Below are 62187 nucleotides of genomic sequence, written 5' to 3'. Positions count from 1 at the left end.
CATTCATTCGTATTTATTGAGCGCTTACTGTGTGCAGAGCACTGTGCTAAGCGCTTCTCTATATGTTGCCAACTTGTACTTCCCAAGCGCTTAGTACAGTGCTCTGCACACAGTAAGCGCTCAATAAATACGATTGATTGATTGATTTTCTGCTGGGTGACCTTGGGCGAGTCACTTCCCTTCTCTGGGCCTCAGTTACCTCATCTGTCAAATGGGGATTAAAAACGTGCGTCCCATGTGGGACAACCTGATTACGAAGCGCTTAGAATAGTGTTTGGCCCATTGTAAGCGCATAACAAATACCATTATTATTATTATTTTTCACCTGTAAAATGGGGATGAAAACCGTGAGCCCCTCGTGGGACAGGGACTGTGTCCCACCTGATTAGTTTGTCTCTACCCCAGCGCTTAGTACAGTGCCTGACACTTAGTAAGCGCTTCTAGACCGTGAGCCCACTGTTGGGTAGGGACCGTCTCTATATGTTGCCAACTTGGACTTCCCAAGCGCTTAGTACACTGCTCTGCACACAGTAAGTGCTCAATAAATGCTCTCTTCCTCCCTTCAAGGCCCTACTGAGAGCTCACCTCCTCCAGGAGGCCTTCCCAGACTGAGCCCCTTCCTTCCTCTTCCCCTCGTCCCCCTCTCCATCCCCCCCCTTCTTACCTCCTTCCCTTCCCCACAGCACCTGTATATATGTATATATGTTTGTACATATTTATTACTCTATTTATTTATTTATTTTACTTGTACATATCCATTCTATTTATTTTATTTTGTTAGTATCATCATCATCAATCGTATTTATTGAGCGCTTACTATGTATGTTTGGTTTTGTTCTCTGTCTCCCCCTTTTAGACTGTGAGCCCACTGCTGGGTAGGGACTGGCTCTATATGTTGCCAACTTGGACTTCCCAAGCGCTTAGTACAGTGCTCTGCGCACAGTAAGCGCTCAATAAATAAGATTAATGATGATGAATAGATACGATTGATTGATTGATTAAAAAAGTGCCTCGGGGCCTGAACCCCTGGGATTTATAGCTAGCACCCTGTCTTCTTTATTTTGGGTTGACACCAAAGGAGAAGGAAGAGGCCAAGAGAGAGAAAACAACGTGTCAAAGAGGAAGACCACCACTACTGTGAGTACCCAACTGCGAAAACATACAACATTTTCAATAAATACGATTGAATGGATGGATGAATGGGATGGGACAGTCGAGACACTCACTGTTGGGTAGGGACTGTCTCTATATGTTGCCAACTTGTACTTCCCAAGCGCTTAGTACAGTGCTCTGCACACAGTAAGCGCTCAATAAATACGATTGATTGATTGATTGTCTGCCGTGTGACCTTGGGCAAGTCGCCTCACTTCTCTGGCCCTCAGTTACCTCATCTGGAAAATGGGGATTGAGACTTGTGAGCCCCACGTGGGAGAAGGGACTGTGTCCAACCCCATTACCTTGTGTCCATTCCAGTACAGTGTCTGGCACTTGGCACTTAAGTGACGTTATTATTATTATTATTTTCATGCAAGTGCGACCGGGAAGGGTGAAACCCTTTTAATGATATTTGTTAGAGGCTTACTATGTGTCAGGCACTGAACTAAGCGCTGGGGTAGATACAAGATAATCCTTTAGACTGTGAGCCCACTGTTGGGTAGGGACTGTCTCTATATGTTGCCAACTTGTACTTCCCAAGCGCTTAGTACAGTGCTCAGCGCACAGTAAGCGCTCAATAAATGCGATTGATTGATTGATGACACTGTGAGCTCGCCATGGGCCGGGAATAATAATAATGGTATTTATAATAATGGCATTTATTAAGCGCTTACTATGTGCAAAGCACTGTTCTAAGCGCAGAAGAGGATACAAGGTGATCAGGTTGTCCCACATGGGGCTCACAGTCTTAATCCCCATTTTACAGATGAGGGAACTGAGGCCCAGAGAAGTGCAGTGACTTGCCCAAAGTCACAATGTGTCTGTTTTTATATTGTACTCTCCCAAGCGCTTATTATTCATTCATTCATTCATGCAATTGTATTTATTGAGCGCTTACTGTGTGCAGACCACTGTACTCAGCGCTTGGAAGTGTGCTTTGCACACAGTAAGTAATAAATATGATTAGTAATGATAATAAAAATCAGGTCCTACATGAGGTTCACAATAATAATGATGGCATTTGTTAAGCGCTTACTATGTGCAAAGCACTGTTCTAAGCACTGGAGGGGGATACAAGGTGATCAGATTGTCCCACGTGGGGCTCACGCCCTTAATCCCCATTTTACAGATGAACAAGCTGGTTGGTTTGTAAGTGGAACCAAAGTCACAGGGGATAAAATATCCACGAGAGAAGCAGCGTGGCTCAATGGAAAGAGCACGGGCTTTGGAGTCAGAGGTCATGGGTTCGAATCCCGACTCTGCCACATGTCTGCTGTGTGACCTTGGGCAAGTCACTTCACTTCTCTGAGCCTCAGTGACCTCATCTGTAAAATGGGGATTAAGACTGTGATCCCCATGTGGGACAACCTGATCACCGTGTATCCCCCCAGCGCTTAGAACAGTGCTGTGCACATAGTAAGCGCTTAACAAATGCCATCATTATTATTAGAAAATAGCAGGACAACCTTCCCTCTTGTGGGTTTTCTTTATACGCTGCTATATTATATATATTTTCTCCATACGCTGCTTCTCTATAATGTAATTGGAAGGGAGAACAGGTATTGAGTCCCCATTTTCCATCATCATCATTATTATTATTATGACTATTTTGCAGATGAGAAAACTGAGGCCCAGAGAAGCAGTATGGCTTAATGGAAAGAGCCCGGACTTGGGAGTCAGAGGTCGTGGGTTCTAATCCTGGTTCTGCCACTTGTCAGCAGTGTGACTTTGGGTAAGTCACTTCACTTCCCTGGGCCTCGGTTCCCTCATTTGTAAAATGGGGATTAAAACTGTGAGCACCCCCCGGGACAACCTGATCGTCTTGTAAGTTCCCCAGCGCTTAGAACAGTGCTTTGCACATAGTAAGCGCTTAATAAAGGCCATCATTATTATTATTATCATTCTTTATGCGTCAACGACCTCATCTGTAAAATGGGGATGAAGACTGTGAGCCCCACGTGGGGCAACCTGATGACCTTGTGTCTACCCCGGTGCTTAAAATAGTGGTTGGCACATAGTAAGCGCTTAACAAATACCATCATTATTATTATATCATCTCTCATTTTATTTATTTGTATTGATGTCTGCCTCCCCTGCTCTAGACTGTGAGCTCATAGCGGGACAGGGACTGTGTCCATTGGCTTAGAAGAGTGCTTGGCACATAGTAAGCACTTAACAAATACTATTATTATTATTATTCTTATGAAGTGACTTGCTCAAAGTGACAGAGCAGACAAGCGGCGGAGTCCGGCTTAGAACCCAGGCCCCCTGACTCCGCAGGCCCGGGTTCTAGCCACCAGGCCAGGCCGTGGGAATGGGGGTTCCCACGATGAGGTTGACACACTTAACAAACCAACCTGCTCTCTCTCTCTCTGCTTCCCTTCTTATGTCTGTGGGCCTCTGTCTCCTCTTTCTGTCTCTCCTCTCTCTCCCTCTTTCTGTCTCCCATCTTTGTCTGGGTGTCTTTGTCTCTTTCTGCCCCTCTGCCTCTCTCTGTCTCCCTTCTTTGTCCGGATGTCTTTGTCTCTTTCTGCCCCTCTGCCTCTCTTTGTCTCCCTTCTTTATCTGTGTGTCTCTGTCTCTTCTTTCTCTCCTCCTCTCTCTCTGTCTCTCTTCTTTGTCAGGGTGTCTGTCTCCTCTTTCTGTCTCTCCCCTGTCTCTCTTCTTTGTCAGGGTGTCTGTCTCTCCCCTGTCTCACTGTCTCCCTTTGTGTGCCTCCGTCTCCTCTTTCTGTCTCTCTTTTCTCTCTGTCTCCCATTTTTGGGTGTTTCTGTCTCTGTCTCTCTCTCTGCCCCTCTCTGTCTCCCTTCTTTACTTGTGTGCCTCTGTCTCCTCTTTCTGTCCTCCTCTTGCTCTGTCTCTGTTCTTTGTCAGTGTGTCTGTCTCCTCTTTCTGTCTCCTCTGTCAGTGTGTGTCTCCTCTTTCTGTCCCTCCTCTGTCAGTGTGTCTGTCTCTCCTCTGTCAGTGTGTGTCTCCTCTTTCTGTCCCTCCTCTGTCAGTGTGTCTGTCTCCTCTTTCTGTCTCTCTTCTTTCTCTCTGTCTCTCTTCTTTGTCAATGTGCCTCTGTCTCCCTCCTTTGACTGTGTGCCTCAGTCTCCTCTTTCTATCTCTCCTCTCTCTCTGTCTCCCATTGTCTGTGTGTCTTTGTCTCTTTCTCTTCTCTGCCTCTGTCTCCCTTCTTTATCTGTGTGTTTCTTTCTGTCCTCCTTTCGCTCTGTCTCTTCTTAGTCAAGGTGTCTGTCTCCTCCTGTCTCACTCTGTCTCTCTTCTTTGTCAGTGTGTCTGTCTCCTCTTTCTGTCTCTCCTCTGTCTCTCTTCTTTGTTAGTATGTCTCTCCTGTCTCACAATCTCCCTTCTTTGTGTGCCACTGTCCCCTCTTTCTGTCTCTTCTCTCTCTCTCTCTGTCTCTCTTTCTCTCTGTCTCTCCCAGCTCTCTCTGTTTTTTCTCATCCTCTCTGTCTCCGTCTCTCTATGTCTGGCAGGCTGTCTCTCCCCTCTCTCTGTCTCCTATTGTATGTGTGTCTTTGTCTCTTTCTTTCTCTCCCTTCTCTGCCTCTGTCTCCCTTCTTTATCTGTGTGCTTCTTTCTGTCCGCCTTTCGCTCTGTCTCTTCTTAGTCAAGGTGTCTGTCTCCTCTTTCTGTCTCACTCTGTCTCTCTTCTTTGTCAGTGTGTCTGTCTCCTCTTTCTGTCTCTCCTCTGTCTCTCTTCTTTGTTAGTATGTCTCTCCTGTCTCACAATCTCCCTTCTTTGTGTGCCACTGTCGCCTCTGTCTCTTCTCTCTCTCTCTCTGTCTCTCTTTCACTCTGTCTCTCCCAGCTCTCTCTGTATTTTCTAACCCTCCCTGTCTGTCTCTGTCTTTCTATATCTGGCAGGCTGTCTCTCTCCTCTTTATCTCTTTGTCTTTCCTCTTTGTCTCTCTTCTTTCTCTGTCTCTCGCTCTCCCTCCTCTCTCTATCTCTGCCTATCTCCTCTCACTCTCTCTGTGTCTTTCCTCTCTCTATATCCCTATTTGTCTCTCTTCTTTCTCTGTCTCTGTGCCTTTCCTCTTTCTGTTCTTCTTTCCTGTGTGTCTCTCTGTCTCTCTGTCTTTCCTCTGTCTGTCGCTCTCTCTCATCGTGGGCAGGGAATGTGTCTGTTTATTGTTAATTTGCCCTCTGCCAAGCACTTAGTAGAGTGCTCTGCCCACAGTAAGTGCTCAATAAATACGATTGAATGAATGAATCCCTGTTCTCCCTTTCCCCTTGGACTGTGAGTGCATGTAGGACATGAATTCTTGTATCTACCCCAGAGTTTGGCATGTGGTAAGTTAAAACTTATTAACAAAATGCCACAATTAATAATTAGCATTATTTTTATTGAGTGATTGCAACACAGAATCTAAGGTATGGGACAATGGGAGAAGCAGCGTGGCTCAGTGGAAAGAGCCCGGGCTTTGGAGTCGGAGGACATGGGTTCAAATCCCGACTCCGCCACTTGTCAGCTGTGTGACTTTGGGCGAGTCACTTAACTTCTCCGTGCCTCAGTTACCTCATCTGTAAATTGGGGATGAAGACTGGGAGGCCCCCCCGGGACAACCTGATCACCCTGTAACCTCCCCAGCGCTTAGAACAGTGCTTGGCACATAGTAAGCGCTTAATAAATGCCATTATTATTATTATTATTATTATCACTTCTCTGGGCCTCAGTTACCTCATCTGGAAAATGAGGATGAAGACTGTGAGCCCATGTGTGACAGCCTGATTAGCTTGTGCTTACCCCAGTGCTTAATACACTGCCTGGCACATAGCAAGCGCTTAATAAATTCCACCATTACGACAGCCATTTCGGGGGCTGGCACAAACTTGCAGAGACGAAAGTGGTTCCTGCTGATCCTGGTCAAAGGGGAACCAAAACCAAACCAAAGGGGAAGGGAGACGGATGGATGGATTCCAGTGACATCACACGGGACATTTAAAATAATGGAATCATTTTCTGGGGGGGCCCCCGATCTGTGGCGAACCCTTTCGCTCACAGAGTTTTGGGGTCACAGGCATTGCTTGGAAGTCATAGGAACTGCCAGCAGGACCTGGGGAGAGGAGACTTAAAAATCAAAAACAAAACACGTTAAAAAGCCCGGAACTAAGCCCTCCTTGGCAGTGGTTGGAGGAGGTAGGGGGAATCGGAAACCCAAAAAAACAGGCCCCCCACTACTGAAGGGCTTGGACTGGGAGACCAAGTCTGGTGTCCACAAAGTTCTGGGTGAGGCAGGGAGGTGAGATTTCACCGCTCCCATTTGGGTCTGCCGCAGGATGGGGCAGTTTGGGCCTGCCCATCGGCCGCTTCCCGCACGTTCGTCTCTAAAATTCGGAGTGGGGGGACCTGGCCGAGGAGGAGGAGCCGGCGAACAGACCCCCTCGAGCGTCTTGCCAGTCGTAGAGAAGCCCCCTTCGGAAAGGCCGGCCTCCGTGAAGGGGGCGGAGACGGCAGCCTCATCGACGGCGGACGGAGTCCGAGTTAGGGGTCACGAGTCCACAGCCGGGCTCCCTGAACCGAGAAACGCCTCAGCGGACGAGTGGAAAGGGCCTAGACGGTTTGCGTCTCAACCAACATCTTCATTTCGCCTCCATCTAGAGTCTCCCCAGATCGGGACTCCATCTCGCCCCCGGTCGTGGCCCAGAGCTGGGTACGGAGGCCCTCAGACCCGAGGCCTGTGTCGGAAACAGAAGCCTCAGCTCCGTTTCCCCGTCCCCACCCAAGGTGGCCCCTCCGGTCCTCCTCAGGAGCCGGGAGAGGGCAACGGCTTGGCGTCCGCAATCCCACCGGACGTCCGGTCGTCGGAGCGGCCCTACTCACGGCTCAAACGCGCCGCCTTCACCCCCAGTTCCCTCCCCCGCCGCCCCCTCACGCTCCCCAAATGGCTTCCCCAGGCCTAAAACACACTCTCTCGTCCCATCAGAGAAGCGTGGCTCCTCGGCTCCGGCCCGTCTCCTTGGCCGCTGGACGTGGACCGAAGCGACATTGCCTGCCCGGAGAAGACGCTCTCGCGGCGGTTTTCCGAGCTGTCGCTGCGGCTCCTGTTGCTCCCGATGACGTTCCGGAACGTCTGGTAGAATTCCTTGGAGGCGAAGTAGTAGACGAAGGGGTCCAGGCAGTTGTTCAGGCAGCTGAGGCAGAGGGTCAGCTTGTAGATGTGGTAGTAACTCTTTTGGAAGAACAGGCGGTTGACCATGTGGGCCAGGAGGACGAAGTTGTTGGGCGCGAAGCAGGTGACGAACACCAGGAGGACGATCCCGGCCAGCTTCACGGACCTCCTCGTCTGCCCGTGCCCGTCCCGGCCCGAGACCCGGACCAGCTTGCGGATGGTAGCCACGTAGCAGACCACCGTCACCCCGAAGGGGATGAGGAAGAGCACGATGAAGAGCGAGAAGAGGAAGACCACCCAGGCGGCGAAGTTGGGCAGCATGGTCCACTTGAGCACGTCGAAGCAGGTGACCACCCCCAGGGCCTTGACTTCGTAGGTCAGGTCGGTGAGGATCAGCGGGGACAGGGTGGCCAGCAGGAGGGTCCACATGGCCACGAGGGCCCCCACGGCGTAACGGTTCTTCCTCCAGCGGGAGGAGGACATGGGGTGGACGACCCCGAGGTACCGCTCGACGCTGATGAGGGTCATGGTGAGGATGGAGGAGTACATGTTGGAGTAGAACATCAGCGTCACCAGGTTACAGAGGGTCTTCCCGAAGATCCAGTCGTTGTGGTGGATGTGGTAGAAGATCTGAAAGGGGAGAAACGCGGCCAGCAGGAGGTCCGTGATGCCCAGGTTGATCATGAAGATGACCGAGGGGCTCTTGGGCTTGGTGTGGCGGCAGAGGAGCCACAGGGAAAAGAGGTTCCCGGGGATGCTGATGACGGCCACGAGGGAGTAGACCACCGGCAGGGTGATGGCGATGGCGCGATTTTGGAGCATCAGGAGGGTCTCGTTGTCCAGCTGGGTTGCGTTTCCGCTCATTGTCCCGGGCCGGTCCGCGGAGGGGCTGGAAAACGGGAAAGTAAGGATGATTGTCGTGGCGTTTGTCGAGCGCTTACTGTGTGCCAGGCGCTGTACTGAGCGCTGGGGTGGATGGGGCAAATCGGATTGGACGCACTCCCTGTCCCACTGTGGGCTCACAGTCTGGGGCAGGGGAGACGGACGTCAATACAGATAAATAAAATGAGAGAAATAATAACGACGATGGTATTTGTTGAGCGCTTACAATGTGCCAACCACTGTTCTAAGCCCCGGAGTAGATACAAGGTGATCAGGTTGTCCCACGCGGGGCTCACAGTCTTCATCCCCCTTTTACAGATGAGGGAACCGAGGCCCAGAGAAGTGAAGTGACTTGCCCAGAGTCACCCAGCTGATAAGTGGCGGAGCTGGGATTGGAACCCACGACCTCCGACTCCCAAGCCCGGGCTCTTTCCACCAAGCCATGCTGCTTAGCGAACAAAAGTGCTTCAGGGCTGGGAGGAGGGGAGAGAAAAGGGATAAATAAAATGAGCGATATATACCTAAGTGCTTTGGGGATGGGACAGGGGGAGAGCAAAGGGAGTAAGAGCAACACAGAAGGGAGTGGGAGATGGGGAAAAGTGGGGCTTAGTCTGGGAAGCCCTCTTGGAGGAGATGGGCCTTCAGGTGGGCTTTGAAGTGGGGGAGAGTATCTGTCTGGCAGATTTGAGGAGGGAGGGCATTCCAGGCCAGAGGTAGGGTGTGGTGAGGCGGGCGAGATGGAGGCACGGTGAGAAGGTTACCAGTACAGGAGCGGAGTGTGCGGGCTGAGGTGTAGAAGGAGAGAAGCGAGGTAAGGTAAGAGGGACTGCTTTAAAGTCAATGGTGAGGAGTTTCTGTTTGGTACGGAGGTGGGTGGGCGGCTATTGGAGTCTATTGAGGAACAGGGTGACGTGTCCGGAACATTTTTTTAGAAAAAATGGTCCAGGCAGCAGAGTGAAGTAGGGACTGGAGTGGGGAAAGGCAAGCGTTTGGGAGGTCAGCAAGGAGGCTGACGCAGTGATCCAGGCGGGACAGGAGGAGAGATGGTATTAACATGGTAACAGTATGGGTAGAGAGGTAAGGATGGATTTTAGCGACGTAGCGAAGGTGAGACCGACAGGATTTGGCGACCGCTTGAATGTGTGGGTTGAAAGAGAGAGAGGGGTCAAGGGTAACGCCAAGTTTGTGGGCTGGTGAGACGGGAAGGACGGTGACAGTGATGGAAAAGGCAGGGGGAGGACAGGGTTGTTGGGGAGACGATGAGGAGCTCTGTTTTGGACGTGTGGAGTTTGAGGTGACGGGAGGACATCCAAGAAGAGATAACTTGAAGGCAGGAGGAGAGGCGAGGCTGGAGAGAGGGAGGGAGATCAGGGCTGGAGATGGAGATTTGGGGGTCATCGCCATAGAAATAATAGTTGAAATCCGTCTCCCCCTCTAGACCGTCAGCTCTTTGTGGGTAGGAAACGTGCCTACCAACCCCTCGTCCCCCTCTCCATCCCCCCCATCTTACCTCCTTCCCTTCCCCACAGCACCTGTATATAAGTATATATGTTTGTACGTATTTATTACTCTATTTATTTATTTTACTTGTACATATCTATTCTGTTTATTTTATTTTGTTAGTATGTTTGGTTTTATTCTCTGTCTCCCCCTTTTAGACTGTGAGCCCACTGTTGGGTAGGGACCGTCTCTATATGTTGCCATCTTGTACTTCCCAAGTGCTTAGTACAGTGCTGTGCACACAGTAAGCGCTCAATAAATACGATTGATTGATTGATTGGTGTATTGTACCCTCCCAAGCGCTTAGTACAGTGCCCTGCGCACAGTAAGAGCTCAATCAATAAGATTGATTCAATTCTAAGCACCTGGAGAGAAGTTACTGGGACCTTTGATTGCCAATTTGTACTTCCCAAGCGCTTAGTACAGTGCTCTGCACATAGTAAGCGCTCAATAAATATGATTGATGATGATGATGATCACTGTGTGCTCCTCCTACCTAGAACGGTGCTTCATTTGAATACATTAAGATAAGTTTAAAAACCACAAAGGCATGGAAAAATGGAAGAAAAAAGGATGAATAAATCAATGAGTAAAGAATGGAGCGTGGACATTAAGATGAGCATTAATCATCATAATAATGATGGCATTTATTGAGCGCTTACTATGTGCAAAGCACTGTTCTAAGCGCTGGGGAGATTACAGGGTGATCAGGTTGTCCCATGTGGGGCTCACAGTCTTAATCCCCATTTTACAGATGAGGCCCAGAGAAGTGAAGTGACCTGCCCAAAGTCACACAGCTGACAAGTGGCGGAGCCGGGATTTGAACCCCTGACCTCTGACTCCAAAGCCCGGGTTCTTTCCACTGAGCCGCATGGCCTAGTGGAAAAAGCACGGCCTGGGTCCCAACCCCAGCTCCGCCACTTGTCTGCGGGGTGTCCTTGTCCAAGTCACTTCACTTTTCTGTGCCTCCGTTACCTCGTCCGTACAATGGGGTTGAAGACCGTAAGGCTCCACCTGGAACAGGGTCCGCCTCCAACCTGATTAGTTTGGATCTACCCCAGTGCTTAGTACAGTGTCTGGCACATAGTAAGCACTTAGGAGATACCGTAGATATATACCTGGCATGTATTTACTGAATACAGGGCAACACTGATACGCCGAATCCATTTATTATGCGTGATCTGACTATATTGCATCTACCCCAGTACTGCGGTATCTATCCCGGCTCCGCCACATGTCTGCTGTGTGACCTTGGGCAAGTCACTTAACTTCTCTGAGCCTCAGTGACCTCATCTGTCAAATGGGGATTAAGACTGTGAGCCCCACGTGGGACAACCTGATCACCTTGTATCCCCCCCAGCGCTTAGAACAGTGCTTTGCACATAGTAAGCGCTTATCAAATGCCATCATCATTATTATTATTATTACTGAGCAGAGTGCTTGGCATATTGTAAGCGCTTAGCAAATACCACAATCATTATTATTATTGTTATTATTATTACCTACCCGAATGCTTAGTACAGTGCCTGGTACATAGTAAGCACTTAATGAATGCCACAGTCATTATTATTATTATTATTACCTACCCCAGTGCCCAGTACAGTGCTCAGAACAGTGCTTTGCACATAGTAAGCGCTTATCAAATGCCATCATCATCATTATTATTATTACTGAGCTGAGTGCTTGGCATATTGTAAGCGCTTAGCAAATACCACAATCATCATTATTATTGTTATTATTATTACCTACCCGAATGCTTAGTACAGTGCCTGGCACATTATTATTATTATGACCTACCCCAGTGCCCAGTACAGTGCCTGGCACATAGTAAGCACTTAACAGTGCCACAGTCATTATTATTAGTTGTAGTATCATTATTCCTTATCCCAATGCTTAGTACAGTGCCTGGCACATAGTGTGTAGCAAATACCACAATCATTATTGCTATTATTACCTATCCCAATGCTTACTACAGTGCCTGGCACATAGTAAGCACTTAACGAATGCAGCAGTCATTATTATTATTATTATTATTACCTACCCCAGTGCCCAGTACAGTGCCTGGCACATAGTAAGCGCTTAACAGTGCCACAGTCATTATTATTAGTTGTAGTATCATTATTAGTTATCCCAATGCTTAGTACAGTGCCTGGCACATAGTAAGCGCTTAACAATTCCACAGTCATTATTATTAGTAGTAGTATCATTATTACTTATCCCAGTGCTTAGTACAGTGCCTGGGACATAGTGTGTAGCAAATACCACAATCATTATTGCTATTATTACCTATCCCGATGCTCACTACAGTGCCTGGCACATAGTAAGTGCTGAGAAGCAGCATGGCTCAGTGGAAAGAGCCTGGGCTTTGGAGTCAGAGGTCATGGGTTCAAATTCCGGCTCTGCCAATTGTCAGCTATGTGACTTTGGGCAAGTCACTTCTCTGTGCCTCAGTGACCTCACCTGGAAAGTGGGGATTAAGACTGTGAGCCCCCTGTGGGACAACCTGATGGCCTTGTAACCTCCCCAGCGCTTAGAACAGTGCTTTGCACATAGTAAGCGCTTAATAAATGCCATTATTATTATTAACAAATAAACACAGAAAAAAAAATCAGGTCCAGGGAGAGAGCTAGGGCTCCATTATCTGGTCGTTCTGCCGTCTGGGGCTTCCGGATTTTGTTTTATGTGAACTGCTGCGGGGGCCCGTGTAGGAGGGGAGAGGGTGTTTGCCCACCGAGTCGACTAAACCACAGACATCCTCAGGGAACACCACTCAGTAAACGAGTTCATAAGTGAGCGAAACCGTGAGGCCGAGAAGGTTTCCGCCGCCCGAAAGCTTCCGAGTCCTGGAGCGGGTGGGGAATTCAGATGCTGAGCGCTCAATAAATACCACTGGTTGATCGATCGATGACCGTCTCCCCCTCGAGACCGTGAACTCGTTGTGGGCTGGAAACGTGACTGGCATATCATTCTAATGTACTCTCCTGAGCGCTTAGTACAGTGCTCTGCGTGCAGTCTGCGCTCAGTGAAGTGGCTCGCCCCAGGTAAAACAGCAAACAAGAGCAGAAGCAGAGGCTCAGCGGATAGAGCCTGAGGTTGAGAGTCAGAGGTCGTGGGTTCTAATCCCGGCTCTGCCACTTGTGTGACTTTGGGCAAGTCACTTCACTTCCCTGGGCCTCAGTTCCCTCATCTGTAAAATGGGGATGAAGACTGTGAGCTCCACGTGGGACCACCTGATCATCTGTTCTAAATCCTGGGGGGGGGAAACAAGTCCCCCCCCAGGACTTAGAACAGTGCTTATTACTGTTATTACTTATTACTTATTACAACCAGATAATGGAGCCCCTTTAAGCTAGCTCTCTCTCTGGACCTGATTTTTTTCCTATGTTTATTTGTTAAGCACTTACTGTGTGCTAGGCACTGTAGTAAGCATTGGGATAGGTATTAAGCACCTAGTAAGCGCTTAACAAATCCCAACATCATTATTATTATTATTAAGAGGCATAGCCGGGATTAGAACTCAGGGCCTCTGACTCCCATCCCCATGTCCTTTTCACTAGGCCACGCTGTTTCTCCTAGGCCACACAGCTTCCAAGCATCTGGGACATTGCTCTGCGTATAATAAGCGCTCGATAAATACCCCCGATTGAGTAATTGGGACAGTCATGACCTAAGTGGATTGAAACTTAAGGTATCACCCCAACTAAGTCATTTTCCTCCTCTTCTGCAACTCCAAAAAACAGGTCCTTGTCTTGGTGTTGTGACAAAACTTGTTCAGGGCGTTGGGAAAAGGATTGTTGGAAAAGCAGCGTGGCCCGGAGGAAAGAGCCCGGGCCTTGACGTCAGAAGACCTGGGTCCTAATCCCGTCTCTGCCACTCATCTGCTGTGTGGCCTTGGGCAAGTCACCTCACTTCTCTGGACCTCAGTTTCCTCATCTGTAAAATGGAGGTCGAATCCCCTTTCCGTTTCGACGTGGGACAGGGACTGTGCCCAACCTGATTATCTCGTATCTAGTACAGTGCTTTGGAAGAAGGCAACGGGAAACCACTTGGCTATTTTTCCCAAGAAAAATATAGATCCGCTACCAGAACGATTGCAGATGGAGGTGGGGCGTTCTGGGAGAGATGTGTCCATGGAGTCACTATGGGTCAGAGACGATTTGACAGAGTAATAATAATAATAACGGCATTAATTAAGCGCTTACTATGTGCAAAGCACTGTTCTAAGCGCTGGGAAGTTTACAAGGAGATCAGGTTGTCCCATGTGGGGCTCACAGCTTTAATCCCCATTTTACAGATGAGGTAGCTGAGGCCCAGAGAAGTGAAGTGACTTGCCCAAAGTCACCCAGCTGACAAGTGGCAGAGCTGGGATTTGAACCCATGACCTCTAGACTCCAAAGCCCGGGCTCTTTCCACTAAGCCACACTGCTTCTCTAGCATAAGACGTGTACGTGTAAGCACTTAACATAACCACCACTGTTATTATTGGTATTATTATTATTATTATTATTTGTACAAGTGCCATGGGGATGGGATAGCTATCAAATTGTAAGCTCGTTGTAGGCAGGGAATGTGAATGTACCTGTTTATTGTATATCGTACTCTCTCAAGCGCTTAGTACAGTGCTCTGTACTCAGTAAGCACTCAGGCAGTACCATTGATTGATTGATTGATTTCCAAACCAGGGTGCCGAATGAATGAGGGAACGGGGTGGCAGAGTTTAGAGTCACATTCTGGGCTAAGCTTGCTCGTGCTTAGCGAGGCTCAGCACAATTTTTTGCTTAAGAAAACCCCGGTCTTGGTATTTGGCTCCGGACCATCCCTTCAGCTCTGCAAGCCAAGATGACACCTGCTTGCAAATTTCCATCTGGCAAGGCACGGGGTTTGTACCCCTGGCAATGCAAATCCAGCAAAGAGGAAGAGGAAATTCTTCTCCAGATCAAATCTGTGGCTTTCCTGCCCCAGAGACCTGTCTTGCTGATGCTCTTTAATTTCTTCTGAAGAGTATCAAGAGGAGAGCATTTTGTTCCGACAAAGCGGCCAAGATCTTTTTTTTTTCCTCTTTTTTTAACGATATTCGCTCAGTGCTTACCACGTCCCTGGTGCCATTTTTAAGAGCCGGGGTAGATAGAAAGTAAGGGTTGGACACAGTCCAGTCCCACATGGGGCTCACAGTCTTCCTCCCCATTTTTCCGATGAGCGAAGGCATAGAGGAGTGAGGTGTCTTGCCCAGGATCACACGGCGGACAAGCGATGGAGTCGGGATTAGGACCCTGGTCCTCTGATTCCCAGGCCTGTGTTTTTGAAGGCCCATCTCCTAGAGAAGCAGCGTGGCTCAGTGGGAAAGAGCCCGGGCTTTGGAGTAAGAGGTCATGGGTTCGAATGCCGGCTCTGCCACTTGTCAGCTGTGTGACTTTGGGCAAGTCACTTAACTTCGCTGTGCCTCAGTTCCCTCATCTGTAAAATGGGGATGAAGACTGTGAGCCCCACGTGGGACAACCTCATCACCTTGTATCCCCGCAGCGCTTAGAACAGTGCTTTGCACATAGTAAGCACTTAATAAATGCCATTATTATTATTATTAGAAGCCCCCCACTCCTCTCCTCCCACTCCCTTCTGCCTCACCCTGACTTACTCCCTTCATCATCCTCCCTCCCATCCCCACAGCACATATGGTTGTATCTGTATATATCTGTATTTTACTTATTTATGTATATTAATGTCTCTCTCCCCCTCTAGACTGCTAGCTCACCGTAGGCAGGGAATGCACCTGTCTGTTGTTGTATCGTATCCTCCCAAGAGCCTTGCACACAGTAAGCGCTCAATAAATACGATTGAATGAATTGAATGAATGCTCTTGACCCTAGTTCCTGGTGCACCTTAAAAAAATGGTCATGGTAAAAATCTCACAGACAAAGCTTGGAATGTGACATAATAATAATAATGATGGCATTTATTAAGCGCTTACTATGTGCAAAGCACTGTTCTAAGCGCTGAGGAGGTTACAGGGTGATCAGGTTGTCCCACGGGGGGGCTCACAGTTTTAATCCCCATTTTCCAGATGAGGTAACTGAGGCCCAGAGAAGTGAAGTGACTTGCCCAAAGTCACACAGCTGACAGTTGGCAGAGCTGGGATTTGAACCCACTACTTCTGACTCCAAAGTCCGGGCTCTTTTCCACTGAGCCACGCTGCTTCTGAAGAGAAGTGGGAGAAGCGGGAAGATCCATAGCCGGGACACAAATAATAATAATATCTGTTAAGCGCTTACTACGTGCCAAGCACTGTACTAAAGTGCTGGGATAGATAAAAGGTAATTATGGGGCTCACAGTCTAAGTGGGAAGGAGAGCAGGTATTTAATCTCGTTCTATAGGTGAGGAACCTGAAGTTTGGAGAAGTTAAGTGACTTGCCCAAGGTCACCCAGTGGGCAAGTGTTGGAGTCAGAATTAGAACCCAGGTCCATCTAACTCTCAGACCCAAGCTCTATCCATTAGGCCACACTACTTCTATAATTTGTTATATGTTAAGCACTTCTTATGTGCCAGGCACTGTAATAAGTGCTGGGTAGATATGAGATAATCAGGTTGGCATCCCCATTTACAGATGAGGTAAGCTAGGCAAAGATAAATAAATTAATAATAATAATAATAATGGTATTTTTAAGCACTTACTATATGCCAGGGCATTGTTACTAAGCACTAGGGTGGATACAAGCAAATTGGGTTGGACACAGTCCCTGTCCCCCATAGGGGCTTACAGTGTTACAGTGTTAAGGAGAAGCAGCGTGGCTCAGTGGAAAGAGCCCGGGCTTTGGAGTCGGAGGTCATGGGTTCAAATCCCGGCTCCCCCAACTGTCAGCTATGTGACTTCTCTGTACCTCAGTGACCTCATCTGTAAAATGGGGATTAAGACTGTGAGTCCCCCCGTGGGACAACCTGATCACCTTGTAACCTCCCCAGCACTTAGAACAGTGCCTTGCACATAGTAAGCACTTAACAAATACCCCCCAAATCCCCATTTTACAGATGAGATAACTGAGTTACAGAGAAGTGAAATGACTTGCCCAACATTGCACAGCAAAAAAACGGTGGAGCCGGAATTAGAACCCAGGTCCTTCTGATTCCCAGGCCCGGGTTCTACCCACTAGGCCACACTTAAGTCGTTAAATGGTGAGTGGTTTCTCACTGGTGAGAATGTTTTGCAGGTCTTTTCTATTTCTATTGTTAGGGCTTCAGCAGAGTCTGAAACACTTCTTATCACATAGAGAGAGGAAGAGAGAGAGTGAGAGGAAAAGTGGAACTGAGAGGGAAACAGAGATAGAGAAAGAGAGGCAGAGATGCAAGAGAAGCAGTGTGGCCCAGTGGACACAGCCCGGGCTTTGGAGTCAGAGATCATGGGTTCAAATCCCGGCTCCGCCAGTTGTCAGCTGTGTGACTTTGGGCACGTCACTTCACTTCTCTGGGCCTCAGTTCCCTCATCTGGAAAATGGGGATGAAGACTGTGAGCCCCCCGTGGGACAACCTGATCACCTTGCAACCTCCCCAGCGCTTAGAACAGTGCTTTGCACATTGCAAGCGCTTAAAAAATGCCATTATTATTATTATTATTATTAAGAGACAGACAGTGACAAAATACAGAGAGAGACCGAGACAAGGTGAGAGAGAGGCAGAGACAGAGAGAGAGAAACAGATAAATTCTCATTTCTCTGAAAAGAGGCAGGATTGGACCCATCTTCGTAGTGGGGATCTCCTCAATTCTGTCTTCCATTTGGCGGGGGCTCCTGGGGGTGGGAGGTTGCAGAGATGGGTCACAGGGGTCTCTTCCCTTCCCGGAAGACCCCGATTGCAGCGGGGGGGTTGATGATTTTCGGTGGGCTGTGCTCATTCCCCTGAGATGCAGGGAAAGGGACTTTTGGCCATCAAAAAATGCATTCCCCGCCAAAAACCTGTCAGCCAAAACATCCATCAATCAGCGGTATCCATTGAGCACTTACTAATAATTACAGTACTCATCAAGCGCTTACTATGTGCCGCACACTATTGTAAGTGCCGAGGTTGATGCAAGTTAATCACTTTGGACACCTGTCCCCAGTGGGGCTCACCCTCTCATCCCCATTTTACAGGTGAGGTAACTGAGGTCCAGAGAAGCGAGGCGACCACCCAGCAGACTTGTGGTGGAGACGGGATTAGAACCCATGTCCTTCTGATTCCCAGGCTCTATCTACTAAGCCACGTGGCTTCTCACGTGGAGCACTGTACTAAGCACTTGGGAGAGTACAGTGCGGTAGAAGTAACAGACGCGTTCCCTAAATGAGTTAACCGCAACCTATGAGACCCTCCACCTCCACCTACACGTATACACACACAGACACAAACACACACCGGCAGACACATGTACACCCGCTGCTTTGTAGCTTTTAAGGGACAGTGGCTTCAGATTGTTACTGTGTCACTGCATGTGGGGGACGAGGGAGGAGGGTTGAGTTGAGTCGCCGCCTTTTTATCACCTGAAAAGCAGATTTGCTTTATGGCCAAAAGCCTTCAAAACCCACGACGAGGGGGAGTGGGGTTTTGAGGGAGTGACTCGATTTCCTATTTATTTTATTTTGTTAGTATGCTTGGTTTTGTTCTCTGTCTCTCCCTTTTAGACTGTGAGCCCACTGCTGGGTAGGGACTGTCTCTATATGTTACCAATTTATACTTCCCAAGCACTTAGTACAGTGCTCTACACACAGTAAGCGCTCAATAAATACGATTGATGATGATGATGATTTCCTACCGTTGTGGAAACTTTAAGGCCCCTGAGAGCAGGCAGGGTTCATTCATTCATTCATATTGGGTGCTTACTGTGCATAGAGCCCAGTACTAAGTGCTTGGGAGAGCACAACAGAACAATCAACAGGCACATTCCCTGCCCACAGTGAGCTGTTCCACACCGAGCAACCCCGTCTTTCGTGAGCTTGGCTGTTTCTCGTCTTCCAATGAAGGTGGGGGTCAAATTTTTCGCCGATCCCCAAGGGAGGTGAATTTTCACAGTTTGGGAGCCCCGTTAGGGTAGCTAGGTTGGAGTAGGGCAGAGGCTGAGGCTTCCGGGAATCCCCCCAGAAGAAGTGAGATGGGGAGAATAGGTTGGACCGAAGACCGAAAAGCAGGAAAGAGCCCAGTGACCGATCAGGCAGCAAGCTGGTTTGCCCCCCTCTTGCCCCCTGCCCCCGCCGGAGCCAAGCACGGCAAGGGTGTCAATCAATCAAATCAGCCAGTTGTATTTATTGGGTGCTTATTATGTGCAGAGCACTGTACTGAGGGCTTTGGAGAGTCTCTGCCCACAAAGAGCTCACAGTCTTAGAGGGGGAGGCAGATGTTCATAGAAATGAATAAATGACGGAGGTGGACACAAGTGCTGTGGGGCTGAGGGAGAGGTGAAGAAAAGGAGCAAATCGGGGCACCGCAGAGGAAGTGGGAGAAGAGGAATTGAAGGCTTAGTTGGGGAAGGCCTGTTGGAGATGTGCCTTTGATAAGGCTTCGAAGATGGAGAGAGCGACTGTCCGTCGGATACGAGGAGGAAGGCCACTCCGGACCAGAGGGAGGACGTGGGTGAGAGGTCAAAGATCAGAGAGCACCGTCTCCCGCCGTCCTCCTGCAGGCGAGGAAGGTTGTTTTTCACCGATCTTTAAAAAGCTCAAAAGTTTCGCTTTGAGTGGGAGATTTTTTTGATCTGGTGAGGGACAGCCTAACGGCATGAGCAGCTGTGGCAAACTGACTCTCGCTCACTGGACAGTCCAAACCCCGCAGGTCCTCGGACCTTGGGCCTGGGAATCGGAGGATCCGGGTTCTGAGCCCGGCCCCACCTCCTGTCTGCTGTGGGATCTCGGGTAAATCACTTCACCTCTTTGTGTCTCAGTTCCCTCATCTACAAAATGGGGATTCGATAGCTGTTTGTTTTTCTTTCATGTTATTTGTTAAGCGCTTACTCTGTACTAAAGTACAATTAATCAGTGGTATTTATTGAGCGCTTACTGTGTGCAGAGCACTGAACCAAGTGCTTGGAAGAGGACAAGAGGACACAGTCTTCTAGACTGTGAGCCCTTCTAGGCTGTGAGCCCACTGTTGGGTAGGGACCGTCTCTATATGTTGCCAACTTGTACTTCCCAAGCACTTAGTACAGTGTTCTGCACACAGTAAGCGCTCAATAAATACGATTGATTGATTGATTGACAAAGAACAGAGTGGGTAGATGCGTCCCCTGCCCACAGCGAGTTTACAGTCTAGAGGAGGAGGCTGACATTAATAGAAATAAATGAATTACAGACATAAGTGCTGTGGGGCTGAGGGAGGGGTGAATAACTTGTACTTCCCAAGTGCGTAGTACAGTGCTCTGCCCACAGTAAACGCTCAATAAACACGATTGAATGAATGAATAAAGGGAGCAAATCAGCAGAAGAGGAGATGAGGGCTTTGTCAAGGAAGGTCTCCTGGAGGAGATGGGTCTCCAATAAGGCCTTGACGGAGGGAAGAGCGACCGTCTGCGGCGTTCCGACGTGGGCGAGAGGTCGGCAGCGGGCTAGATGAAATTGGGGTACAGTTGGCATTAGAAGAGTGAAGTTTCCAGGCTGGGTTGGAGTACGAAAGTAGCTAGTAGGAGGGGGCAAGGTGATTGAGGGCTTTAAAAATGGATGGTGAGGAGTTTCCGTTTGACGTGGAGGCTCTTGAGCAGTGCGGAAACACGGCCTGAACATGTCTGTAGAAAAACGTGCTGGGCAGCGAAGTGAATTACGGATCAGAGTGGGGAGAGACAAGAGGCAGGGAGATCAGCCAGAATTAAGTGCTTGAATTAATGCTGTAGCGGTTGGGAGGGAGAGGAAAGGCTGGATTTGTGAAGGTTGAACTGACAGGATTTAATAACAATAATAATAATAATAACAATGATGGCATTTATTAAGCACTTACTATGTGCAAAGCACTGTTCTAAGCACTGGGGAGGTTACAAGGTGATCAGGTTGTCCCACGGGGGGCTCACAGTCTTCATCCCTGTTTTACAGATGAGGTAACAGGCACAGAGAAGTGAAGTGACTCACCCAAAGTCACCCAGCCGACAATTGGCGGAGCCAGGATTTGAACCCCCGACCTCTGACTCCAAAGCCCGGGCTCTTTCCATTTAATGAAGGGTGGGGTAGTGGGGGGGAGGAGTAGAAACACAGAATGCTTTGGGGGGTCTTGGAATCACAGCAACAAGACGTCCTTAAAGCGGTACAACTGCCTCATAGACACCCAAGGGGTGGATTTTGATCCCTCCCCAAAATATCAACATGATGGCATTTATTAAGCCCTTTCTCTTCTCTCTGCCTTGCACATAGTAAGCGCTTAACAAATGCCTTTATTATTATTATTATAAATAAATAGAGTAATAAATACGTACAAACATATATACGGAGAAGTGAAGCGACTTGTCACACAGCAGGCAACGGGGATTAGCTCCCAGATTCTCCGTCTCCCAGGCCCGGGCTCTTCCCACAAGGCCGCTCCGCTTCCCTGTCCTCCCTCCTCATTAGACGGTGAGGCGCGTGAGGGACTAGCTTGCACCCACCCCAGCGCTTAGTACAGTGCCTGGCACCTAGTAAGCACTTGGAGACCACCACAGGGATTATCATTATTCCGAGGTTAAGTCGGGCCAAACAACGGCAACGAGAAGGGAGATTTCCGCCGAGGGCGAAGAGAGAAGCCAGTATCGGAGGAGGCGGAGGGGGTGGGGACGGGGGGTTGCCTCTGAATCCGAGCCAGCTGTGCTAGCGGATGGAGGGGGGGTGGGAGGCTGTGGTTTACGGTGGCAATTGAGGCTGCCTACATGTGGAAAGCGCGGTGGCCCCACGTGTCAGACGGAACACGGGGACACCTGGGGCCCTGGCCGCCAGCCCACGTCGCCACCCCGGGCCGGATGACACGTGCCCGTGAGTCTCTCTGGGCCTCAACTCCTCCGGGCCTCAGTTCCCTCCAGAATAATCATTTGTTCGGCGCTTACCGTCCCAGAATAATCATTCTGGTATTTGTTCAGCGCTTACTAAGCACCGTACTAAGCGCTGGGGTGGGTACAAGCCAGTCGGGTCGGACGCAGTCCCTGTCCCTCGTGGGGCTCATGGTCTTCATCCCCGTTTTACAGATGAGGGAACGGAGGCCCAGAGGAGCGAAGTGACTTTTTTATTTTTTAATGGTATTTATTAAGCACTTAGTCCATGCCCAGCGCTGTACCAAGCACCGGGGTGGATGCAAGATAATCAGTCAATCGTATTTATTGAGCGCTTACTGTGTGCAGAGCACTGTACCAAGCGCTTGGGAAGTCCAAGTTGGCAACATAGAGAGACGGTCCCTACCCCACAGTGGGCTCACAGTCTAGAAGAATCAGATTGGGCACAATCCCTGTCCCACATGGAGCTCAGTTTTCATCCCCATTTCAATGGTATTTAAGTGCTCACTCTGTGCCAGGCCCTGTAATAATAATAATAATAATAATAATAATAATGGCATTTATTAAGCACTTGCTACGTGCAAAGCACTATTCTAAGCGCTGGGGTAGCTACAAGGTAATCAAGTTGTCCCACATGGGGCTCACAGACTTAATCCCCATTTTCCAGATGAGGGAACTGAGGCCCAGAGAAGTTCAGTGACTTGCCCAAAGACTTGCCCTGTACTAAGCGCTGGGGTGGATCCAAGCTATTCAGGTTGGGACTCACAGTCTTCATCCCCATTTTGCAGATTAGGGAACTGAGGCCCCGAGAAGTGAAGTGACTTGCCCAAAGACTTGCCCTGTACTAAGCTCTGGGGTGGATCCAAGCTAATCAGGTTGGGACTCACAGTCTTCATCCCCATTTTGCAGATTAGGGAACTGAGGCCCCGAGAAGTGAAGTGACTTGCCCAAAGTCACACAGTTGGCAAGTGGCAGAGCCGGGATTAGAACCCGTGACCTCTGTCTCCCAGTAGGGACCGTCTCTATATGTTGCCAACTTGTACTTCCCAAGCGCTTAGTACAGTGCTGTGCACACAGTAAGCGCTCAATAAATACGATTGATTGACTCTCACTGAGCCACGCTGTCTGTAAAACGGGGGTGAAGACTAGGAGTCTCTTCAGGGACACAAATCGTGAGCAAACTGATTTGGTTAGATCCAGTCCCAGTACTTTTAAAAAGTCACTTAACATCTCTGTGCTTCAGTTACTTCTGTAAAATGGGAATTAAGTCGGTGAGCCCTTTGTGGGACGGATTCTGGCCAACGTGATTCGTTTGTATTCACCCCAGCGCTAAATCCAAGGCGTCGCAGAGAGTAAGCGTTCAACAAATACCGTTTTTAAAAGAGTCCCTTCACTTCTTTGTGCCTCGGTTACCCCGTCTGAAAAGTGGAGATTAAGACCGTGAGCCCCATGTGGGACAGGGACTGTGTTCAACCCGATTAGCTGGAATCCAGCGCTTAGTACAGGGCCTGGCACAGAGTGAGCACTTAACAAACACCATTAAAATGGGGATGAAAACTGTGAGCATCATGTGGGACATGGACTTTGCCCAACCTGATTATCAGCGCTTAGAACAGTGCTTGGCACATAGTAAGTGCTTAACAAATACCACATCATTATTACTATTACTACCACAGCGCTTAGTACAATCAATCAATCAATCAATCAATCGTATTTATTGAGCACTTACTGTGTGCAGAGCACTGTACTAAGCGCTTGGGAAGTACAAGTTGGCAACATATAGAGACAGTCCCTACCCAACAGTGGGCTCACAGTCTAGAAGGGGGTGACAGAGAACAAAACCAGACATATTAACAAAATAAAAATAAATAGAATAGATATGTACAAGTAAAATAAATAGAGTAATAAATATGTACAAACATATGTACAGGTGCTGTGGGGAAGGGAAGGAGGTAAGACGGGGGGGATGGAGAGTGGGACGAGGGGGAGAGGAAGGAGGGGGCTCAGTCTGGGAAGGCCTCCTGGAGGAGGTGAGCTCTCAGTAGGGCTCAGTAAGGGAATCTATTGAACTCCCCCTCTAGACTGTAATCTCGTTGCGGGCAGGGAAGGTGTCTGTTGTATTGTTCTACTGTACTCTCCCAAGCTCTCAATGCAGTGCTCTGCATGCAGTGAACACTCAATAAATGCTATTGATCAATTGATTTGGCACCCCCCGAGCCTTTCCCTTCACCAATCTATCAATCGCAGATATTCATTGAGCACTTTCTGTGTGCAGAGCACTGTACTAAGCATCCCGGCTCTGCCACTTGTCAGCTGTGTGACTCTGGGCAAGTCACTTAACTTCTCTGGGCTTCAGTTCCCTCATCTGTAAAATGAGGATGAAGACTGTGAGCCCCCCGTGGGACAACCTCGATCACCTTGTATCCCCCCAGCACTTAGAACAGTGCTTTGCACATAGTAAGTGCTTAATAAATGCCGTCATTATTATTATTATTGGAAGCAGGGGACAGCTTTACTAACTCAGTTGTACTCTCCCCATTCAATCGTGTCTACTGGGCGCTAACTGCGTGCCAAGCCCTGTGCAACAGTACAGCAACAAACGGATGTATCCCCTGCCCACAACGAGCTCACAGTCTAGAGGGACTCAACTGCTCAGTACAGTGCTCTGCTCCCACAGGTGCTCAGGAAACACACTTGATCAATTGGCTGCTGCTTCTCGCTGTCCCTGGAGCAGGTGGTGGGAGACGAAGGGCTAAAACAGTACAGTGCTCTGCACACAGTAAGCGCTCAATAAATACGATTGATGATGATGAAAACATCTTTAAAGAGTAGTGGTAGAAACTGCGTCTATCAAGTGCCTAGCCGAAGCGGTGCGTTGCAGCGGGAGGCTTTTCTCTGACTGGCCAGGGGATCCCGGGATGGATTTGAGAAAGGTCAAAGTTGATGTTTAATTGCCTGTTTATTTCGTTTTTTTTTAAATGGTATTTGTTAAGCGCTTGCCCGTTGACTAAGCTCTAGGGTTGATCATTTTAAATAATACTAACCGTGGTATTTTATGAAACACTATGTTCCCGGCACTGTGCTAAGCGCTGGGGTGGATACAAGCCAGTCTGGTTGGCCACCTTCCCAGCCCCTGGTGAGGCTCACGGTCTCAATCCCCGCATTACAGATGAGGGAACTGAGGCCCAGACAAGTGAAGCGACTTGCCCAAGGTCCCCCAGCAGACAAGTGGCGGAGCCGGGATTAGAACCCGTGACCTTCCGATGCCCAGGCCCTTGTTGTAGCCACTGCACCGTGCTGCTTCACTAATCAGGTAGGGTACAGCGCCTGTCCCACGTGGGACTCACAGCTTTTATAGCCACTTAACTCCTCTGGGCCTCAGTTTCCTCATCTGTAAAATGGGGATGAAGACTGTGAGCCCCCCGTGGGACAACCTGATCACCTTGTAACCTCCCCAGTGCTTAGAACAGTGCTTTGCACATAGTAAGCGCTCAATAAATGCCATTATTATTATTATTATACTCTCCCAAGCACTCAGTACAGTGCTTTGCAAACAGTAAGCGCTCAATAAATACGGCTGGAAGAATGAATCCCCATTTTGCAGATGAGATAACTGAGCCACGGAGAAGTGACTGGCCCAAGGTCACCCAGCAGACAAGCGGCGGAGCCGGGAATAGAGCCCGGGTCCTTCTGACTCCCAAGTCTGGGCTGTAGCCACTAGGCCAGGCTGCTTCCGTGACAAACTGACTGTCCTGTGTTGTAAGATCTTCGTGGGCAGGGACCGTGTCCGATTTGTGAAAAGGGGTTTCATTTCAATCATATTTATAGAGCGCTTACTGAGTGCAGAGTACCGTACTAAGCGCTTGACTGGGTTTGGTCCTCAGGGAGTCCAGTATAGTGTCAAGTTGGCATCTGACCAATATCAGTAATGCATATTTAATAAGTTCAGTCAGGGAGAAGAAACGGGAAGGCCTCTCATCATCATCATAATCACCAATGGCATTTATTAATAATAATAATGATGGCATTTATTAAGCGCTTACTATGTGCAAAGCACTGTTCTAAGCACTGGGGAGGTTACAAGGTGATCGGGTTGTCCCACGGGGGGGCTCACAGTCTTAATCCCCATTTTACAGATGAGGGAACTGAGGCCCAGAGAAGTGAAGCGACTTGCCCAAAGTCACACAACTGACAAGCGGCGGAGCCGGGGTTTGAACCCCTGACCTCTGACTCTTTCCATTGAGCCACGCTGCTTTATTGAGCACCACGGTGTGCAGAACACTGTAGTAAGTGCTCTGGAGAGTCCAGTACAACAGAGTTGGTGGACACATTCCCTGCCCAAAGGAAGCTCACAGTCTGGAGGGGAAGACAGACCACCCATCAATCAATCGGTGGTATTTATTGAGTACTTGGTGGGCACAGATCTTTTTTTTTTAATGGCATTTATTAAGCGCTTACTATGTGCAAAGCACTGGATTTGAACCCCTGACCTCTGACTCTTTCCACTGAGCCACACTGCTTTATTGAGCACCACGGTGTGCAGAACACTGTAGTAAGTGCTCTGGAGAGTCCAGTACAACAGAGTTGGTGGACACATTCCCTGCCCAAAGGAAGCTCACAGTCTAGAGGGGAAGACAGACCACCCATCAATCAATCGGTGGTATTAATCAATCAATCGGTGGTATTTATTGAGTACTTGGTGGGCGCAGATCTTTGGACTGAGCGCTGGGGAGCGTACAGTGCGGCAGAGATGGTCGACACGTTCCCTGCCCACAACAGACTTACAGTCTAGAGTGCCAACCTGAGGGTGGTCTTGCGTTCCCGGCAGGCCGGCAATCCCCGGCAAAGCTCGATGGCACGTTATTACGCCCACCGACTCTCTCGATTCTGTTGTTGACTTCACCTCTGCTCTGAAAGTGTTTCCCCGCTTTCAGCCGCCTTCGGCGTATGGTTTGCAAAAAGATTCTCTCTGCTACCGGTGAGGCCCTCCCGGCCTTTGAGCTTGGCAAGACTTCAAAAGGAGTCTAGCGCGAAACAGAGACCAGCCGATTGCACAAGGATGCGAGAATTAGACCTCTTGTGTCTCTGCTTCCTGCTAAGTTCTCAAACCAGTACTCGAGGCAGAGGAAAAATGTTGATGAAGAAACATCTTAATCTTGTTGGGTTTTTTTCCCCCTCGTCTCTCGTTTCGTACAGAAGCAAACCCCTCGCCCACGAGATGAGGCTGATTTGCATGTCGTTGTGTTTTAAGTGAGGCGTTATGCCGGCTTTTATTTGTTTTTTGTTGATTTCCTTTCTCTCAGTTTTTCTCTTTCCCTTTTTCGGCCGCTTGCGTTTTGTTAAATACCTAGGCCTCTAAACCCACCTGGGAACAGATTCTGGTGGCAGGTGCTGAAAAGTTGGGGTTTTTTTCCCTTTTTTAATGCTATTTGTTAAGTGCTTACTATGTGTCAAATGTTGTTCCAAGCACTGGGGTAGCGACAGGTTAATTAGGATGGACGCAGTCCCTTCAATTCAATTCAGTCGTATTTATTGAGTTCTTCCTCTGTGCAGAGCACTGTACTGAGCACTTGGGAGAGTACGACAGTAAACAGGCAAGCTCTCTTCCGACATTGAGCTGACAGCCAGAGGGAGAGACAGACATTAATAGAAATCAATAAATGACCGATATGAACGTAAGTGTAATGGGGCCGAGGGGGGGGACGATGAATAAAGGGAGCAAGTCAGGGCGACGCAGAAGCTACAGGGAAACGAGGAAAGGAAGGCCTAGTTAGGGAAGGCTTCTTCGGGGAGATGTGCCTTTCATAAGACTTTATAATAATAATAATTGTGGTATTCGTTAAGTGCTTACTCTGTTCCCGGAACTGTTCTAAGCGGTGGGGTAGATACAAGCTCCATCAGGTTGGAGACCTTCTAGACTGTGAGCCCACTGTTGGGTAGGGACCGTCTCTAGATGTTGCCAACGTGTACTTCCCAAGCGCTTAGTACGGTCTCTGCACACAATAAGTGCTCAATAAATACAATTGAATGAATGAATGAATGAATGAGACAGTCCATGTATATATGTCCAGTCCTGTATATATGTTTGTACATATTTATTACTCTATTTATTTTACTTGTACGTATCTATTCTATTTATTTTATTTTGTTAATATGTTTGGTTTTGTTCTCTGTCTCCCCCTTCTAGACTGTGGGCCCACCATTGGGTAGGGACCGTCTCTAGATGTTGCCAACTTGGACTTCCCAAGCACTTAGTCCAGTGCTCTGCACACAGTAAGCGCTCAATAAATGCGATCGATTGATTGATTGATTGATGTACCATATTGGGCTCACAGACTCTGAAGGGGGAGAGAGTAGTGGATGGTCGGATATGAGGCGGGAGGGCGTCCGTGACCAGGGGGAGGACGTGGGCGAGAGGTCGGCCGGGAGATGGACTAGATTGAGGTACAGTGAGAAACTTGGCTTTAGAGGAGCGAAGTGTGCGGGCTGGGCTGGAAAAGGAGAGTAGCGAGGTGAGGTAAGAGCGGGAAACCTCCCCCCCGATCACCAGTGCACCACCCAAAATAGTGCCTGGCAAAGAAATATTTCCTCCTGAAAGGTCAGTGAAGTCACCTCCCTGTCTAGCTGTCCCTTGATTATAACCCACCAATTGATGGCATCTATTGAGTGCTTACTGGCTGCAGAGCACTGTACTAAGTGCTTGGGAGAGCGAGGTCTAACAGAAGGAGCAGACACGTCCCCTGTCCATAACAAGCAGCGTGGCTCAGTGGAAAGAGCCCAGGCTTTGGAGTCAGAGGGCGTGGGTTCAAATCCCGGCTCTGCCAACTGTTGGCTGTGTGACTTTGGGCAAGTCACTTCACTTCTCTGGGCCTCAGTTCCCTCATCTGGAAAATGGGGATTGAGACTGTGAGCCCCCCGTGGGACAACCTGATCACCCAGCGCTTAGAACAGTGCTTTGCAAATAGTAAGCGCTTAACAAATACCATCATTATTATTATTATTATTGTTATTTGCACATAGTAAGCGCTGAATAAATGCCATCAAAAAAACAACAAAAAAACAAGCTGACAGTCTAAAGGGGGAGACAGACATTAGCATGAAGAAATCAGTAATTTATAATATATAATATATTTCAAAGGTATCGTGGCCTAGTGGATAGAGCATAGGCCTTGGAGTCAGGAGGTCATGGGTTCTAATCCCAGCTCTGCCACTTCTCTGCTATATGACCTAGGGCAAGTCACTTCACTTCTCTGGGCCTCAGTTACCTCACCTGGAAAATGGGGATGAAGACTGTGAGCCCCCCGTGGGACAACCTGATCACCCTGTAATCTCCCCAGTGCTTAGAACAGTGCTTTGCACATAGTAAGCGCTTAATAAATGCCATCAAAAAAACAACAAAAAACAAGCTGACAGTCTAAAGGGGGAGACAGACATTAGCATGAAGAAATCAGTAATTTATAACATATAATATATTTCAAAGATATCGTGGCCTAGTGGATAGAGCATAGACCTTGGAGTCAGGAGGTCATGGGTTCTAATCCCAGCTCTGCCACTTCTCTGCTATATGACCTAGGGCAAGTCACTTCACTTCTCTGGGCCTCAGTTAACTCAGCTGTTATAGGGGGATTGAGACTGTGAGCCCCATGTGAAACAGGGACTGTGTCCAGCCTGATTTGCTTATATCTACCCCAGTGCTTAGAACAGTGTAAGCGCTTAACAATTACCATAATTACTATAGTTATTATAAATGTTGTGGAGGTACATAAGTGCTTTATAAGTACAGGTATACATGTTTTCTATCAAGGCATATAAACTTATCTGTAACTGTTTCCTAAATTTAAAAACAGTATGGAAAACTATTTCCATATAGAAAAGGCATGTTTAAAATTGTGGTGAGGGTCCTATTAGAAAAGCCCCCAGGTAAACTACGTGGCACCAAAGAAGGGATTTGGTTAACGAGTCGCTTTTATTTTTTTAATGGTACTTGCTCAGTGCTTGTTATGTGCCAAGCACTGTGCTAAGCTCTAAGGTAGTTACAAGATCATCAGTCCAGAAACAGTCCCTGTCCCACATAATAATAATAATAATAATAATAATGGCATTTATTAAGCGCTTACTATGTGCCAAGCACTGTTCTAAGTGCTGGGGAGGTTACAAGATGATCAGGTTTTCCCTCGGGGGGCTCACAGTCTTAATCCCCATTTTACAGATGAGGGAACTGAGGCACAGAGAAGTGAAGTGACTTGCCCAAAGTCACACAGCTGACAATTGGTGGAGCCGGGGTTTGAACCCATAACCTCTGACTCCAAAGCCCGGGCTCCTTCCACAGAGCCACGCTGCTTCTCTATGGCTCACAGTCTAAGGGAGAGGGAGAACAGGTATTAAAACCTCATTTTACAGAGGAGGAAACTGAGGCAGAGAGAAGTGTAGTGGCTTGCCCAAGGCCACACAGCAGGCAAGAGGCAGAGCCAGGATTAGAAGCCAGGTCCTCTGATTCCCAGGCCTGTGCTCTTTCCACGAGGCCACACCGTTTCCCTAGCTCCCCTTCCTACTAGCAGAAATATCCAGTCCACAGCCCCCAAACCCCCACCCTCACTCCTAATTTCGCCCCTCTCCCTGATAAAATCCCATGATACTATAAACTCCTTGAGGGCAAGAACTGTGACTTCTACTTAAATTGTTTGCTTTCAAGTCCCCAGGACAATGCTCTCACACTGTACGCACCTAACTGTGAATAATAATGGTCTATTAATATATTATAACGTATATTTTCATTGACTATATGAAAAAAATCCAGAAAGCTCACCTCTGTGACCTCCCTCCCCTGATCACCAGTGTACCACACAAAACAGTGCCTGGCAAGGAAGTATTTCTTCCTGAAAAGTCAATGAAGTCGTCTCCCTGTAAACCTGTCCGTTGATTATAATCCATTAATCCATGGCATCTGTTGAGTGCTTACTGGCTGCAGAGCACTGTACTAAGTGCGTGGAAGAGTAAGGTGCAAAGAATTAGCAGACACGTTCCCTGCCCATAACAAGCTGACTGTCTAAACAGGGAAACAGACATTAGCAAGAATAAATAAGTATTTATAATATATAATATATTACTCTTGATAGTAATGGTATTTGTTAAGGGCTTACTATGTGCCAGGTACTGTACTAAGCACTGGGGTGGATACAAGCAAAGCAGGTTAGATTCAGTCCCTGTCCCACATGGGACTCACAGTCCCAATCCCCATTGTACAGATGAGGTAACAGATGAGGCCCAGAGAAATGAAGTGACTTGCCCATGGTCCCACAGCAGAGAAGTGGTGGAGCCGGGATTAGAACCCATGACTTTCTGACTCTCAGGCCTGTGCTGTATGCACTGTGCTATGGTGCTTCTTGTATTGAGCTCTCCCAAGCACTTAGTACAGTGTTCTCCTTGCAGGAAGCACTCAGTAAATACCATTGTTTGGTTGGTAGATAATAAATAATGATGAGGAGGGGGCAAAAGAGGAAGAGGAGGAGAAGAAGGAGAGGTAGTAGGCGAAATAGGAAGAGGATGAAGGGGGGAGGAAGAGGAAAAAGAGGAGGAGGAGGGGGAGGAAAAGGAGGAGGAGGAGGGGAAGAGGGGAGAAAGAGGGAGATCTGAAGGGGAAGAAAGGGAAACAAGAAGAGGAGGAGGAAGAGGAACAGGAGAGGGAGTAGGAGAAATAGGAAGAGGATGAGAGAGGAAGAGGAAAAAGAGGAGGAGGAGGAGAAGGGGAGGAAAAAGAGGAGGAGGAGGGGAAGAGGGGAGAGAGGGAGATCTGAAGGGGAAGAAAGAGAAACAAGAAGAGGAGGAGGAAGAGGAACAGGAGAGGGAGTAGGAGAAATAGGAATAGGATGAGGGAGGGAGGAAGAGGAAAAAGAGGAGGAGGAGAAGGGGGAGGAGGAGGAGGAGGGGAAGAGGGGAGAAAGAGGGAGATCTGAAGGAGAGAGAAACAAGAAGAGGAGGAAGAGGAACAGGAGTGGGAGGAGGAAAAAGAGGAGGAGAAGGAGAGGAAAAGGAAGAAGGGGGAAGGAAGAGGAAAAAGAGGAGGAGGAGAAGAATGGGGAGGAAAAGGAGGAGGAGGTTGGGGGAGGATGAGGAGGAACAGGAGAAGAAAAGGGGGGAGTTGGGGAGGAAGAAGAACAGGGGGAAGAGAAGGAAGAGGAGAAGGAGGAAGAGGAGGAGAAGGAGAGAAATAGGAGGGGAGGGGGATGAGTCCCTTTGGGTGCCTCGGGCCCAAGTTCACCCCATCCACAGATGGTGTCTGTCCTCTGAGTTCAGCCTTGCTAATAATAATTATAGTATTTGTTATTTGCTTACTATGTGCCAAGCGCTGTTCTAAGCTCTGGAGTAGATGCAAGCTAATCAGGTTGCCCCATGTGGGGCTCACAGTCTTAACCCCCACTTTACAGATGAGGTAACTGAGGCCCAGAGAAGTGAACTGACTTGCCCAGGTTCACACAGCAGACAAGCGACGGAGCCGAGATTAGAAACTTCTGACTCCCAGGCACTAGGCCATGCTGCCTCGGTCCAGCTCCATTATTAACTAGCATTTATTAAGCGCTTTTTATGGGCAAAACACCACACTAGATGTAAAGATCATCAGAAAGGCACCGTCCATGTGCTTCATGGGACTCACAGTCTAAGAGGGAAGGACAATGGGGGCCATATCCTCATTTCACAGAGGAGGAAACTAAGGCACCAAAGTCCCCCGGGAATTCCCGGTGGAAAGCGACGTGCCCCTCTAGAAGGTGACCCAGCAACTTGGGAAATTCACCTCAGGCGATATTCAATAACACTATGGATAGAAGTCGTCAAAAACGATTTTTCAGTTTGAGCTTTTGTGTGCCCGGGGTGGGGGCCGGGGGGAGAGGTAGTGAAACCACTACTCTTCTATGCTTTGTTTTCATCTTAAGAAATGAACTTCAACGGTAGATAGAAATATCCTTTATCTTCCCCCAAAAGATGATAGCGCTAAGTTGTAAGATCGGGTCTCCATTCAGATAAAAGTCTCTTGGCATTGAAGTGAATGAAAGAAAAGCAAGTTAGAGAAAAAAAAGTCCTTCCGTTGACTAAATTTGGAAGGCAAACGGACGGGTTAAAAACCCAGGATACTTGCATTTTTGTCGATTCTTGTGGGCGGTTAGTGTCTCGGGGAACATTTAATCCATTCAGCATTTGAGGTCTCAGTCACTTCAGTGAGATTTTCTCCTGCAACGATGAATACCGAATTAGCTCTAAATATGTTCTTCTTGAGCGCACCATCCCGTTCACAATCCTGTTTCGAAGGTGGCTTCTCAAAGCAGTCCACATGCCCCATTTTTCTTCCAGTAAGGCTGGATTTTCTCTCCAAACCAAGTCTCAGGGCTCAGCCTCTCCAAGAAGCTTCTCCCCAGCCCTAAGCACCCCAAAGTTCCCCGGATATTCCGATCCATCACCTCGGTCTGTGCCAAGTTTCTGCCCCGAGATTTCAAGATCAGCCAGCATCGGTGGGAGACAAATCGTCATTTTCCTCCATCCCAGTCCCCGTAGGCAGACTGCTGCAGCTCAGCTCTGCCTCCAGAACGACTTCTCCGTCGGCTTTATTCCGTTGCGACTGTGGTCTGTCTGACTGATTTACTCGCTTTCCAAATGTGAAGAAGAATGCCACAATCGTTTTGATTAATCACTTAAGCTCTTTCGGTTAGGAAGTCAGTTTGACCGGTTGAGGAATTTATTTTTTTTGTTGTTCACTTATTTCACAGAACCAAACTGAACCATTGACTACCGGCTCGAGGTATAATCTTCACCTTTATGCATTTTTCCACCACAATTACAATTTTATTCCCGCCTTTTTCCCCTTCACATATTATGGACTGCTTCTTAAATTTGCATGTCATCCTTCCTTGCACTGGGGCATTGCTAAGGAAGAAGTCCAGAAGAGTAAGAATTTCAGACTCCACTCACAAACTCTTGTTTCTTTGACTGATTTCCTTATTTTCCACGTGCTCTTGGCTTTTCTCCCTTTTTTCTCTCCAACCCCAGCCCCACAGCACTTCTGTCTGTATCCGAAATTTATTTACTTCTATTGATGTCTGTCTCCCCCTCTAGACTGTAAGCTCATTTTGGGCAAGGAATATGTGTAACAGCTCTCTTCATTCGTTCATTCATTTGTATTTATTGAGCGCTTACTGTGTGCAGAGCACTGTACTAAGCGCTTGGGAAGTACAAATTGGCAACATATAGAGACGGTTCCTACCTGACAACGGGCTCATGTTGTACGCTCCCAAACGCTTAGTACAGTGCTCTGCACACAGTAAGCACTCAGTAAATACGATTGAATTGAATTGAATTGAAAAGCCCTCAGTTCAGTGCTCTGCACAGAGTAAGCGCTCAATAAATACCATTCATGATGATGAAGACACTTCAGTGCTCTCTCTCTCAGGTTTCAGGTTCGATACACAAACAACTCTGTTGAGTTTCACGCAGTTTTCAAGCATTTAATATACAGCACTCAGCTTAGGATTTCAGGTCCAGTGCTCTGCACACAGTATGCACTCAATAAGTACCGCCTATCATGGTTATTCAGTCATTCATTCAGTTGTATTTATTGAGTGCTTACTGTGTGCAGAGCACTGTACTAAGCACTTGGGAAGTACAAATCGGCAACATATAGAGGCGGTCCCGACCCAACAACAGGCTCACAGTCTAGAAGGGGGAGACAGACAACAAAACAAAACAAATAGGAGATGGAGAAAGATTTAGAGCACAAGAGGAGAATCCACTATCTTGACTCTGAACTGAGCCCCATGTGGGACAGGGACTGTGTCTAAGCCAATTAACCTGTGTCTACCCCAGCACGTAGAACAGTGCTTGGCACATAGTAAGTACTTCACAAGTGCCATAATTATTAGTAGTATTATTATCAGAGATTCCCTGAAGAGAGTGGGAGGCCAGGGGAGGAAAAGAGGATGAAAATGGAAAGCCAGAACTCAGTAAGCCCACTGTGGGCAGGGATTGTCTCGCTTTATTGCTGTATTGTACTTTCCACGCTCTTAGCACAGTGCTCTGCACCCAGTAAGAGCTCAATAAATGTGATTGAATGAATGAATAAATTTGTAGTCAATCAATCAATCAATCTTATTTATTGAGCATATACTGTGTACAGAGCTAACAGCTTAGTGGAAGCAGCACGGGCTTGGGAGTCATAGGTCATGGATTCTAATCCCGGCTCCATCACTTGTCAGCTGTGTGACTTTGGGCAAGTCACTTAAATTCTCTGTGCCTCAGTTACCTCATCTGTAAAATGGAGATTAAGACTGTGAGCCCCACGTGGGACAACCTGATTACCTTTCATCTACCCCTGCGCTTAGAACAGTGCTTGGCACATAGTAAGTGCTTAACAAATACCGTCATCATTGTTATAGTAATTATCATTATTTGGAAGAGCACAAGAGAGGTAGTAAACATGATTCCTGGCCTCAAGGAGCTTACAAGCTAGCAGGCACAAGAAAGTTAGTAGACATGATTCCTGTCTTCAAGGAGCTTGCAATCTAGCAGGTATAAGAAAGGAGATGTGATGCTTGCCCAATCTATACATTTCAGCCAGTACAAAGTAATAGGATATAAAGGTATGCACTTCAGATTCCAGGGGTTATGGTGACCCAAGATTTAGATGGCTGAAGTGGCATGTAGATGGGATTTAGGGTGGAGAGAAGAGAAACTGAAGGAACAGTGAGAGGGAATGAGTTCTCTGAGAGGCAGAGAGGAAAGCTCAAGGAAAAGAATTGGGACATGCACACCTTAAAAGGGTGATGAAGGAAAGAGGAAGAAAAGGAGGAGGAGAGAGAAGATGGGCAGATGATGAAGACGGAGTTGGCAGCAAAGAGATCAAGCTGGGATCTTGTGGGGGTGATGTGTAGGAAGAGGGGCGTGTGTAGAGAAACAGTGGGGCCTAGTGGAAAGCACACAGGCCTGGAAGCCAGGGACCCTTGGTGCTAATCCCGGCTCCACGACTTGCCAGCTGCGGGATCTTGGGCAAGTCATCTAGCTTCTCTGGGCCTCAATTCCCTCGTCTGTAAAATGGGGATTAAGATGGTGAGCCCCATGTGGGACAGGGACCATGTCCAACCCGATTTGCTTGTATCCACCCCAGCGCTTAGAACGGCGCCTGGCACCTAATAAGCAATTAACAAATACCACAATTATCAATATTCTCTGTGCCTTAGTCTCCTCATCTGTAAAATGGGGAATTCAATAGCTCCACTCCCTTCCCTTTAACCTCGAAGCCCAGCCTGGGACTGGGACCAAGTCTGACCTCATTATCTTGAATCTAAAGCTGCACTTAGTACATCCATTCAGTCATTCATTCGGTCTTATTTATTGAGCGCTGATGGTGTGCAGAGCACTGTACTAAGCGCTTGGGGGAGTACAATATAACAATACACAGATGCATTCCCTGCCCACAACGAGCTTAGTAGGTGCTCCACTAACACCACAGTTCTAATTATTGATCAGAGAGATGTAGGGTAGGAGGAGCGGAGAGACGGGATTGAAAAAGAAGTCGCCGGCTTTGGAATTGGAAAGGAGAGAGATTTCAGGGCACTTTTGAAGAAATCTTGTCGTTCATTTCGAGACCTCAGTCCTTTAGTTTTGCTAAGGAGCTGTTTGAGAAAATGAAATCTATTAATATGACGCAGTGGTTTTTTTGCCATTCTCGTCTTCAAACATCTTAGCTTGATAGTATGCAGAATGCGAAAGCATCAACTCCTCCATCAGTTTCACACCTCCTTAAACTCCTCGCAGACTGAATTTAGGTAACGAGACCCAGAAACGGAACAGCGATTTCTTTTCATCTGGTGTCATAAGAAAGCAAAAGCTATGCCTCCGTTTCCAGATCAAATCGAATTGCCCGAGCAACACCAGAAAATGTTTTTCTGTGACTGTGACTGTGAGCTCTTTATGTCTGAATACTGTTATAGTGTACTCTCCCAAGCGCTTAGTACAGTGCTCGACACACAGTAAGCGCTTAGTAAATACGATTGAATGGTGAATGAATACTGACTCTGTTCTAATGTCCTCTCCTAAGAGCTTAGTACATAGTACATAGTAAGTGCTCAATTAATACCATTGATTGACCGATAAATGTCTTTCTCCCTCTCTAGACTGCAAGCTCATTGTGGACAGGGAACGTGTCTACCAACTCTGATCTATTGACCCCTCCTAAGCGCTCTGCACACAGTACGCGCTCAGTAAATGTCAATGATGATGATGACGACACTCTACAAACAGTAAGTCCCCACTAAATACCAGTGATTTATTATCATTGTTTTGCTCCTCTTCCTGAAAGAGGCCAAAAGCATTTGTTTGGGGGCTTCACAGCCTGGATTTCAGTGCTCAGTACAGTACCACATAACGGCTCGGACCTTATGAAATTAGTTGAAACGAGGTTAAGGTGGATGAGTGAAAAACAAATCGATGGATAATAGGATTTTTTTTTTCAAAGAAGGAAAGAGGACTGAACTGAATTCTTTTCTTTAAATTGGAATTGTGGTGCAAAGTTTAAAGTCTGTGAGAAAATGCCGTTATCGTGATCCTAGGTTGGGACTCGGTTAGCCATACCGAGGAAGGGAAATTGGGTAAAGGCTTGCAGGGCCTTATGTTTATTTCGATTCCTTGTCTGCTGCAGTAGCAAAATTAAGTGGGGTGGGGATGATATTAAAGGCGGGGCTTGACTTTGGACGCCCTGGTTGTGAGGGGTGGGGGTGGGGGGTTGGTTTTGTGTCTTGTGGGGGAAGGAAGGAAGGGAGGGACAAGGAGAGGGGAGGGAGAAAGGAAGAGAAAAAGGCTCTCTTTCACTTGGGTCTGGGACAATAATAATAATAATTGTGGTATTTGTTAAACGCTCACTATGTGTCAGGCACTGTACCAAGCGCTGGGGTGGATACAAGGTAATCAGGTTGGGCATAATCCCTGTCTCACACGGGGCTCGCATCCTTAATCTCCATTTTCCAGAGGAGGGAACTGAGGCCCAGAGAAGGGAAGTGATTTCCCGAGGTCACACAACAGGCAAGTGGCAGAGCCAGGATTAGAACCAGATCCCTTGCCCAAGGTTTAGCGAATGGATAACGGGCCTGAGAGTCCGAGGACCTGGGTTATAATCCCGGTTCTGACATTTGTCTGATGCGAGACCTTGGGCAAGTCACTTCACTTCTCTGTAGCTTAATAATGGCATTTATTAAAGCGCTTACTATGCGCAAAGCACTGTTCTAAGCTTAGTTACCTCATCTGTAAAATGGGGATGAAGACTGTGAGCCCCATGTGGGACAGGGACTGTGTCCAACCCGATTTGCTTGTATCCACCCAAGCCATTAGTACAGTGCCTGGCACATAATAAGCGCTTAACAAATACCATAATTACTATTATTATTATTATAGTGCTCTGCACAAAATAAGTGCTCAATAAGTACAGTTGATTAACACATACCATTAAAAAATCCTTCACAGATGGAGAACATATATATGTTGCCCACTTGTACTTCCCAAGTGCTTAGTACAGTGCTCTGCACACAGTAAGCGCTCAATAAATACGATTGAATGAATGAATGGAGAAAGTGAGGCTTCTAGAAGGACAGAACTAAAACCCAAGTCTCTTGATTCCTGGTTCCTAAATCTACTCTGCTTTATAGCTTTTGTCTGATTGAAAATCTCCCTCCCTCCTGGACTTGGAAACCCTCCTTTCTAGGGGACTTGAGTCATTCTGACCCCAAGAGTGAAGGCGAGCTTAGTCAAGTTTGATCCTTTGTCTGGTTGCGGCTGTTTCCGAAATTGTCATTCTCGCTGAACACATGGATGTCAGTAATCCTAGTTTCAGTCGAGTTCACTTCTAGGTGAGCGGGTTTGACATTCTTGAGAATTCACCACGGAGGAAAATAAGAGTCTGGTCAAAGCCCCGTGTTTTTTTCCTTCCGAGAGGAATTTATTTGCAGCCGTACAATAGGAGAGAAAAGACCCAAGCAGGGGATTGCACAGTCATTTGTTGAAATGGTCCTTCAGGAATTCTTTATGTTGATGGTCCTTTTATAAAACTCGTATTTTTTTATGGTGTTTTTCAAGCACTTCCTACGCACCGGTCACCGTACTAAGCTCTGGGGTAGATACAAGGTAATCAGTCCCTGTCCCACTTGGGGCTCACGGTTTTAATCCCCATTTTACCGAAGAGGGAACTGAGACCCTGAGAAGTGAAGTGACTCGCCCAAGGTAACGCAGAAGACAAGCGGTGGAGCTGGGATTAGAACCCAGGTCATCAATCATATTTATTGAGCGCTTACTGTGTGCAGAGCGCTGTACTAAGCACTTGGGAAGTACAGGTTGGCAACATATAGAGACGGTCTATACCCAACCCAGATCTGTGCTCTATCCACTGGGCCACGCTGCTTCCCACGTTGCTTCCTCTTGGAGTTCCTTAGAATTTCCATCAAGGTATCCTGAATAATAATAATAATTGTGGTATTTGTTAAGCACATACTACGTGCCAGGCACTGTACTAAACTCTGGGGTGGATACAAGCAAATCGGATTGGACACGTTCCCTTTCCCATGGGGCTCACAGTCAATCAGTCAATCAATCAATCAATCGTATTTATTGAGCGCTTACAGTGTGCAGAGCACTGTCCTAAGCGCTTGGGAAGTACAAGTTGGCAACAACAACAGTCTTCATCCCCATTTTACATATGAGGGAACTGAGGCACAAAGAAGCCAAGTGACTTGCCCAAGGCGACGCAGCGGAGAAGTGGATTAGAACCCAGGTCCTCGGATTCCCAGGCCTGTGTTGGTTCCACTAGGCCACGCTGCTTCTCCGGAATATTTTCCGTACTCTTTACGGAGCCAGTGGTCATTTCTGTGGCTGGAAGGTTTATTGGTTCCGATCAGTCGACCGATCGGCGGTGTTTATTGAGCGCCGTACTAAGCGCTTGGGAGAGTACAATACAACAGAGTCCATAGACACGTTCCCTGCACAAGGAGTTTACAATGGTCAGCCAATCAACGGTATTCACAGAGCGCTTACCATGTGCCGATCACTGTACTAAGCACTTGGGCGAGCCCAGTGGCGACAAGAGCATGCCGGGCGGACGTCTGAGGGTATAATTCAATGTGACAGTCTCCTGTGTGACAGGATGCCACGAAAGGAAAGTGAGAGTTGCAGCCTCTCCGCTTCGTGTTTGGGTAGAGGTGGCCCAGTGAGCGGAAGGGCGGAGAGGAAACAGTGGTGAGGCTGGCACCTGAGCCCGAAACTCTCTGAAACTCTTTGCAGAAACACAGGAGATGAATTGAAACTGTCCCTTCCGGAGGCTCAAAGATAGCCGAAGCGAAAAAGCCTGACTCCCAAGCTCAGGCTTTTCCCGCTAAGGAACGCTGCTTCCCTAAATAAATAGCACTGGTGAGGATGGCGAGGGTGTAAATGAGTTCATAAAGGCTGGAATGTCAGGAGGTGCGCTAGGACTAGGAGGGAGGGAGATAAATCGGGGGAAGTTTGGGGGAGGAGGTGAGATTTTAGGAGGTCTCTGAATGAGGGGCGGAGTTGTGGTCTGTGTGATGTGGGAGGGGCGGAGTCCCAGGCCAGTGTGAACGATAGGATTGGGACAGCAACGCCGAGTATAGGGAGGAGAGAAGAAGGAGAGGAGAAAAAGAGGGGGAGGAAAGGACGAGGAGAGGAGGAGAAAAAAGGAGGAGAAAAAAGGAGGAGAGAAAGGAGTAGAAGGAGGAAAAGAGGAGGAAGAGGAGGAGAGAAAGGAATAGGAGGGGAGGAGGAGGAAAAGGGGAGGAGAAAAAGAGGAGGAGAGAAAGGAGTAGGAGGAAAAGAGGAGGAAGAGGAGGAGAGAAAGGAATAGGAGGAGAGGAGGAGAAAAAGGGGAGTAGAGAAAGAGGAGAGGAGAAAAAGAGGAGGAAGAGGAGGAGGAAAGGAGGAGGAGAAAAAGAGGAGGAGAGAAAGGAGTAGAATGAGGAAAAGCGGCGGAAGAGGCAGAGAGAAAGGAATAGGAGGAGAGGAGGAGGAAAAGGGGAGGAGAGAAAGAGGAGAAGAGAAAAAGAGGAGGAAGAGGAGGAGGAGAAAAAGAGGAGGAAAGGAGTAGAAGGTGGAAAAGAGGAGGAAGAGGAGGAGAGAAAGGAATAGGAGGAGAGGAGGAGGAAAAGGGGAGGAGAGAAAGAGGAGATGAGAAAAAGAGGAGGAAGAGGAGGAGGAAAGGAGGAGGAGAAAAAGAGGAGGAGAGAAAGGAGTAGAAGGAGGAAAAGAGGAGGAGAGAAAGGAATAGGAGGAGAGGAGGAGGAAAAGGGGAGGAGAGAAAGAGGAGAAGAGAAAAAGAGGAGGAAAGGAGGAGGAGAAAAAGAGGAGGAGAGAAAGGAGTAGAAGGAGGAAAAGAGGAGGAAGAGGAGGAGAGAAAGGAATAGGAGGAGAGGAGGAGGAAAAGCGGAGGAGAGAAAGAGGAGAGGAGAAAAAGAGGAGGAAGAGGAGGAGGAAAGGAGTAGGAGAAAAAGAGGAGGAGTGAAAGGAGTAGAAGGAGGAAAAGAGGAGGAGAGAAAGGAATAGGAGGAGAGGAGGAGGAAAAGGGGAGGAGAGAAAGAGGAGTTCTCACCTGTCCCACCATTGACCCCGGCCCACTTCCTACCTCTGGCATGGAATACCCTCCCTCCTCACATCCACCAAACTAGCACACTTCCCTCTTTCAAAGCCCTACTGAAAGCTCACCTCCTCCAAGAGGCCTTCCCAGACTAACCCCCCCTTTTCCTCTGCTCCCCCTCCCCTCCCCACAGCACTTGTGTATATATGTACAAATTTATAATTATAATTCTGTTTATCTTTATGAATGATGTTTATTTATCGAGAATTCTATTTATTTATAATGGAGCTACTGATGCCCGTTTACTTGTTTTGATGTCTGTCTCCTCCCTTCTAGACTTTGAGCCTGTTGTCGGCAGGGATTGTCTCTGTTGCTGAATTGTACTTCCCAAGCGCTTAGTACAGAGCTCTGTACAGAGTAAGCACTCGATGGATACAATTGAATGAATGAATGAATGAATGAATGAATGAAAGGAGGAGGAGGAAAAGAAACAGAAGCAGTGTAGCCTAATGGAAAGAACATCGGCCTGGGAGTTAGAAGGACTGGGTTTCTAATCCCAGCTCCACCACTTGGGCAAGTCACTTCACTTCTCTGTGCCTCAGTTCCCTCATCTGTAAAATGGGGGTGAAGACTCTGCGCCCCAAGTGGGACACGGACTGTGTCCAACCTGAGTAGCATGCATCAACCCCAATGCTTACTACAGAGCCTGGCTCAGAGTAAGCGCTGAACAAATACCATTAAAATGGGGATGAAAACTTTGAGCCCCACATGAGACATGGACTGTGTCCGACCTGATTAGCTTGTATCTACCCCAGTGCTTAGTACAGTGCCTGGCGCATAGTCTTAGTACAGTGCCTGGCACATAGTCAGTGCTTAACGAATACCATATAAAAAAAAGAGGAGAAGGAGGAGGCCAATCACACTTCCCCCCACCTTCAGAGCCCTACTGAAGGCTCACCTCCTCCAGGAGGCCTTCCCAGACTATTTTTCCCTTTTCCCCTGCTCCCCCTGGCCTCCCCATCACCCCCACCTGCTCCCTCTTCTCTGTCCCCCTCCCCGCCCACAGCACTTGTGTATATATGTGCATATTTATAATTCTCTTTATATTATTGATGTGTACAGATCTATAATTGTATTTATTTATATTGATGCTATTGAGGCCTGTTTACGTGCTTTGACGTCTGCCTCCGCCCCCACTTCTAGACTGTGAGCCTGTTGTCGGCAGGGATTGTCTCTATTTGTGGCTAAACAGTACTTCCGAAGCGCTAAGTACAGTCCTCTGCACACAGTAAGCGTCCAGTAAATATGAGTGAATGAATGAATGAACAGTCAGTAGGAGAAAAATCCCTCTAGAGGGAGGATGATTTTTAATCCATCGATCAATCAATCAATCGTATTTATTGAGCACTTACTGTGTGCAGAGCACTGTACTAAGCGCTTGGGAAGTACAAGTTGTCAACTTGTAGAAATCGTCTGTATTGAGCACTTACTGTGGGAGATTCCAGAAGAGAGTATTGAGCTTGAATCCTTCAGTCAATCGATCAATCATATTTATTGTGCACATACTGCGTGCAGAGCGCTGTACTAAGCGCTTGGGAGAGGACATGGAGTTGGTGGGCATGTTCCCTGCCCACAACGAGCTTACTGTCGAGGGAGAGACACACCTCTGCTAATCCTTCATAAGAAAGTTGGTCGGTGCTTTTAGCTTGCATGTCTGGAATTAGCATAATTGGGGAATTTTGCCTCAACCCACCTGACCAGGAGTCCACAAATTATCTTTTGGAGTGCTTTTTGGGGAGTAGAAAAATGTCCAATTGCAGATAGATCATGTCCTATGCGCTATATTAGAGAAGCAGCATGGCTCAGTGGAAAGAGCCCGGGCTTTGGAGTCAGAGGTCATGGGTTCAAATCCCAGCTCTGCCAATTGTCAGCTCTGTGACTTTGGGCAAGTCACTTGAATCAATCAATCAATCAATCAATCAATCGTATTTATTGAACGCTTACTGTGTGCAGAGCACTGTACTAAGGTCTTGGGAAGTACAAATTGGGAACATATAGAGACGGTCCCTACCCAACAGTGGGCTCACAGTCTAGAAGGGGGAGACAGAGAACAAAACCAAGCATATTAACAAAATAAAATAAATAGAATAGATATGTACAAGTAAAATGAATAAATAAATAGAGATAAATAAATAAATAAACTTCTCTATGCCTCAGTTACCTCATCTGAAAAATGGGGATTACAACTGTGAGCCCCCTGTGGGACAACCTGATCACCTTGTAACCTCCCCAGCACTTAGAACAGTACCTTGCGCTTAGTGAGCGCTTAATAAATGCCATCATTATTATATTAGCCTTCTAATCACTCTTACCCCCTGCAGGTTTTCTGGCAAGGCTACAGCTTAGTCTTGATTTGGCAAAGATCCATTCGGCTCCACCAAAATAATGATAATAATAATTGCACGTGTCACAAGTTTACTATATGCCAAGCACCGTACTGAACTCCGGGGCAGATACAAGATAATGATAATAATAATAATGGCATTTATTAAGTGCTTACTATGTGCAAAGCACTGTACTAAGTACTGGGGAGGTTACAAGGTGATCAGGTTGTCCCATGGGGGGGCTCACAGTCTTAATCCCCATTTTACAGATGAGGGAACTGAGGTTCCAAGTGCAGTGACTTGGTTCCACATGGGGCTCACAGTCTAAGTAGGAGGGAGAATGGGGATCGAGTCCCCATTTTGCAGATGAGGGAACTGAGGCTCAGAGAAGTGAAGTGACTGGCCCAGGGTCACACAGCAGAGAGGTGGTGGAGTCGGGAGTAGAACCCAGGTCCTCTGGCTTCCAGGCTCTTCCCACTAGGCCACACTGCTTCCCTACCACAATCAATCAATCGTATTTATTGAGTGCTTACTGTGTGCAGAGCACTGTACTAAGCGCTTGGGAAGTACAAGTTGGCAACATATAGAGAAAACGTAGTGGAATGCAGAGAGGAATTTCTGTTTGGAGCTAAGGATAAGGGAGAACTGATCACCAAGGTGAATTTTCCTGTCACCTTTCTAAACATGGCTTGACGTATGGAGCCCCTTCTTTCTTTTTTCTTTTTTTCCTCAGTATTTTTTAAGCACTTACCACGTGCTTAGTCCCACTGTACTAGGTACCAGGGTAGCTTGGACACAGTCCATGTTCCATGCGGGGCTCCTAGGCTTAACCCCCATTTGACAGATGGGGGAACCGAGGCCTAGAGAAGTGAAGCGACTTGCACGGAGTCCCGCAGCAGACGAGTGCCGGAGCCGGGATTAGAACCCAGGTCCTTCTGACACCCAAGCCCGGGCCCCATCTGAAAGGCCACGCTACTTCTCTGTAGAAGCATCCTGAAGAAATAGGATGAGGTAACAGGTATGTCGTTAGATGTTTGCAACTAGACTCGGATCTGTCAGCTTCGAGCACTTAGCATCAGAAGCGGCGTGGCTCAGTGGAAAGAGCCCGGGCTTTGGAGTTCAAATCCCGGCCCCACCAACTGTCAGCTGTGTGACTCTGGGCAAGTCACTTCACTTCTCCCTGCCTCAGTTACCTCATCTGTAAAATGGGGATTAAGACTGTGAGCCCCCCGGGGGACAACCTGGTCACCTTGTAACCTCCCCAGTGCTTAGAACAGTGCTTTGCACCTAGTAAGTGCTTAATAAGTGCCATCATTACTATTATTACCCCACACTCAGCCCCTCGGCACTAAAGTCCTCATCTGTGACTTCTTGATTTACGTTCGCATCCGTCCCCAGCTCTAGACGGTGAGCTTATATTGGGCAGGGAACTTGTCTACCGACCCTGTTGAATTGTCCTCTCCCGAGCTCTCAGCACAGTGCTCTGCGCACAGTAGCATTCAATAAATACCACCGGTCGATTGATGGATACTTTGTATTGCTAACCCCTCACCAGGGGCATGTTCAATGAGTTTCTAAGACTGTTCAGTGTCTTAGAAACTCCTGGATTCCTGCAAGTCTCTCCGGCGGAGATTGATCAAATCTAAAGGCTTCGTGGGGGTAGCTCCCCCCACCAAATAATCTCAAGGGGGCTTTGTAGCCCCTCTCCTCCCTCCCTAAATGCCCACGCAGGTTGTGTATTCCAACCACAAGGCATTGGCATGCCCAAAGAGCATCCACTGGCGAGCATCCAGCGAACTAGCCACGAACAAGAAGCCGTAAGCGCCTTACCTGCTGTGAGAGAAAACAACAGCCAGTGAACGTTCCTCAGCAGTCATCCCTTAAAGCTGCTCAGGAAACAACTTCTGTTTTGCAAGAGTTGACAATTTCCCCTCCGTGCCAATCGTCAAACGTGCCTCTCGATTTCAGAAGGCGTAACGACTCGAACGTGACATTAAGCCTCTTTGATGCCTCTGAGACCGAGACAACCCCTTCGGCTCTTTTTAAGCCTTCCACCTAGTGTGAACTGCCCCCGCCCAAAAGCAGAGAGAAATAGTTGGCACCCAAAATAGGTAGAAAAGAAACCAAAAATTTGAATTTCCTGTCATCTCTAGGTTGAAACAATGCCAAGACACGTTAGCACAGAAAAAGCATTTCGGAGTAAGGACTGTCTTCCCTGTTTGATCTCTCAGATGGTTTGGTGGTGTTCACTGACAGGGTTTAGATCTTTGTGATAGCGTTGTAGGTGACCTCCGAAATAGAAAATTTGGTACACACAGGTTCTTCTTGATCTATTTTCCCTAGAGAAGCACAGCCAGAGTTCAGGGCAGGCGATCCCAATTTGATAGTGAACGAAATCTGGGGTCTGGGGGAACTCTCGATGGCCACTTTGTTTTTCTTTGACTTGCGTTTGTGTCACTGAAAGTGCAAGGCTAGACTGTGAGCCCACTGTTGGGTAGGGACCGTCTCTACATGTTGCCAACTTGTACTTCCCAAGCGCTTAGTACAGTGCTCTGCACACAGTAAGCGCTCAATAAATGCAATTGAATGAATGAACAAATGAATGAAGACTGCAGCTTCCACGGGTGTGTGTCTGAGAAACAACGAAAAGCCATCCGCATCTTCAGTAGGAAAACCGAATCCGCCTCTCAGTAGCGGGACTTGGCGTTCAGCAAAGCGAAGGAAGCGGTCAAGCCTTGGTGGTAAGAGCTCAGGCTGGGCGTCAGACAACCTAGGACCTAATCCCGGCTCTACTGCTTTCCTGTTGTGTGACTGTGGGCTAGTAACTTCACTTCTCCGTGCCTCAGTTCCCTCATCTGTAAAATGGGGGTGAAATCCTCGTCTCTCCCTCCCCCTTTGACTGTGAGCCCCCCGTGGGACGGGGATTGTGTCTGACCTGATTATCTTTGTATTCATTCGTTTGTTCAGTTGTATTTATTGAGCACTTACTCTGTGCAGAGCACTGTACTAAGCGCTTGGGAGAGGACAGTGCCAAAATAGGCACATTCCTTGCCTACAGTGAGCCTAGAGGGATATTAATATAAATAAATAAATGACAGATATGGGCATAAATGCTGTGGGGCTGGGAGTGGGGATTAATGAAGGGAGCAAGTCAGAGGGACGCAGAAAGGAGTGGGAGAAGAGGAAAGGAGGGATTAGTCAGGGAAAGCCTCTTGGAGGAGATGGGCGTGTATATAGCTATAATTCTGTTTATTCTGATGATATGGACACCTGTCTACTTGTTTTGTTTTTTCATCTGTCTCCCCCTTCCAGACCGTGAGCCCGTTGTTGGGCAGGGACCGTCTCTATATGTTGCAGATTTGTACTTCCCAAGCGCTTCGTACGGTGCTCTGCACACAGTAAGCGCTCAATAAATACAACTGAATGAATGAATGAAGGGGCCTTCAATAAGGCTTTGAAGGGGGAGCGGGTAATTGCCTGTCAGATTTGAAGAGGGAGGGCGGTCCCGGCCAGAGGTCGGATGTGGGCGAGATATCGGCGGTTCCATCTACTCTGGTGCTTAGTAAAGTGCTTGGCACATAGTAAGCGCTGAATAAATACCACAGTTCTTATTGTATTATAATTCATGAAATGTGTAGGCCCGGAAACCAGCCACGTTAGGTTACCTTGGTTAGTTTCTCAGCCATTCGTAAACTAGAGTTAATAGTGCCTCTCTGCCCTCTTCTCCATCCCTGTGGAACTGAACAACGCCGAGAGGTAAATCGAGACCAGCTCCACTTAGTCAGTGTTACCAGACCCGGTGTAGTATACGTTCTAGGTACAAGAGAAGCCCAGAATAAGGAAGTGACATATTTCCTGCTTACAAGGAACTACCTCTCTCTCCATGGTGATAAAAATGCTTACAACTGGAATGGTCAAAATGCATAAATTGGGTGCATTTACGGGTGCATTGGGTGCATAAACGAGTGCCCATTGTCTACCCCGTTGTCTTCGGCTCTGCCGAAAGCCACGTTAGCTCTTTTTTTTATTCCGATTACTCCCCCTTTATTCATCCGTGCATAATTGGACAGTGAATTGCCAAGGTAGCAGAAATAGGTACCTGCTTTAATTTCTTGCCTGAACGCCTCTCGTTGTTTGTAGGATTTTCTGGGCACAGACTGGAGCATAACTGTGATTTTCTTTGGGCGTATTATCAATCCATATCGTCAATCAATCAATCAGTGGTATTTATTGAGCGTTTACCGGGTGCAGGGCACTGTACTAAGCTCTTGGGAAAGTAGGATACAACAGAGGTGATGGACACGTTCCCTGCCCACGTGGAGTTTACAGTTTAGATGGTGGGGAGAGTGATTCATTCATTCAGTCAGTCAGTCAGTCAGCCATGTGAGAAGCAGCGTGGCTCAGTGGAAAGAGCATGGGCTTTGGAGTCAGAGGTCATGGGTTCAAATCCCGGCTCCGCCACTTGTCAGCTGTGTGACTTTGGTCAAGTCACTTCACTTCTCTGGGCCTCAGGTACCTCATCTGTAAAATGGGGATGAAGACTGTGAGCCCCCCGTGGGACAACCTGATCACCTTGTAACCTCCCCCAGCACTTAGAACAGTGCTTTGCACATAGTAAGCGCTTAATAAATGCCATCATTATTATTATTATTTATTAAGCACTGCTGGGTGCAGAGAACTATACTGAGCGCTTGGGAAAGCAGAACGCAACAATAAACAGTGCCATTCCCTGTCCACAACGAGCTCACGGTCTAGAATAATAATAATAATAATTTTGGTATCTGTTAAGCGCTTACTCTGTGCAAAGCAGGATGAACCATCAGACGTGAAGGAGGAGGGAATTCCAGGTCCAAGGGAAAAGGCTTGGGCAAGGGGTCTGATTGCTAAGGAGGCAAGTGGGCGGCCAGTGGAGGGTTTTAAGGAGCGGGAAGTCGTGGCCCAGATGGTTTTGCAGAAAAATGACCCGAGCAGCCGAGCGAATTACGGACCGGAGAGGAGAGAGACAGGAAGTGGGAGGTCAGTGAGGAGGCTGATGTGCCACAGTGCTATGCGAAATGTCCGGAGGGAATCGTCATCTTTCCGGGTTTTGATGTGGGTGTGTGGATACAGCCATCTGCACAGAACAATTCCTGAGCCACTTCTAAAAGACCGTTGTAGGTGCTTTGAGCCTGTCGAGATGGCAGCATTTATTTTTCAGTGGATCCCAGTTGCCACCGGTGTGACCTGGGGCGAGTCGCTCGGCTTCCCTGTGCCAGTTCCCTCAACTATAAAATGGAGATTCGGTACCTGTTCTCCCTCCTACTTAGACTGTGAGCCCCTTGGGGGACAGGGTCCCGATTAGTCTGTATCTACCCCGGTGCTTAGAACGGTGCTTGACACGTAGTAAGCACTTCAGAAGGACCTGGGTTCTAATCCTGGCTCTGCCACTTGTCTGCTTGGTGACCTTGGGCAAGTTACTTTTCTGTGCCTCAGTTTCCTCATCTGGAAAATGGGGATGAAGACTGCGAGCCCCATGTGGGAAAGGGACTGTGTCCAACCCATTTAGGGCATGTCTTCCTTCCTCTCCCCCTCGTCCCCCTCTCCATCCCCCCCATCTTACCTCCTTCCCTTCCCACAGCACCTGTATATATGTATATATGTTTGTACATATTTATTACTCTATTTATTTATTTATTTATTTTATTTGTACATATCTATTCTATTTATTTTATTTTGTTAGTATGTTTGGTTTTGTTCTCTGTCTCCCCCTTTTAGACTGTGAGCCCACTGTTGGGTAGGGACTGTCTCTATATGTTGCCAATTTGTACTTCCCAAGCGCTTAGTACAGTGCTCTGCACATAGTAAGCGCTCAATAAATACGATTGATGATGATGATAATGATGATGATCTGCCCCAGGGCTTAGTATAGTGCCTGGCATGTGCTACATGCTTAATAAATACCATAAAAACACCATAATCAGTTCATCCTGGCTTGCAAATCTCTCATTGCACTTCTCTGGGCCTCAGTTCCCTCACCTGGAAAATGGGGGTGAAGAACTGTGAGCCCGATAAAATACATGGTTTTATTCATATTAATGTCTGTCTCCCCCTCTAGACTGTCAGCTCATTATGGGCAGGGAACATGTCTGCTGGTTCTGCTGTATTGTCCTCTCTCAAGTGCTTAGTACAGTGTTCTGCACATAGTAAGCACTCAGTAAATACCTTTGATCTATTAACCGATGGATGAAGTTACAAGGTCATTATGTGATCTACATTTTATAACTTCCCAAGTCGTAGTGAAGGACCAGCCTGAGAAGTAGATTGTTTTCCCTCCGGATGGGAGAGTATTCTTTTAAGGTAAATTTCCGGGTGAGAACCGTGTTGAGGAAGTTCTAGCCTGCAGATTGCAGAAACTCCTTGAGGACAGGGAACACATCTACCAATTCTGTGATATTGGGCTCTCCCAAGTGCTTAGCACAATGCTCTGCACACAGTAAGCACTCAATAAATACCACTCGTTGATTGATTGGTTGGTAGCTAGCAGGAACATCAGCAGAACCGGGTGTGGGGCACAGGCATAGAATGTAATTCTGGCGAGCCAGTCAGTACGTTAGACGCTTGTCGGGAAAAGTTAAGAATATTAAGAAGGTTCATGAAGGTTTTAAATGATTCAAATGGATTCATGGAGGATAAGGGGAACGTCAGCGATCCATCAGAGGACTTTATTGAGCGCTTACTGTGTGCAGAGCAATACGATAGACACATTCCCTGCCCTCAACGAGCTTTGTTTGAATCAGGGATTAATTTCATCGTTGTCACCACCCTCACTATCATCAACCCCATCATTGCCAACATCACCGTCCCCATCATATCACCTAAACTGTAAGCTCACTGTGGGCAGGGCACGTGCCTTTTCCATTGTGCTAGTTGTCCTGTCATTCATTCATTCATTCAATCGTATTTATTGAGCACTTACTGGGTGCAGAGCACTGTACTAAGCGCTTGGGAAGTACAAGTCGGCAACATATAGAGACGGTCCCTACCCGACAAAGGGCTCACAGTCTAGAAGGGGGAGACAGACAACAAAACAAAACACGTGGACAGGTTTCAAGTCGTCAGAACAAATAGAATTAAAGCTAAATGCACATCATTTATGCACATCATTTATTTATTTTATTTGTATTTATTCTATTTATTTTATTTTGTTAATGTGTTTTGTTTTGTTGTCTATCTCCCCCTTCTAGACTGTGAGCCCGCTGTTGGGTAGGGACCGTCTCTAGATGCTGCCAACTTGGACTTCCCAAGCGCTTAGTACAGTGCTCTGCACACAGTAAGCGCTCAATAAATGCGATTGAAGGAATGAATGAATCATTAACAAAATAAATAGACTAGTGAATACTCTCCCAAGCACTTGGTACGGTGCTCTGCACCGGGTAAGCGCTCACTATTAAATACGACTGACCGACCGACGGACCGTCGCTATCAAAATCAGCCGCAGCCGGAACAAGATTGCAGTATCTTTTGAGTCCCTACCGTAAGCAGGACACCAAATAAGGTGACTGGAGACATTATAGTAAAAGAGGAAGATGGAGCTTTTTGCCCTTGAAGTTATGATTGACGGGGGGAGACGAGGCAGACAGAGACAGTAGAGATGCCGTCTCAACAGGAAAGAGATCGGGCCGATTTAAGAGGTGGAAACTTCACAACTTCGGGGCCAGCGGCTAGAATGATGTGGAGTTGGGTGAAGTGAGCTGAGCTTTGTTCAATCCACCCGTGGTTTTAATTGAGCAGCTACTATGCTCAGAGCGGTGTACTGAGCCGTAGGGAAGGTACAGTAGAGTAGGTAGACGCTACCCCTGCCCTCAAGGAGGATTTCTGAAGGGGATAAACCCCCTTACTGGGGGAATAATAATAATAATAATGGCATTTGTTAAGCGCTTACTATGTGCAAAGCCCTGTTCTAAGCGCTGGGGGGGGATACAAGGTGATCAGGTTGTCCCACGTGGGGCTCACAGTCTTCATCCCCATTTTCCAGATGAGGGAACTGAGGCCCAGAGAAGTGAAGTCACTGGCCCAAAGTCACACAGCTGACGATATGTTGCCAACTTGTACTTCCCAAGCGCTTAGTGCAGTGCTCTGCACACATTAAGCGCTCAATAAATGTGATTGATTGATTGATTAACGCTTCAGAGACGTGTCAGCACCCCACAAGTTTGCTGGAGCTCGTCACTCTTTTCGGGTTATCGTTTTCCTTGTCAGTGCCCAAGACCCTTAGAAGCAGTGTGGCCTAGCGGAAAGAGCCCAAGCCCGGGATCCAGAAGACCTGAGTTCTAATCCCACCTCCGCCACTTGGCTTCTTCTTATTACTCTATTTATTTATTTATTTTACTTGCACATATTTATTCTGCTTATTTTATTTTGTTAATATGTTTTGTTCTCCGTCTCCTCCTTCTAGACTGTGAGCCCGCTGTTGGGTAGGGACCAACTCTAGATGTTGCCAACTTGGACTTCTCAAGTGCTTAGTTCAGTGCTCTGCACACGGTAAGCGCTCAGTAAATACGACTGAATGAATGAATGAGACGGCACAACTTCTTTGTCCCTCAGTTTCCTCACCTGTAAAATGGGGATTTGGTCCTTCTCCCTCCCTCTTGGACTGTGAAACCTCATATAGGACAGGGGCTCTGTGCGAACTGATTATCTTGAATCCACCACTGTTCTTGGGACCATAGTAAACACTTCACAAAAACCACCATTAATTGTAGAATCACCCTTTAATCCCTAATCTCTTTTGGAACAGTATAAGCGACTAGTAATTCCCCCAGCTATCAAAATATGACAGCAAATACGCTCGGCTCTTGCTGACTAATTGCCGGTCTGGGTGGCTACTGCAGCAGATTTCAGTTTGATAAACTGCTATTTTCACTCCTTTCTCATAATGAGAATTCAGACCCTGCTACTTTGTGCGGGTCGTATATTGACTTCATTTCTCCCAAACGCACGTTTTCACCTCAGACGAACATAGTAGAGTGAAAATCCTTCAACTCTTTAAGGACTTGATAGTCATCCCACCCTCAGTCCCGAAGCAGCGTGGCTCAGTGGAAAGAGCCCGGGCTTTGGAGTCGGAGGTCGTGGGTGCAAATCCCGGCTCCGCCAATTGTCAGCTGTGTGACTTTGGGCAAGTCACTTAATCAATCAAACAATCAATCGTATTTATTGAGTGCTTACTGTGTGTACTAAGCGCTTGGGTAGTACAAGTTGGCAACATATAGAGACGGTCCCTACCCAACAGCGGGCTCACAGTCTAGAAGGAGGAGACAGAGAACAAAACAAAACATATTAACAAAATAAAATAAATAGGATATGTACAAGTAAAATAAATAGAGTAATAAATACGTACAAATATATACATATATACAGGTACTGTGGGGAAGGGAAGGAGGTAAGGCAGGGAGGAGGGGGAGAGGAAGGAGGGGGCTCAGTCTGGGAAGGCCAGACTTCTCTGTGCCTCAGTTCCCTCATCTGTAAAATGGGGATGAAGACTGTGAGACCCCCGTGGGACAACCCGATCACCTTGTCACTTCCCCAGCGCTCAGAACAGAGCTTTGCACATAGTAAGTGCTTAATAAATACAGTCATTATTACATATCTGTAATTTATTGATTTCTGTTAATGTCAGTCTCCCCCTCTAGACTGTAAGCTCGTGGTGTGCAGGGAGTTTGTCTACCCGCTCTGTTCTGTTGTTCTCTCCGAAGCGCTTAGTATAATGTTGTGCACGCTGACCTTCTCCTGTTGAAGGACAAATTCTGAGGCCTCGGAAGCTCCTTTCTGAGCTGTACTCGCTGAGGTAAATATCTCACTGGAAATCAATCAATCAATCAATCGTATTTATTGAGTGCTAGATGTTGCCGACTTGGACTTCCCAAGCGCTTAGTACAGTGCTCTGCCCACAGTAAGCACTCAATAAATACGATTGAATGAATGAATGAATATTTATTTTACTTGTACATATTTATTCTATTTATTTTATTTGGTTAACATGTTTTGTTGTCTGCCTCCCCCTTCTAGACTGTGAGCCCGCTGTTGGGTAGGGACCGTCTCTAGATGTTGCCGACTTGTACTTCCCAAGCGCTTAGTGCAGTGCTCTGCACACAGTAAGCGCTCAATAAATGTGATTGAATGAATGAATGAATGAATGAATGAATGAATGGGAAGTACAAGTTGGCAACATATAGAGACAGTCCTTACCCAACAGTGGGCTCATAGTCTAGAAAGATTCTTCCTGAACCACACCCAGCCTCATAGAAGGAGCACAGGACGGAGACTCGGAGGATTCGGGTTCAAATCCCGGCCTGGTCCCTCGCTAGCCGTGTGAGCTGGTGTGAGTCACTTAACTTCTCTGTGCCTCAGTTTCCTCATCTGTACAATAGGGATAAAACGTCCTTTCTCCCTCTGTCTTAGACCCTGAGGCCCTTGTGAGATAGGGACTCTGATCTGCTCGTATGATATTTACCCCAGCTCCTGGCCTGCTTCATCAATACCGAAATTATTCTCATGATCATCATTATCAAAGGATTCAGGGAGAATGAGAAGCAGCATGGCCTAGTGGGAAGAGCACAGGCTTGTCAGGGGACCTGGGTTCTGATCCTGGCTCTGTGAATTACTCTCTGTGGGACCTTGGGCAAGCCACTTAACTTCTCTGTGCCTCAGTTCTCCTGTTCTCCTTCCTACTTAGTCTGTGAGGCCCATACAAGGCAGGGACTTTGTCCAGCCTAATTAACTTGTATCTATTCCAGCGCTTAGAACAGTGTCTGACACAGTAAGCGCTTAACAAGTACCTTCAAGAAGGGATTGTGTCTAAACCTAATTCACTTGTATCTACTCCAAAGCCCGGAAGGAGCCCGGGCTTTGGAGTCAGAGGTCATGGGTTCAAATCCCAGCTCCGCCAATTGTCAGCTGTGTGACTTTGGCCAAGTCACCTAACTTCTCTGTGCCTCGGTTACCTCATCTGTAAAATGGGGATTAAGACTGTGAGCCCCCTGTGGGACACCTGATCACCTTGTAACCTCCCCAGCGCTTAGAACAGTGCTTTGCCCCTAGTAAGTGCTTAACAAGTGCCACCATTATTATTATTATTACTCCAGTGCTTAGAACAGTGTCTGACACAGTAAGCGCTTAGCAAGTACCTTAAAAAAGGGATTGTATCTAACCTAATTCACTTGCATCCACCCCAGCGTTTAGAACAGTGTTTGTTTTGTTTTGTTGTCTGTCTCTCCCTTCTAGACTGTGAGCCCACTGTTGGGTAGGGACCATCTCTATATGTTGCCAAATTGTACTTCTCAAGCGCTTAGTACAGTGCTCTGCACACAGTAAGCGCTCAATAAATACAATTGAATGAATGAATGAATTTATTACTCTTTTTATTTATTTTACTTGTACATATCTATTCGATCTATTTTATTGTTAATATGTTTTGTTTTGTTCTCTGTCTCTCCCTTCTAGACTGTGAGCCCACTGTTGGGTAGGGACCGTCTCTATATGTTGCCAAATTGTACTTCCCAAGCGCTTAATACAGTGCTCTGCACACAGTAAGCGCTCAATAAATACAACTGAATGAATGAATGAATGACACACTGTAATCACTTAAATGCTACTTTTTTTTAAAAAAAAAGGCAATTTCAGAGTAACAATAATCAGGTTGGACACAGTCCCTGTCTCACGTGGGGCTCTCTGCCTTAATCCCCATTTGACAGATGAGGTAACTGAGGCCCAGAGGTGTGAAGTGACTTGCTCAAGGGCACACAGCAGACAAGCGGCAGAGCTGGGTTTAGAACCGGAGTCCTCCTGACTCCCAAGCCCAGGCTCTATCCACTAGGCCATGCTGCTTCTCCTGCAGACCGTAAGTTCATTGAGGCAGGGAATATGTCTGTTTATTGTTGCCTTGTATTCTCCAAAGCACTTAGTACAGTGCTCCGCACACAGTGAGCGCTCAAGAACAGTGCTCGGCACATAGCGTGACTCAGTGGAAAGAGCCCGGGCTTTGGAGTCAGAGGTCAGGGGTTCAAATCCCGGCTCCGCCAACTGTCAGCTGTGTGACTTCGGGCAAGTCACTTCACTTCTCTAGGCCTCAGTTCCCTCATCTGTAAAATGGGGAGTAAAACCGTGAGCCCCCAGTGGGGCAACCTGATCACCCTGTAACCTGGGGACAGCGCTTGGAACAGTGCTTTGCACATAGTAAGCGCTTAACAAATAAGTGGAAAGAGCCCGGGCTCTGGAGTCAGAGGTCACGGGTTCGAATCCTGGCTCTGCCACACGTCTGCCGTGTGACCTTGGGCAAGTCACGTGACTTCTCTGAGCCCCAGTTCTCTCAACTGTAAAATGGGAATTAAGGACTGTGAGCCCCACATGGGACAACCCTATCGCCTTGTATCTGCCCCAGCGGAAGCGCTTAACCAATGCCATCATTATTATTAAATACCACCATTATTATTATTATTATTATTATTACAGTAGGGGCTTAACATACCATTAAAGAAAATACAATTGGATGAATGAATGGGAAAGGACACAGGCTTCTAGAAGAAGAGCGTGGCTCTAGAGAAGCAGCGTGGCTCAGTGGAAAGAGCAGGGGCTTTGGAGTCGGAGGTCATGAGTTCAAATCCCGGCTCTGCCACTTGTCAGCTGTGTGACTTCGGGCAAGTCACTTCACTTCTCTGGGCCTCAGTTACCTCATCTGTAAAATGGGGATTAAGACTGTGAGCCCCCCGTGGGACAACTTGATCACCTTGTAACCTCCCCAGCGCTTAGAACAGTGCTTTGCACATAGTAAGCGCTTAATAAATGCCATTAAAAAAAAAAAAAGAGCGGGAGAGGTGGGTAGCCATAGGGCAATGGCCATTCCCCCTTGGGGACATTTCCAGTGGTCAGTCAATCAATCAATCAATCAATCAATCGTATCGTGTCCGGTGGCCCCCAGGGGCCCCAACGCAGATGGGAGGCGCAATTGCCCAAGCAGTCCGTCGCCTTCCCCTTGGCCTTCTGTTCTCACACCCCGTGATTACTGACCTACTTGCTACATTCCCCTCGCAGACTTAATCAGGCCTCTGAGGCTCCACTGCGATAAGTGGCTGGGAAAGGAAGCCCCAGAACTTACACCTCCAGCGAATCTCACACCATCAGCGCCCTGCCTCTGAGCTGGGGGTGACGAGTCTGGGGAAAAGGGCCGCCTTCTCGGGGCCGCCATTTATTGACCTCGACTTGCAGGTGTCCTGAAGGAGCGGGAGAATCATCATCATCATCATCAAGATGGTATTTGTTAAGCGCTTACCATGTGCAAAGCGCTGTCCTAAGCGCTTGGGGGATACACGGTAAGCAGCTTGCCCCACGCGGGGTTCACGGTCTTAACCCCCATTTTACAGACCGTGACTGTGTTCAGCTTGATTATCTTGTAATGTCTGGCCCAGAACTTAGTGCAGTGCTTGGCACACATTAAGAACTTATCATTATTTTTCCTTCCTTCCTTCCTCTCCCCCTCATCCCCCTCTCCATCCCCCCCATCTTACCTCCTTCCCTTCCCCACAGCACCTGTATATATGTATATATGTTTGTACATATTTATTACTCTATTTATTTATTTATTTTACTTGTACGTATCTATTCTATTTATTTTATTTTGTTAGTATGTTTGGTTCTGTTCTCTGTCTCCCCCTTTTAGACTGTGAGCCCAATGTTGGGTAGGGACTGTCTCTATATGTTGCCAATTTGTACTTCCCAAGCGCTTAGTACAGTGCTCTGCACATAGTAAGCGCTCAATAAATACGATTGATGATGATGATTATTTTGCTTAGGAGATGCACTTTCTAAAATGCATTTTTTTTAAGTCATAATTTGCAGGAGAAGCAGCGTGGCTCAGTGGAAAGAGCACAGGCTTTGGAGTCAAAGGTCATGGGTTTAAATCCCAGCTCCACCAATTGTCAGCTGTGTGACTGTGGGCAAGTCGCTTCACTTCTCTGTGCCTCGGTTCCCTCATCTGTAAAATGGGGATTAAGACTGTGATCCCCCTGTGGGACAAGCTGATCACCTTGTAACCTCCCCAGTGCTTAGAACAGTGCTTTGCATTCATTCAATCGTATTTATTGAGTGCTTACTATGTGCAGAGCTCTGTACTAAGCGCTTGGGAAGGACAAGCCGGCAACATACAGAGACGGTCCGACAGCGGCCTCATTATTATTATTATTATTCATTCATTCATTCAATCATATTTACGGAGCGCTAATTCTGCGCAGAGCACTGTGCTAAGCGCTTGGGAAGGACAAGCTGGTAACATATAGAGATGGTCCAACAACGGGCTCATTATTATTATTATTATTAATTCATTCATTCATTCAATCATATTAATGCACATAGTAAGCGCTTAATAAATGCCATCATTATTATTATTAAGTGGCTTGCACAAGGTCACACAGCTGACAAGTGGCAGAGCCGGGATTCGAACCCATGACCTCTGACTCCCAAGCCTGTGTTCTTTCCACTGAGCCACGCTGCTTCTCTGAACGTGGCTCTCGTTTCTAAGATCCGCTGCCGAGGAGCAGGGGAGGCTTCGAGGCCCCCGGGGGAGGCGAGCTGATCGTTTTCTGTTCTGAGAGGCAGCGTGGTTTAGTGGATGGAGCCCGGGCCTTTGGAGCCAGGAGGGACCTGGGTTCTAATCCCGGCCCCGCCACTTATCTGCTGTGGGCACTTGAGCAAGTCACTTCAACTCTCTGGACCGCAGTTCCCTCATCTGTGGAAAGAGCCCGGGCTTTGGAGTCAGAGGTCATGGGTTCAAATCCCGGCTCTGCCAATTGTCAGCTGTGTGACTCTGGGTGAGTCACTTCACTTCTCTGGGCCTCAGTTACCTCATCTGTAAAATGGGGATGAAGACTGGGAGCCCCCCCCCGTCTTACAACCTGATCACCTTGTAACCTCCCCAGTGCTTAGAACAGTGCTTTGCACATAGTAAGTGCTTAATAATAATAATAATAATAATAATAATAACGATGGTATTTGTTAAGCACATACTATGTGCAAAGCACTGTTCTAAGCACTGGGGAGGTACAAGGTGATCAGGTTGTCCCACCGGGGGCTCACAGTCTTAATCCCCATTTTACAGATGAGGAAACTGAGGCCCCGAGAAGTGAAGTGACTTGCCCGAAGTCACACAGCTGACAAGTGGCGGAGCCTAATAAATGCTATCATTATTATTGTTATTATGGGGTTTAAAACTGTGAGCCCCATGTGGGACAGGGACTGTGTCCAACCTGATTAGCTTCTGTCTACCCCAGCATTTAGTAGAGTGCTTGGCACACAGTAAGGGCTTAACAAGTATCATGATAGTGATGATGATTATTCTTAATAATAAATTTAACTCAACATCAACTCTGAGAGAAAGCAATTAATCAGTTCATCGAAAGTATTTATTGAAAGCTTACAGTGTGGAGAGCTTACATTTAGGAGAGTACAATACAACAATCAGTCCATCAATGGTCCATTACTGACCAATGGTCCATTACTGACCAATTGACCAATGGTCAATTTATTGAGCACTTACTATGTGCAGAGCACTGTACTAAGCGCTTGGGAGAGTACAATACAACAGCCCATAAACAACCTCACAGTCTACAGAGTTTGTAGACCTACTCTCTGCCCACAAGGAGCTTACGATCGTCAATCAATCAGTGGTATTTATTGAGCGCTTATTGAGTGCAGAGCACAATACTAGGCACTTTGGGAAACTACAAAACAACAGAACCGGTAGACACAAGAAGCTTACAGTTGTCGAGAGAGCCATCAATGATATTAATTGAGCACTTATTGTGTGCGGAGCACTGTACTAAGCACTTGGGAGAGTACAACAGAGCAGAGTTGTTAGACATGTTCCTCACAAGAATCTTACAATTGTCAATGCAATCAGTGGTCAATCAATCAATCAATCGTATTTATTGAGCGCTTAATGTGTGCAGAGCACTGTACTAAGCACTTGGGAAGTACAAGTTGGTCCTTATTGAGCATTTACCGTGTGCGGAGCACTTTTTTTTTTAACAGTATTATGAGGCCGCACCCCGGCTCTGGGGCCAGTGTAGACACACCAACCCCACTCTCCCGCCCAGGATGCTTGGCTCTCTCTCCTAAGAGTCATTCAATCGTATTTATTGAGCGCTGACTGTGTGCAGAGCACTGTACTAAGCGCTTGGGAAGTACAAGTCGGCACCGTAGAGAGACTCAACAACGGTCGCACTGTCTATGATCTGGATACGCTCAGAATCCCACTTTGGACGGAATCTCCCCCCTCGTCATTCATCTCGGGGCCTGTGGGAACTGAGGTGGGCTTAGTGCTGAGCCGTAGCCCCCTCAGCGCTTATTGCAGTGCCTGGCACATAGTAAGCACCTAACAAATACCACAGTTATTATTATTTCACATGCCCGCTCAGTGAGAACGGAAGACCTCACCATGCCTGTCCAGCCTTGGGGAATCGAGCATTTTCCAGGGGGGTCACCAAGAAGGTACCTGGGAAAGGGTCATCGGTCCAAGGGACAGTCCAAGACTCTGCTCCCCGAGATTGTCCGGGAAGGAAGTTTTCTTCCACCCATCCTGCTCATCTTTAGTGCTGAGCCGTAGCCACCTCAGCGCTTAGTGCAGTGCCTGGCACATAGTAAGCGCTTAACAAATATCACAGTTATCGTTATTATTTCACATGCCCGCTCAGTGAGAATGGAAGATCTCACCACGCCTGTCCAGCCTTGGGGAATCGAGCATTTTCCGGGGGGTCACCAAGAAGGTACCTGGGAAAGGGTCATCGGTCCAAGAGACGGTCCAAGACTCTCCTCCCCGAGATTGTCCGGGAAGGAAGTTATCTTCTGCCCATCCTGCTAGCCCCTCGACATCATCCCGAGAAGTTTCTCCCAGTCTAGACGAAGCGTCACCGAGACTGGGGACAGATTTACTCATTCCTCTGAGAAAACCCCCCCATCTAACGCCTCCCTTCCTTCAAACTAAAGCGATTCCTGAAGACATAGTCTCCCTTCCCCAATGGAAATCCCCCAGCAGGGAAGCCTAGGCTGAGGAAACTCAAAACCGTCTACGCCTCCTGTACCTATTTTTCAACCGATGGAATTTATTGAGCGCTTACCGTGTGCGGAGCACTGTACTGAGCATGCGGGAGAAAACCTAAGAACAGAGTTGGTCGACTCGCTGCCTGCCCAGCACTGATGTATGTAGCTTTTTGGTACCTCTCTCCCGAGGAGCAAAATGTAGAAAGCAGCGAGTTCTGTTCTAAGCCTTTTTATTCCCACTGCTATTATGCTTCTCCAAGCACTTACCTTATTCATTCATTCAGTCATTCAGTCGTATTTATTGAGCGCTTACTGTGTGCAGAGCACTGTACTAAGCGCCCCAACTTGTACTTCCCAAGCGCGTAGGGCTTGAGTGTGGGGTGAAAGGGAGGTATCAGGGTAAGACCACCACCGGTCTCTAGAGAGTAGTTGGCCAGAGCCCGGCTTCCCCTACCACCACCTCTGCTTCTCTAAGTTAATAATAATAATAATAATAATGGCATTTATTAAGCGCTTACTATGTGCAAAGCACTGTTCTAAGCGTGGACTAGGTTACAAGGTGATCAGGTTGTCCCACGTGGGGCTCATGGTCTTAATCCCCATTTTACAGATGAGGTAACTGAGGCACAGAGAAGTGAAGTGACTTCCCCAAAGTCACACAACTGACAATCGGCGGAGCTGGGATTTGAACCCATGACCTCTGACTCCAAAGCCCGGGCTCTTTCCACTGAGCCACGCTGCTTGCAAACTTGTGATTTGATCGCCTGTTTTTTTTTTTTTTGGACTATTTTTGTCTTTTGGTATTTATTCAGCATTTACTATATACTAGGCATATATCTATGCCTAGTATATAGTATATATGTATAGTATATATTGTATAGTATAGTAAATATACTATATAGTATAGTATATGTACTATATAGTATATACATAGTATATATATACTATACATATACTATATAGTATATATATATACTATGTATATACTATATAGTATATACATAGTATATATATACTATACATATACTATATAGTATGTATATATACATATATACTATGTGTATATACTATGTAGTATGTATATGTACTATATAGCATATATACTATATATAGCATATATACTATACTATATAATATATACTATATATAGTATAGTCTATGTAGTATATTATTATAGTATATATATTATATACTATAAGTATATATACTATAGTATATACTATAGTATACTATACTATATAGTATATATATATACTATATAATATACTATATACTAATATATAGTATATATATATATATATGCCTAGTATATAGTAAATGCTGGGTAAATACCAAAAGACAGAAATAGTCCCAAAAAACCATACACCATATACTAGTATAATGTATATATATATGCTATACTAGTATATAGTATGCTATATATAGTATATATATAGTATATAGTATAGTATGTATACTATACTATATACTATATATAGTATATAGTATAGTATGTATACTATACTATATACTATATATA

The 62187-nt window shown here is 47.3% G+C and overlaps 1 protein-coding gene across 1 annotated transcript; it reads right to left on the bottom strand.

Annotated features, from left to right (window-relative positions):
* Positions 1 to 7064: 7064 nt before the first annotated feature.
* Positions 7065 to 33035, bottom strand: LOC119937766 (P2Y purinoceptor 8-like). Its single transcript, XM_038757392.1, has 2 exons — positions 32746 to 33035; positions 7065 to 8166 (listed from the first exon to the last, which is right to left on the bottom strand). The coding sequence occupies exons 1-2, from the start codon at positions 32802 to 32804 to the stop codon at positions 7065 to 7067; spliced, it is 1161 nt and encodes a 386-aa protein (XP_038613320.1). The 5' UTR covers positions 32805 to 33035.
* Positions 33036 to 62187: the final 29152 nt, after the last annotated feature.

This window comes from Tachyglossus aculeatus, chromosome 15 (assembly GCF_015852505.1).
Source record: "Tachyglossus aculeatus isolate mTacAcu1 chromosome 15, mTacAcu1.pri, whole genome shotgun sequence".
Classification (NCBI taxonomy): domain Eukaryota; kingdom Metazoa; phylum Chordata; class Mammalia; order Monotremata; family Tachyglossidae; genus Tachyglossus; species Tachyglossus aculeatus.
The sequence above is the reverse complement of the archived record's forward strand: the minus strand, read 5'-3'. Positions and strand labels throughout refer to the sequence as shown.

Excerpts from the sequence above, each read along its gene's own strand:
- LOC119937766 (XM_038757392.1), bottom strand. The coding sequence starts at position 32,804 with ATGCTGAATGGATTAAATGTTCCCCGAGACACTAACCGCCCACAAGAA. Across the intron at positions 8,167-32,745 it reads CCACAAGAATCGACAAAAAT|CCCCTCCGCGGACCGGCCCG; the intron begins GCAAGTATCCTG and ends CCCGTTTTCCAG.